Raw genomic sequence first — 55,906 nt, 5'->3', positions numbered from 1 at the left:
TGTTGCCGATGTCTATGTGATTCAAACTACCAGCTGTAACAAATATTTCCACATCATTTTCCACATTACCTCATGTTGATCATGAAACCTCCATTAAACTCATTTCTTGAATTGCTTGCAATCAACAGATGACCAGGTCAGCTAACAGTCTACTTTGCTCCTTTTTGTTGAAAGCAACAACTTGATGTATTACTTCAGTCTTATTTATTGACACAATTCCTTCTGTTTAAAATTTTAGACCTTTTGTTGTGTGACATGCTCCATGTGTAAATTGGTGGATTTTTAAGTGTATCAAACTGGTCTGTGTCCAAATGTTATCTATGGCCTCTGAGAGACTATCATTGACTCCCATTGTTTTGCTACTGACCATGTATAACACTGAGAGTCAGAGCTTAGAAAAAAGTTACACTGACGAGAGTATGACGAGAGTTAGAGCCGTACTGTTGAAGGATTAAGGGATATTAGGAATATTTAATGGCATTTTGCTTTAACTGTGTGCACTGGAGGGTGTCTGCTGGGGATGTTAGACAGCAAAGGTCATGAACAAAATAGTGGAAAAAAGTAGGACCATAAGGCAGCAGGAAAATGTTACTTAAATACAGATGAGATGATGTATACATTGACTGCAAATGTGTTCAGTTACAGCTGGTACAGTAGCCTGGGTTAAGCAGCACTCTCAAGTACCCTTTCAGAAACTTATAAAGGTTCCTTCACAGTTCCAGTGTGAACAGCCTATAAATGGATCCTTGTGGATCATTTCTTAGGGCCTTTCAAAATATCACCAAACCTGTGCCTGGGACTATTATGGTAGTTTTCTGGATGTCACCTGAGGGGTCCCTAAAGTGCTACATATGGAGGAGCTGTGAAAGGGGCCTCTAAGAAGATTTAATTTCTTAAATATAAGTTCCTACTTACAAAGATATTGCATGACAGAGTCTGTTATTACCAGCACTGTGAGAATAGCACAAAGAGTCTGCACTTCCACAATAAAGCACAAGAGGTCAGAGTTTCACTACAAATACTATGAAATACCTCAGTGCGGGCTCCACGGCTACTGTATGCCAGACATGTACTATTCATCGTTATCACGAAGGCCATTGCCTGAAAGATGTCTGGTGAAATAGGTTTGTCTAAAACATCATTACAAATCCAATTAATACTGTCATTAGACTAGATGAAAAGAGTGACAACATTGTACAGATTGGAATTATTTGAAATTACCAAAAGCTGCACACTGTACCAGGTAGCAGTGTAACCGGTATGCGATGGTGAAAAGTAGATGTTATCAAAGAAAGGGAACGCGACACGCTTTACCGTGTGCTGCACTGGTATATTACACAATTACCAGACTGATTCAAAATAGTAGTTATAATATACCGCGCTTTGATTGCCACTAGTAATAGCATGCCATTTTTAAAATATCTGATGCAAAGATTTAAAATAAATAAAATATACGGCACTGTAAACTGATATAGTCAAAGCCTGCGTGACATATTTGTGACCAGCACAGAAAAACAACAGAGTGACCTCCACACCATGAGAGGGTCCACGGGAGGATGTGACTTCCAGGAATTTATAGTTAACGGCAACCATAGCTTATGACAGACAACATTGTTTTTGACACATTTTGATAAAAGAAATATTATTATATTGGATTTGCTTGTTTTTAATGCATTATACAGTGACGTGTGAATGCAACACAACCAAACACTTAGTTTTTCATATTTGTACAGCAGACTAAAAAAAGTATGTCTCATACTGTTGTGGTTATGATATCCCTTTAGTAACATTTTAATATTTTGTTATAGCATTTCATATGTATTCTGTAATCTTCCCGAGTGTAAGAAAAACACTAAAAGTCATGTGTGTGACAGATGATGAGTAACAGAAAAGCAAAGCAGACGCAAAGAAGACTCGACTCAAATTTGCAAACAGAAAGCTCGTAAAGAAACACTCATCAACTACAATTACTTAATTTTGAAGCTAGTTAGCTTATTGTCTCAGTGTTTTTGCTGTATTGCAATAGATAGTCTGCATTTTTTACACCAGAGATGCACAGCAGCTGACTCATTATGTTATTTACCATTTTTAAAACACATATTTTTGGTCTCACATGGGAAAGCATTAATGACATCTATTCTGTTCCAACTAATCTGTTGTCTTGTTTGGCTGTCAGAAAATGCACTCCACCTAGCACGCCATTTTGCTTCCGTCAATGACGACATTGACACTGAGAGGATTACAGGGTAAATCAATAAACACTACTGCTTCATGAATGAGCACAAGTCTCAGTGAACTGATACCTTCACACCAGGTTAGGCCTATTTACCTGTGATTCCAATCCACACAGCGATCCCAAGGGCCTCCTCTCTATAGTGGAGATTAGATGTCACCACACTTAACAATGAGAAGACACCTCACTGCTCTACAGCACAAATCCACATTGTGTTGGTCAATCGGCAGGTTAGCATCACCTCCATGTTTAAGCAGGGACAGACAGAGCAAGTATGAAACTACCTCGATATAAATGTCGAAGGTATCTAACACCAAAAAGACTTTGTCCCCTTTTCTCTCTCTTGAATAAGCTCGCTATCTTTGGTGTATTCTGGTTAGCAGCCTTAGCAATCGCGCCATAAATGGGTGTCTTCAACTAGATATTCTTCACTTCCTGCAACTTTAGCAACTTCATGTTTCCATTTTGAGTAGAAAAGTAGATCTCTAACTTTAAGCAAATCGCACGGGACAAGAAGAGGCAAGGCTGCCGACCAGACAGACGAGCGTTCCACTCTCTAGCTTTTAACAAGCATAGTAATACATCAGTCAAAAGCAATAATTTTACTATTAATGAAATTCCAATTTGCCTTCAGTGCATTTCACGTTGACATTTTCCACATTGCAACAGTGCTTTGATAAAGTTTTTAAAATGCAAAAACGCATCTAAGAGGCTAAAGACCAGCCCGGGTGTCAGCGTGCCTGGCAGAGGACTATGGTACTTAATTTTTATCGCCATATGCCCGGGGCATTGGAAGCCTGAATGTTAACATTGGCTCCATTTTCATTATCATCATATGATTATGGATTTTACTGCATTTAGCTGATAATACAACTAGGAGCTCACCTTAAAAGAAGTTGCTCGAAGGTTTCATTTCTGCCCAAATGAAATTTTCATTTGACAAACAAGTATAATTAGGCTGCACTTCTTGTTCAGTGTCAGTCTGTTTTCTGATTGAACTTAGACCAATTTGCTGCCACTAAATGAGTTTGAATAATTTCCATTTTGAATGTCTTGGGGACATTAGCTTTAGGAGTGCTAAGTGGCAGCATGCTTTTTGAAGTTGCTGATTATTTGATGCCACCCCTGTCTACCTATACGTTTTTGAGCTTACTTCAAAGTTAACAAGGGGGGGAAAAAACCTCTGCATAGCCTACCTTGGAGTACAATGAGAATTTGAAAGTGTTTTTGGCCAGGTCTGGGAGGCAAAGTGAAAATTACTTTAATAAGTGTGTAATACACTTCGTTAGCTTCAATACTCTTTGCTTCTTCACTTTATTTCTTTCATGTGGCCACTTTTATTGTACTGAATGAGCAGATTTGTTTCTGTTGAAACTGTACACCTAATAACTAATATTGCGATATCACTTTCATTAAACCGGCTAATTATAAATTAATATATTATGAATTATGAGAACTGCTACAGCTGGCTCTCATACAGCACTTCTGTTATTGATAATAATGTGAAACACTTCAGTATCCATACTGAACAAGAGCTAGAGCTGTTAATATATCACATAGCCTTGTTCTCTTAAAAAAACATTTGTCTTTGATAGCACAATAACCTTAAATTTCTAAGGCGACAAAACTGTGGGAGATGACTTATATCACTGTAAAACTCTGGAGCCAAAAGATGAGAAACAGCAGAGCAATATGCATGGTAGGAAAAAAAAAGGGGTTATTTTCCCCCTAATGGATTTTGTAGATGACCTAAAATCTGAGTAACAGCTATTTCGGCAGGGGTAATCCAGTCAACCTCGGAAAAAAAATAAACACCAATGTGCAGCAAAACTGAACGAGAGAAATGGAGTGAATAAAATGAGTGAGGGCAAAAGAAAGAGAGGATCACAAATAAAGCTCAGTGTGGGATTGATGAGAGGGAATGGGGATTTTGACAATGTGATTAAGTAATGGCTTCAAAATATGGAGGTAAGGGTAAAAAGGGAATAATTTACTGAGTATAAGAGCGCTGCATGTCAGTAAAGGGTGGAATTACATTTCATTATCATAAATAAGGAAACCCAAACTGTATCTTAGTTATGAGGAGTTTACAAGCGAGCGAGCCAAAGACTCAACCCCAGCTCCTCCAACGCAGCTCTAAATGTTTCTTTTAGAGTTTTTTTCTTGGTTTCATGTGAAGATTTTGGTACACTGACAGCAAGTGTGTCACTCCGAATGGTTTGACAATGACAAACATTTAAGTATATGAAATGACTGTAGGGTTCATTTAATCGATATATATTTTTTATATTAGAAAGCACAAAGGAACAAATCCCATTGGATTATAATATTATATCTATTTTCTGTGTGGTTCTGGGTTGCTAACCAGATCTATCCACATTTGAAAAGTGGCACAAAGTAACACAGCTACACACAAAGCAATGGTGGTTTACAGCACACAGGGCTGCTGAATGAACTTGACAAAGGGCCCGCATAATGCTTTGCAATTGTCTCAAGACGGAGACACCAGAGACTGCAAAACATCTGTGATTTATTTGCGTCGTACTCATTTTTCCACGGAAAAATGAAACCGCTCCAAACTGCACAAGCTGACCTACACAAAGATACACTGCGGCTTTGTCAGTTCTCACACCAATCGTTCAATGAAACTCATTAGAATGGAATAAAATGCAGTTCAGTTCATTCACCTTCTAAACAAAGACATTAATGAATAAACAACATTTCACCAAACAGCAACATTAAGCTGTTTTTTTCTTTCTTTTCAGACTGGAATCAAAACATCCGTGAGCAAGTAATGATGCAGTAATGATCATTTATTTGTACAATTAATTAGTGTTTTGCACTTTGGGTTTATTTGGTGGTTTCATGTCATTTGTACTTGTCCTAAATATAAAAAGCTATCTTCATGACTTATTCATGACCTATTTATACAATTAAAAGTATATGACATACACTGCCAAAATCAGTATTATTTGTAATATACTGAGAGAGGACATTTCTTTGAGTTCTTGCACAGCTTTCCAAATATAAATCATGCAATAACAGTGTCATTGGCTGAAGCACCATGCAACTCTCATAACGAAGTTGGTGTAAAAAAAAAAAAAAAAGATGCCATTTTTAACACTACAGCACCTCAGAGCAAAGAATTTTAGTCAGCATGGTGAAATTATATGCAAGAATCTCTGTCTAGTGTAATTCTATGCCAGAAAGTGTTGACTTTTACATCTGCCATAATGATTACCTGAAGCTCCACTGTGTCACCTAGACAGGCAGTTTGCTACTGCTTTCTTCTGCCTGGCTTTGAGATGTTCGTGCTGGATGCCAGAATATATGTCATTTCTTGAATAGGCACTGCAGCTCTTTCCACATAAAGTAAGTTCTCGTCACCTGGAGAGAACTAAAACACACTGACACTGTGTCATCTATGCGAATTTTGCAGTCATACATGCAGACATTTCTGAATCAGGTAAAACACTGAAAAGCAGTGACATACTTAATATCCAACTACCAGTGTTACATATACATGTACGTTTTCTGTTTTTTCTCCAATCAGAATAATATTGGGTCACGTTCAAAGTAAATACCTAAATTGGCATCTCACAAAAGCCAAGACCAAGCTGTATGTTGTTTATCACAGTTATTCTCTGAAATCTGAGCTTTCCTAATAAACTTTTACAACTACATTATACATCACCGCACCTTTGCCTGCTAACTACAGTGCAAACAAAACTTTTAGAAGTAATTAGAGCAAACTAGAGATGATTTTTCAACTCCCTCAGTAAGGATTTCTAAAGATTAAATCTCTCTTAACCCACTCCACAAACACAAACAATGATAAAGCCAAAATCTGATTCTGGTATCTACAGCCCACAGTTTCTATCCCTATCCATAAGAAAGCTGCTTAGCTTTGGCAGCTAGCACACATGTGCATTGCTCCACTGGTAGCTGAGCACAAAAAACCCAAAACAAAACAAAAAAATTATCATCTGACCTTACTCATAACTGAACTGTTAGGAGCTCAATAAATACATAGAAAGAAACAATGGAAATGATTTACAGTTGTAATTACCAAAGGCCCCAAGATCCAACAGTTTTACGTAGCCTTTTCATCATTAATAGGAGGGTTGGTCATATGCTATTGCTGCTGGGAGTTTACACAGCTTCAATAACTATCGAAATTCTCCCTCTATTCAGATCTATGGCTAAATCCCAGGTGAGTGACAGGTGCCAGCTACAGGGCTGTTAGGAGAGAGTGTTTGTTGATATAACCGTGTTTTCCTCTCTTTGAGCGACTGATCTGCAAAGGTACACATAAAGGCCCTCCTTCAGTAATGTACACAGAGCACTTCGAAAGGAGTACATAAAAATGCCCCCCCCCCCCCCCCCCCCCGCCCCCTTCCCTGCAACATTAAACAGTGTGGAGGGGGAGTGGGGTGTGCAGCAGGAGTCATGGGAGGAGGAGGAGGTTTGGTGGGGGGGACTCAAACAAATGCTGGAGAGTGGCAAGTTTGCATTTGCCCATACCAACAAGCTCCTATCTCATTAACAAACCGCTGAAATAAAAGAGTGCTTTTTTGGCTCACAGCTATAAAAAAAATTATCATAGTGATGATGTTCCTCAGCCGTCAACAGAGCTGTGATAACGTTGTTTGATGATGACTTTCCCATGAATGTTAAGCAGCCGCCGCGGCAGAGGAAAGGAGCTTATCAGCGCCTAATGCCCATCTCTAATTCCTGCCCTTCTTGAACTAGCCATTTTCTAACAGCGTTAACTGTCAAATTTACATCCCGTCTTAATGCCACTAAAGAGTACGGGGGATGAAGAGTAAATGACAGCAGTGTAATGAGGAAGGCAAGGCATTCCTGCTTCCACTTTCTCTCCCCTTCTCTTTCTCCAAGGAGAAGGAGATTTCCACAATATGGGGGCTTTTTTTTTGCCATGAAGCCGTGATGGAGAGCTTACCTGTGAACTTACTGCAGGTGTGTGTGAGCGTAATTAGTACTGAACTCTTTTGTGAAGGAAGGGAGGAAGAAAGAGGAAAAAAGGAAAGAGACAAAAAGAAGAAAGAATTCATTCTTTACTGTAACACAAATGCAAGGCATCTAAAATATTCTAACAATGAAGCACATGTGGCTTTAATAAGCAAATGTAGAAGAGCTGCTTGAGAAACTAAAGGTAACAGAGATTGACTTGGACCAAAAAAATGCCAACAAAACCCTTATTTTATTATGACAAAAGAAGACCAGCAGGGCATATTTAGAAAACAACATGGTTAGAAATCACTTCATATGTTGGATTTCCAGTGAATTTTTAGGTAGACATCCTCCCATCAGATCTCGTCCACCAGACCTCTTTTACATGTATTTATCCGACTTTGGTGCACAGTGCACATAACGAAACAATGCAATGAGTTACATCAGTATTTTGACTCAGTTCATTTGTTATCTGGGAAATAACCACTTTAATTCCCTGTTTCTAAATTGCCATTTGTGCAATAAGTCAATTAAAATTTGAGAACTGTGCAGGAAACAATCACTTCTGACATTCAAACATAGCAATAGGAAAATTGCCACAGCGTCATTAGGAAAACAAATTTAGTTTTAAAATAATAAGTGATAACCTTTGTGATATGTATGTGTATATATGCATATGTATGAGACACTTAAAAACATACATACAGGCTTTCATACATATGCTATCATCGTGTCTGTCATTTCTAATTTCTACATTAAGATGAACTGATCAGGTTTCCTGGTGAGTATAGGTCTCCTTCACCATGGAAGCCTTTATATTTATGCATAGTTTTGCCTCTTTCATGCAAATGAGACAAGTTGAAAGTTTTCTAATGTTTGCATGTAATTTAAGATGGCATTTAAGCCTCCTACCCTAGATGCTATCATCATAATTAATTCATCAGGTAATATTCCCCCATTATTTCAAGACATTATTTTATGTCAGGGTAAATAGCTCTGAGCATGCTAACTATTTCGATATAAATACAACGCTCACTTCTATGTGTATTACACAGTAGATTTTAAAATGTGGATATTTAAAAAAGACACAACTTCAAAAAATGGGATCAGATGTGCACTGTGTGTTTGCATAAATTCAGTGAGGGGGAATGCACATTTAATATTCAGTCTTCACTCTCAGACAGAGGAAAATTGGAATAAAGAAAACAGAAGAGAGGTTGTACCTTCCATTTATGCTGCTATAATCAACCATGCAAGTGAACCTATGAATATGTAGTCCATTTCATCTGAGGGGTCGGACTCTGGTAGGGCAGGCCAGCAAAGATTAAATCTCAGCTCATCTGATTGGACCATATAAAGATTCAAACTGAGCTAATTTCATGCCGATCTGGCTGCCTCCAGTGAAACTATCCAGAAGGCAAGAGGCTATAATGATTTGGAAAAGAACAGACAACAGATAAATGGTGAAATAAAGTTGAAGGGCCTTCTTACCTTTGAGAAGAAATATTTCAATTTAAATGTATCATTTTATCAGCGTAAGGTCCTCCAGCTTTGCAGCTCTGAGATTACACCAATTAAATACCAAATATGGTGAACTAGCTGCAAATTAACATGTGCTAATGTTTAGCACTATGCTGTTCAGCATTCAGCTCCAACTAGGTTTGAATCTGGTGCACATCTATAACAACTATTGCCCTGAAATGAGTGAACTGATAAGTCTCATTCAGCTAGAAACACAACCTTAACGTTGCAAATGTATCTTTTTTGTCATTTCACAAAGCTTTATGAATTTAACTTGATTTTTTTTTGCAAATAATTATTTTTTATTCATTACATAGTTCATACGCAGATTTAATTATACTCAATATTTTGTTCTTTTACCAAAGCTTTAAGCTGAAAACCAAAATTTTAAATGCAGTATTTGTGTTTATATATTGTACTGTATGTAGGGAAACTCACACTATCATACATCTGTAAAAAAACATGAACATGGATAGGTAGTTTCTTGTTCAGCTCTTATCTGCATGGTATATAACAGCTTATATTTGTATTTGTTGCTGTAAATTAGGCGTATGCACTCTTTGGTGTGAAATATTTCTGACCAGCAAGGTTTATCGTAAATTTAAGTAAACAAATTTAAGAAACTACTTTGGTATCTGGTGGTTTTTGCAAACACTACTTTTTTTCATATTTGATCCAATCCTTGTATTTCATTTGTAATTAACTGACTAATTAATGATGAAATAGTAAACTGGTGAATTAACATAAACATCATTCAAGCCAATGTTCTGACCCTACAATGGCTAAACATTTCTGCTCTTCCAGGGGTAGCACTGTGTATCATTATCAAACTCTGAGGTTCCAGCTGATCACCTGACTCTGTTTGGATAAACCAGCAAACATCCAGAGGAAACAGCACTGGTTTGTCGCCAACCCTTCTCTTTCTCTGCACTTTGCTGCTGCTGAGCTCTGCCTTTGGGCACGATAGATTTGACACAAGAGTGCTGATGAATCTCATCAGTTTAATGTGTTTATGCTTGCTAAGCCCTAAAAGCTTATTGCTGTTCAATGGAGTGCTACAAAGTTACCTAATTTCCCCCTGGTCGTCTCTCAGCACGCAGACTCTCTCTGGGTTTGCTGGCAACACAGACTCCCAATAACATGATGTACTCTGCAACCTGTGGAAGACAGAAGGCACGCTGTGTCTCACTGATTTGTGTTATTGGCGAGAGAATAGACCTTGACAGAAATACAGTGAGTGCAGATATTACAGTTTTTTCTACCTTAAATTCAACCCATGACTGTCTCTCTCTTTCCACATTGATCCCTTTTACAGCCTTTTCACTGTAAGTGCTTTAGTCTTATCTCCGTTGCCCCTACCTCGCCTGTCTCATACTCTAACCAATGAGGCTGGCGGCCTATATGACAGCTAACACCCAGTATTAATTAAAATGTCATGCCTCCAAATCAATATTGTAAAACAGTTCAAACACAACTCATCGCCACTGCTGTGATAAGTGCTTTTGGGTGACAGGTAAGTCCAAAGGAAGAGATACGAGAGAATGGTGTGACGGAATTATCCAGGGAGAACATGTAACATTAAAATTTATGACCCCCCTATGTGTTACTTCATTGCTCACAATTGCAAATTATCCACACTGTCATGAAGTACGCAGCGCTAAACTGACAGATCCATAAGTCAGCAGCAACAGGCCAGGAGGCTTGACGTAAGAACTCTTCAGCCTTACTGCAATGCATTAAAAGTGACTAATACATACTCATTTAAGAAGGGGGCTGTCAGAGGGCAGATTTATCAATGCTACTAAAATATTCCATCTGATTACGTTCACGCAGTCTCGTCTCTATTAGGACAAAAACACAAAGCGGGATGTCAGCTATTACCAAAGTACTTTTTAGAGGACTTCTGTGACACACGGTACGAGCTTCTAGCAAAGTTTCCCTTAAAAGTAAAAAAAACGCAGAACTCCTGTCGCAATATTCCAACTATTATGGAGGCAAATTGGGCTGATACAAAACTTTGTGAGGCCGTACGTGTTCGCACATACTCATTGTGAGACAATGTTCAAAAGCAATGCTCAGGATATGGATAGAATGTGACAAATTCTGTCAGAGTAAATATGGTTTAATAAATGAATTAGCTTCATAAATAATGGCTGTAATGACATTTTAGGGGACAATAAGCCTAAGCGTTGTCAGGAAATAGTTGATGTATGAGTTTCATGCCTCAGCGGTTCCTCAAAATGAATAGGCATGGGAAGATAGCAGGGGCCTGCAACCAGCCTATTTCCTCGAATTATCTACTTGTTGTCAATTTGCACAGTGGAATTACACATGCAAATTGAACTGCCTGCACAAACACCACTTGGAGATGATAAAAACAAATTAACAAAGGCTATAGAAGGAGGATTTATTTCACTGGCTAACCCAGGTCAAGCAATACATGTATTTTACGATTGTGTGTACCCAATTTTGGTGTAATTATATCAGCAAATTATTCTTTGTAATCTTATTATTTTTTCCCCAACCTTCTCCTTACACACATAATTAACTCCCTTCATATCCTCACAGAAAAAAAAACAGCTTGCCTCTGCATCAGAGTAACACAGTGTAATCTGATTTGGGGTTCATTTTTGTCACCTTTCTGCAGCTGAAGTACAGAGCGAGGTGAGAGGTTGACAGTTTAGTGGCACTGTTTAGTGTAACTGCTTGGCTAAGGAGCAGACAAATCTACACAGTGTTAAAATATATATATAATCACCTCTTAACATCATCGCTCATACTGGGGAGGAAATTAAGAGTCCCCAGACCTCCACGTTTGCTATTAGATATCTCATTTACTTTGTACACACAGTGCTAATCTGCACTAATGAATTCTGCCACACCAAGCCAGATCGAGATGACTTAAAATTATTACCACTTCCACAGATATGCCTTTCCTCATTTGAGGCTCAATTTGGCTGCCTCGCAAAAACAGTCTGTCACAGTAAGATACTAATAATTAGGGTTTTAAGATGATTAGTTTATCTCTGTGCTCTTACAGTCCTGCCTCTTATCCACCATGGCCAAAACTTAATAAGAGGCTCTAAGTTTTAAACAGCCAACTCCAAATTACCAAGAAATGACAGAAATAATGAACTGGAGCACATGCCAGGGAGAGATGGAAACAAGGAGAGGGAGTCAGCTAGAGAGAGAGAGAGGTGGGTGGTGGGAAAGCTGAGAGACATTAATTCAAGTGTGAAATAGAACACAAAGTCTAGTAATCAATAAGGAAATGATTCAGACCTGCAATGCCAAATTTGTTTAGTATTAACAGGACTTTGTGGCTCTCATTTACCTTCAGACACTGATGTGCTCATCAGCTTGTCACACATGTAATTAACGCAGCGATTATGCTGAGTGAGCGATGCCAGTTAATGGTTGCATATTTCCGAGGATGAGATAGAGAATTTTTTTCACATTTTCCATGACATTCAATATAGTATAAGCCTTATCAGTCAGCTTTAATGTGCACTTCATTTAGCAAAAGCAAACTAAGTAACATCTCTCATCTTAGGCTGCAGGAAGGTCAAGGAGAGAGCAAGGTCCCCATCTTTTACTTTTTTTTTCATATTACATTAATAGCACAACACTCTTACTGAACAACTTATCAATTATTTTTTGAAAACATAGCTTATAGCTCATAAAATATGCCCACCCTCAATACCTAAACCCTGAATATAAAACCTTGTCCAGGCTCACTAACCCAAGAAATGTGTGTTTAAGAGAGAACAACAGACTTCAGAAAGTGGAGCAAGAGAATATTTGACATTTTCTATTGAACCCCCCCCCCCCCTCCCAAATTACTCAACTACATTTTCTATAATGTATTTCCATAGATTCAGCAGTTAATTATTTAAAAAGTGATAATTTTACACTACATCATTTTAATTGAGGAAATGTTTATGTGTGGCTTATAAACATTTGAAGTTTGAGGTAATAGACTGAAGAAAGAAAAACGGAGGTCCTGTAGCTCTCCTCCAGTACAGCGCAATACTTATGTTTAAACTTAAGGTGTGTGTTTCCCTTTTAATGTCTGGCTTACCTGAGAACTGATTTTAGGCCGTTTTACATACACATCAGTGTCACTGGTCTCCCCCATTATGCTACACTTGCATAGCACAGAAAATACAGGCTGTAATTTATGTATATTATGGGCCTTGCAATAAGATGCAACCAAAGAGAGTCTAATGAGAATGAGTGTGAAAGAGCAATTTAAGGCTAGATGCCTCTGCCAGTGCCGGGGGCTATACAAGATTTGCATGCTAATCATTCTAATAATAATGTAATGCCCAAAGCACTTTAAGCAAATTGCGAACTATTGGTCAGAGAATGAAGCTTATCTCACAGAGAACATAACACAAATATAGGTTAACATTTGAATGATTCCTGGTAATTCACGGACCTGTCAGTAGCCCGGCTCACCTCAATTAGAAACGGTCCAGCAGCTGTTTCACTTTTCTGTAAAGCTCGAGCTCCTTCGGAGCTAAAATACCTCCTTACCCGAATACTAGGAAAATATTAAGGAATATGTTAAATAAAACCTGAACTTCTTAAAAGTTGTTCCTACCAATGCAGCCAATAAGAGGTTGCTTTTAGTCCTCGTGCTCCACTGTTTAGCAACAACGCTGATTGGACGTTGTGCTCAGCGCTGTTTGCGATCAGCCAATAGGTGCCGTTTAGCAGGCAGCGTCGCAGTGTTTACCCGGAAATGACAGTCGCTCCTAACAACTGTTGTGGAAATCTGTAGTTTACCTATTACGGACCGTTTAAAATACAGTGCAATCATAAATTACCCGTATATGCTGAATATAATCTACTGATTCGTTATGTACAGCGGACTCCTGCCCAGTGGTTTAACCGAAGACGACCTCAGTTCAGATGACGAGGAGGACAAGCCGGGTGATTTAGAAGACGAGAAGAGGGAATTTGAAAAGGGCTCTGCTAAAAACACATGCTCGCTGGAGGAGTCACAATCGACTCAGACTGCAGACAGTGACTCTCCGACATGCAGTATGCCTGGCATATCCCAAGAAATGTGGCAAGTATGTTGTATTGATCTTATTTTTCATTCTAGGTACAGGCTAACCTCTTTGGTTTTAGTGACGCCTGTATAAATGAAGCTAACTCTGAAAGTTAGCTTCACGCTAACTATCTCTAAGTTTACATTTACTATTGCTGCAGTACCCCCAGCCCAGCTCAGACTTGAGCTAACGGTTCATCTGAAGTGAGAAAAGCAGGGTTTTGAAGCCCTCTTCGTATGCCACATCTGTACAGCTGCAGCAGAAAAGAATCAAGAGTAGTGATGCTGTATTCACTTTGTATGTGTCTTTAAGAAATTCCAGGATCTGCGGAGGAAGAAAGATGATATAAGGATATTAAAGGTCACAGAAGACAGAAGAAAAAAGAAAAGAAGAAAGCGAAAGAAAGGTAATGTAGTTCTACATCCAACAGATGGGGGAGTTTTTGAAGAGTTCAGTAGTTCCAATATCAATATATTGGCCAATATTAGTACCTTACTCTGCTCTGCTGCAGGTGCTGCAGATACTGCAGAGCGTTTTGGAAGAAGTGAAACTTGAGTAGCTCTGCTGGACATACTGTGTGAAGACAGTGTTTATAAAATAAGCACCTTTTATAGCAAAATGTATTTATAATACTGATATATTTGTGATAGGCTAGTGATAGATTGGTTGATAATATTGGCCAACTAGTTCATCAGTCAGGCTGTAATTGTTTGCACATTTTTCCAGTGGACAAAATATTGGTCAATTTGTAAGAAAATAAACCTTTGTATTTGATAGAAACTTACCTTAAAGGTAGTCGAGCAACTTATTGGTACACATGGTCTAGCTAACATCTGAAGTAATATCAGGGGTGCCAAACATAAGGCCCGGGGGCCAGACAAAGATTCCAGTCCAGCCTACTGGATGTCTTTGGAAAATCTGAAGGAAGATATACATTTTAACTATGTTGTCATACATTTTTACAGCTTGGTCTACTGATAAAGACTTCTCCCGAAATCATTCATACTCCCCCAATGTAATGATGTTAAACAATTAAACGACAGTGTAATTGCACTATGTTGAAATTACACTTCTTTTTCTTATATTGAGATAGCTCAGGTATTGCTTATGCAGTTAAACTACTACATAAAGGGGAATTTCACTGGTTTGGCCCACTTAAGATCAAAGTGGACTGTACGTGGCCATTGATGTAAAGTGAACTTGACAGGCAGACTCGTACAGAAGAAACCTACGTATCATTAACTTGTTTGTTTTGTGTGTGTAATTTCACAGGAGCAGAAAGTGGGGAACCTGCAGAAACAAGGTACTGTTACACAACATTACAGACTATGAATAGTCAGGTAAAGTGAAGGATGTTTCCTTTCCTGTTTGTCAAACTATCCTTACGGGCAAATTCCTTACAAAATGCTGTTGCCACAAAGTATGAAAAACACATAGATCTGATTAGAAGGGTAACAAAAGAAATACAGTAAGTTAATAAAAAGATGGACACTAAATATGTCTTATTGCAATGCTGGTCTACATGAGCATTAACAGACATTTTCTCTGTCAGCAGAGAGCGTCAAGAGGAGCGGGAGAAGCACTGGGATGAGCTTAAGCAGTATTTTGGTGTAAATGATCGATTTCATCCCCCTGCATGTTCCAAACCCCCTCCGAAGGTAACAAAGAGTGCCTTCCAACTTATCTTCTGAGGTTTAATACTGTGTCTGTCTTAGCTGTTAGAAACACCTTCACATCCTTTGTGTTTCGTTGCCACTGTACCGTCTCATTGTTTTACGTGATATGACATGTGGATTAGGGGAACCTTTATAATAACTCAACCTGACACTGAGAAGTACATTGGGGATTATGCTCAGCTACGTTTAGTGATAAGATTAGGGTGAATCTGCTTTGTAGCGTGGTTAAGATTCAAGTGAGATGTAGGATTTTTTTCTTCACCTGCAAAAAGACTGAAAATCTAAGTGTTGCTTGGCAGAAGATGAGATGGTTACAGCCTCTGTGACTGCAGCTGGAACAAAGACAAAAATGTAAAACTGAACTTTCTTCCATTTGAGTGCATTTCAGCTCTTAAAGATGACCAAACCTTTAATGCAAAACGATTGCAAATTGCTAATGAAGCAAAAATATTTGCGAGCTTGATGAACATTACGAGTGACCCAATGAATGGGAACTGTTCTAATTTCAATGTGAAATCCCTTTAATGATTATTTTGGAGTATTTTGTGCTTAATTTATCTCAGCAGCATAAGATTGAGGGTTTTTTCTTTTTTTTTATGAATTTAGCCTCATTTTGAATGGGGTGCCAAGCTGGATGTAACAGAACTTGCCACATTATCATAATGAGGTTCTCTTTCATCACTCAAATGCAGATCCTTGTAATTAATATATTATTTTGAGTCTGGCAAGTCTTTCAAACAATTTGTAGTGAGGTAATTGAGGAAAAACTATATCACAGTTGCCAGATGTGATTATTTATCTGGCAGCAGCTTCTCCAAACCCTAACCTTAAACACAGTTCACAGCATAAACGATGATCGTCTGTCCGAGTTCTGCTTGTGAGAAACTCCCGGTGATAACTGAGTTCACGAGTCGGATCGGGTACGTTCAGGACATTGAACTGTAGTGAGCACACTAAATCAGAGCTGACCAATCAGAGTCAAAAAATAAATAAATCTGCGTTTTAAAACTTGATGTTTACTTTACTGTACTTTTACAGTCAGTCAACAATACATCAGAGGGGGCACATTAATAATTGCAGTTTCTTTCCAGTGTATCTCTTTTTTCCACCATGATGAAATTTGGGGGGGCTGAAGAAATCTGGTACTCGGCTCGCTGAGATAGTCTCATCACAGCAGAACTGCCTTGCCATCAGTGACCGGGGGCTTCTCGGCACCCCCCTCTGCTTAGGCCTGTAATGGAAATGTGTAATTAAAGAGTCACATTTATGTTTGGTAATCTCCTGTAGCATTTCTAAGATTTCCCCACTAATATCCAATCAAAAAGGTTTTCATTTGTGAAGCGAAATCTACATATTTGTAGTAATGGCAATCATATTAAAAATAAGGCCCTGGGGACTTTTGAAGTTACTCTTTGATTTTTTTTTTTCTCTACCCCTATTTCAAAAAAAAAAAAAACTGATTTTTTTTCCCCCTCTTCTGCAGTCCGGCCTAGAAAAGAGCATAGAGAGGGCCATAGCTGAAGGGGACATTGCAAAGGCGGAGGAGATGAGCGACAGACTCGCCACTCGAGAGGTACGTTGTGCTGATAAGAGATCTTTGGGGTGCTCCCGCTGTGACAAATCAGGCTAATGGATCCGTGGCCATTTCTGCTGCAAAGACATAGAGGAACAAAAACACACGCAGACATCCACCATTCAGTCCTGCAGCTCTTTTCCATTGAGTTAATGGAAAGCCCTCCCCTTAGTTTTGAAGTGCGGCAGTGTCTAAAGGACTTTTGGCTCTGCTTTTTAATGAAGGGTACATTGCTTTCAAGCCAACTGTTAAATCATTCTCCAGGTAAGAGTTTTATACCTTTGAAGTGTACATGTCCCTAAATGCAGTGCCTGAAGTTTTGTAACTAACCGCCTTGGCAGGCATCAAGGATCAAGTGGTTTGAAACTAATTTAGCATAAAATGTAGCCCACACACACATAATTGTGGTTAAAAAGACATACAGCTGCAGCGTTACTTCTCCGCCAGAGCATCAAAGTTAAACTTCTTTGTTTTATGATGCATTTTGCTTACAGCGTCGCATGAGCGTTTTCATTTTGTAATAGTGGCAACAAAAAGATGGAACAGGCTCAGGTTTTCCTGGCATCTGAGGATTTCAATTTGGAGTTATAAGGTGGGAGGGGCCGTCCATTTAACGCTGCTCAACAGAAAAATTAAAGTTATTTAAACGCCGTGTTCAAAAATGTAACTTTTACTCTCATGTTCATGTAGTGGACAGCAGCTAGAGCCATTGCTGGCTTCGCTGTGGAGAAGAAACATAGGAGGTGCAAATGATGTGATTTCTTTCGTTAAAAAAAATCTGGATATGATTTGATTTAAAGCAAGTAATCGAAAAACAAATTGCAACCAGAACCTCTTGAATGGATAAGGAGGTTTCTAAATGAAAATATCCACTGTGCTAATTGTGTGAGCATTACATTTGTGACCCAGTATCTCCATTGTGTAATAGACATTGGTGTGCAAGCATTAGAGCCCCTTCATATTTCCATTCTAACTGCGAGCAGAGTGATCGAATATGAGGGAGTTAAATGAAAGCTCTTGTGAGTGGCACCTGTGCTGTACTTTCAGAAAGCCTCTTAGAGCGCTGGTGGATTGGTTTTAGCCTGAGCTGAGGTTCTCGCCTCCCTGGCACCTGCCTTGTGTCTTGCCAGAGCCGTGATGGGACCTGACAGCAGTTTGGCAGCCGCAATTCATTGTTAGGCATTGATAACTTCATTTCAAGAGAGTATAGATTTGACTATTTTTAAATCCCTAAATGCTAGCTGATGCAAAGTTGTACAGGTTTTCTTTCGAATACAAAGACAAGCAGTCCTGCTCATAGTAAAAAAAGAAAAAAAAAATGGGAGAGAAATGGAAGCTAAAAGCCAGAAAGTTTAAGGGATTCTGAATCAGATATAGAGGATTATAGTGTATATTAATGCAGCCTGTAATTCAGATAGCATTTAGGACCAGGGTGTTTGTTTACCGCCTTCCTGTTCACGTTGATGGGAGCACTGTGACAAACATTTAGAGGATCAATAATCTCCGCTGTGGCCAGAATCAATTTCAAGGTTATAATTGAGTGGCTCATTTGGCACGGAATTGCTTAGATGTTTAATTTGTTTACGGTCATAACATCCTGACATGATTGTGGCAGGCTTTTCACTCGAAGAATAGGAACAGGTTTTCTTCGCGAAAAATGCAAAAGCATTCCGACAGCTGTGAAGAACTAAAGAGGCCTGTTTGTCCCTCTAGGCATTGTTTTGTAAAGAAAATGCTGGTACATGTTGGATGACAATGTTTCAGAGTATTTTCATCCTCAATCTAATGCATTCCCACTTATCTCCTCAAAGCAAAGGGAAATGGAAGAAAGATAGAGAGCTTGCTGTCAGAATCCCCTCTTTTGTAAGACGGAAATGTTTGTTTCTGCTGTTTTGAGCTCCCACAAATCAATTAATGATTTCCATTTGCTCTACTTCCTTTCTTTCGTTTTTTTAATCTAAACATTAAAACAATTTGGTAAAACCCTGTTTTGAAGGCTCCTTATAAATTCTGAGATATGTTTTCTTTCATCTGTCAAACTTCTAAGACACGCGGCTTGGATATTGCAGGTTGTGGGTTTTTATTCTCATTACAGTTTTTAAATATGTTTCAAAGCTGAAAGCCTTTGTGTTTAGATTAATTCGTGAAGACATGCTCAGATTTTTAAATAAACATATTACCCCTCTAAAGAAATGTTTATTATTGTCTACAGTGCATTTTCAAAGCTTCCTAATGTAGTTTAATAAATTATACAGACAGTTTCTTTTCTCATAAAGATGCCTGTTGATCCTCCTCAGCGCATTTAGATTTCTTTTCACATGCTTTAGAAGACACAAAACAATGTAAAAATCTTCTTGCCTCTAAAGTAGTCTTAATAGTTCAGTAGATTAAAAGGTGCAAGTCCTCCAATTAAGACTTGGTCTCCATCCTTTGATTACTGCACATTATTTTACTCTGCAGCAAGCTGCGTACGGGCTAATTAATTCTGTAATTAGCATAACAAGAAGTGACAGACACATACACTATAAATGGCTCAAAGCATGTCATGAGGCCTGATAGCATCCAGCAGCTCATATTTAGCAGATTGATTTTTCTGTTCCTGGTAAATGAGCTAGTATGAAAAGATTATAACTGATAAGTAGTAAAGAAAATCTTATGTTATCTTATGTTTATCTGTAGTCACTGTATCAAACAGGATCAAATGCAATAAAACCAAAGCAATCAAAGGGTTATACTTACTTTTTCACACGACTATAAGAACTGAAATCTACTCAATTTCTACATCTAACTCTACTTTTTGACTGGGTGCCACTTTAGCTCACATGGTCAGACTGCAGCGGCCCAGATTTGAGTCTGACCTGTTGACAAAACCCCCCAAAAGCTTAAATCATCCATTAAATCATCAGCGTCACACAAAACATTCAAAATTATTTCCTGAATTTGTGTGATTGTGATTTACATGTAACAGGAAGAGCAGTGGACCAACGATTGATCCCTGTGGGACACCATAATAAGGTCCTTTCAATATCTAAATAAATATGATTTAAGCTACCAGGTTATCACACTCAAAAATTTTATATCCATCCATCCATCTTTTCTATCCACCCTACTTGTTAACGATTCAATTCAGGGCCGCAGGGGTGGGAGCCCGAACCTATGCTGCTTGTCTTTGGTTGGGAGACAGGCACCTCTCGACATGTAGCCAGCTTACTATTACAAATTATTCTAAGTCCTTTGAAGGGTTATTAGAACCATGCAATTTTTGGAACAATGTGTACTTATTCTATAATGACTGTACTCTAAATCGGACACTAATGTAAACTACTTTCTTTGCTGCACTAATCAACATTCTCATTGTAGTACTTCAATCAACATGAAAAATGAAATATCTATTCAATTAAACAGAGCCACTGATCTGTTTTTGAATGTATCCCTACATTTGCTTCATATACAGTAAGTGGGTATATTTCTTTACAAAAGACCATCGTGTTGTGTTAGCCTTTTATTGCCCCATGGCTGTCATCACAGTTATTAGAGTGGCATTAACATTTCAAAACAGAAACTCTCTGTAGTCTGCCACAAACATGGATGTCGGGTGTATTTCATGACTTCCAGGAGCTTAAGGATATGAAAAATGAAAAACTATGTTGCATTGCTGCTGGCCTCACCATCAGGATGGAAGCAGCCCCATGTACATGGCCACAAGTACAAAGAAGGTGTCTTAAAAGACCGTTTTTCTTTTCAGCCTATGCCCTGCAACAGAAAAACCACCACCAACAACAAACTATGCACGACCCAGTATGTTTTAGACCAGAGGCTGACCAGCATTGAACTTTTAAGGCCTATACTGGTATTTGGTGATTTAATTGGATATCAAAACTGCTACATGTAGTCTGGATTGACCTTTTGTCGTGGAGCTTTCTTGTTATGCCACTTTGAGCAATAATAGCGTGCTACATCCAAACTGTTTAAAAATGAATCCCTCCTAATAGATCGTATTGTAATTAGCCATATGAATATGTATTAACTGGAGCCATTTATAGTTTCTGTAGCTTTTGAACATGCGGATGGTTATAACATCCCTCATTATGTTCTAGCTTGCATTTCAATAGTGCAGCTGCTGAAAGGAAAAGCCCCACTGTCCTTGAAATCTACCCTTTGGAAAGCCTCGCTTAAACGCTGTGAAACAAAGGTGGCGCGGCATTTTGTCAGAGGAGACATGGTGGCTTAGTTGAAACAAAGAGCTGAACTAAGAGTGTTTCATGATATTTATGTTATTTAACACCTTTTTTCTTCTCGCCACCTTCCCCCCGCCATGCCCTGTGTTTGTAATCAAAAAATTAATGAGCGGTGCTTTTGTGGAAAGTAGGCTTTATCAGATTTTGACTTTCCCCGCCCCACATCAGAGAAGGAGTCTGACTCTGCGAGCCCCCCCAGGCCACCTCGCAGAGAGTTCAGGGAAACTCTCCTCTTTGTTCATTTTTCCTTCAGCATAAGCAATTTATCACTGAATGAACTTTTATTGTATCTCTGGATGACTCACATTAAATTTTCGCCCATTAATTTTGAAATGGATTTTGAAATGGGTACTAAGCTTTTATCAAATGCCTGGGAATCTCATTTGGATTATTGTATTTCATTAATTACTTGATAGACAAAGCATACTTTTCAATGTAGATTTGTGTGCTGTTTAATTAATTAGCATGTTTTCTCTTTTAATTAAAGCCTTTTTTTTTTTTTTTAAATTAAAGCCCACAGCAAAACACATATATAATTTGTTTGTAATTAGGCCTTAATTGGTGGTAGTGGAAGCTTAGCACCCTTGGTTTCTTTTTTCATGATTGCCATTTTATTGCCAGTCACTCATTAATTAAACAGTTTTTTTCTAATTAGCTTAGAAAACTGTTGATGGCATATTATTGTAAGTGTGAGTTCAAAGCTTGCTAATAAGCCTACCCTACTCAGAGGAGGCGAGATAATGAAATGGCACAAAGCAGACGAACTTTCAGAGATTTTTTTTTTTTGTCTATTCCCTAAAGATGACATGTTGTATGTATCTAGGATCAGATTACTAGAAAAGGAAATGGAGACATTGCTGTTCTCCTGTGCCTTCCCTGAAGTGCCATTGTTTTTAGCTTTCCGTGTAATTCTGTTTGTCAAAGACGAGGCAAGATGACAAAAAGCTCTAATGAGGCTGCCCCAAAGAAAATTGACACTGTAGTGGGAATATAACAGCATGAAGGTGCGTGCTATGATATTCTGACTGTATTATAATGAAAACAGTGACACATTGTAATTGTTTATCCTTCATTATTAGACATTGACAATCAGGGATTTACCTTTTCTACGATCACTGTTAAGCTCCCAAGAAAAGCTATGGCATTTTGTCCATTACATAATTACTTTATTTGCTATTGGAGAACAGTAACAACATATTCTGCTTACATTAAAAATTTTTAGATATTTTACTCTATTATTTTAATTTCCTTCAACTTTATAGTCTGGCTTCACCACAGAGTTTTTCTGAACTAAGTAGATGAAAACCCCAAATAACAAAAAATGGCCAAAACATCTTTTATTGGTGGTAACTAATTCCACATTGCACTACTTCTTTTTATAAAATCTAATGTATTGATAGATTAAACTGCTCAGCAGTATGTACAATTAGCAGCCCTTTGGCTTTATGTTGGACGAAATCAATTTGAAGACAAGTGATGGACAAAACAGTCTTTTACATCAACAAAATAATAATTTGTTTCAGGAGACAAACCAGCAGGTATGAACAAATTTAGTGCAGCTGTAGAGCAAAGACTCAATGCATCTTTAATAATAAATAGCTATATTTCCTTATGTAACATTTGATTTCTTATATTGGAAAAAAAATCGTAGTTTGTGTAAGTCAATTTGTATCACTTTGAGTCATTTTCAGAAATAATGACAGTATCTTTTCCTTTGTGTTCTGTAACAATAAACGGACTATCATTGGGTGTTGACCTGGCCCTCCAAAGGCCTAGTACAAGTTAGACTTACTGTGAATCATGTAAATAATCTGTAGACGACTTGATAATAAAAACAGCAGCAAGACAGCACCTCTGATTCTAGGGTCGGATTTTTTATTTTACCTCAACCTATTGTTTCACCTTGGAGATTTAAATAACGGACTAACTAAATAAAATCTCGTAAAATCTTTTCTTTTGAATACGATATGGGTGGTGCTGATTGACCCCTCGATCTTTTGACCTTCCCTGTCCTGCTGCAACACTGAGGCTAAGAAGCCAGAGACACGTATTTCTTCCCCCCTCCACCTCAGTCCTAAGAAATTATGCTGAAATAACACACAAGCTGCCTAATCTGATATTCATTCCTTTCTTATATAGCCCTGCTTTCCAAAGTTGACTAAGGCCACATTATTTAGGCATTAAGGTAGTGTGATAAGGGAATTAGGCTGGTCATTAATCGTTTACACGTCAAATGCAGCAGAGCAGCTCGGGGAGGTGATTTAGTGAGGCAAAGCCATATAGCCCTTGTTAATCCACCTCTCACACGTTTTAATTGGAAGAGGCTTCCTGGATAGGAAATTTATGAATGGATTTAAGGCCATTTCTTTCTTAAAGCCATCATTTATTTCATATTGTTAATAGGAGCTTTAACACTTTATCCACATGGAGACGTATTTTTCTCATCTCCCATTCAGCTATTGTCTTTTTGCACTGGCTGGTTAATTGCCACAGTGTTTTTATGATCCCTGTGCTACAAAAGGAGGGACGCAGCGTAAAACAGACACACAAATGAAAACAAAGTGTGAAAGCGTTAATATGAGCAACTTTGTGCAGGATTTCCACACACGCAATGCAGATTTTGACATATTTATTTTTTGTATCAAGGCCCCATGTTTGGGTCTCTGCTTGAATCTCCATGACGACCCAAACGTGGATGAACAGAAAACGGCACTATTGACTTAACCCTCCTAGTGGCCTTAAGCTGCTGCTGCTGCTGCTGCTGCAGTGCCAGCATTGTGCAGGCTGAATTTTTTGCCTTCAAATCTTCCAAAGGTCAGAGAATTAATCCTCTGAATAAACCTTGTTTTTAGCAGGGCTGCACACAGGCCACACAGGAGAGAGAGGGAGAGAGAAATGAGGCACGGGAAACATGCATGTGATGGACATTTAATTGTACATTAATATGTGGTGGAGTGGGAAGAATTGCCTTTTAGGAGCCACATAAACAAAGAATGCAGGAGGTTTTCCTGTCTCCTGCCTTTATTCCCGCTTTGTACTTCCATTCTTATTTTTCCCCAGCCTCTGATGTGAAAGGATTTGGCACTAAGATGCACGCAAGGGGAGGGGGGAGGAAAAAAATCCTGAAAAGTGGATCAAAAAAGTAAATGAAAAATAATGTCATATTACTGAAAATATGAGAGGCTAATTTGTGCCGACTTTTTGCTAATTTTGTTCTCGCCACAGAAAGAGGAGCCGTCACCTGCTCGGCGCCACAGCGCTGACAGTGCCAGTGATCCATGAAATAAGCTGCCGCTGGCTTTGTTCAGATAAGAATGAACAAATCTGCACAATGTACTGCTCTCGGAATCTCATTTTCATACTTGCATGCAGGCTAAAAGAAATAAGCTGTTTGCAGGCTTGATTAATCAGACATTTGAGGGTTTTTTTTTTGTCTCTTTGATCTGTTCTGTCTCCTAGGTAACTTGGTTGACATTAATGTTGAGCCCCAGTAAAGACAATCGGGGAGTGTAGACTAAACAGATACAAAAAAAAAAGAAAGAAACAGGGAAAATATTAAAGACCTTTAATGCTTTAAATGTAGTAAAAGCTGTGTTGTGAATTTAAAAGAGGGGGAAATGAGGGCCATGGAAGTGGGTTTTAATTTTGCTTTTGGAATGTTCAGGAAGGCGTGTTTTCAAGACCTTTTGCATTTCAAATGCAACCCCACAGGAGAGCAGGTTAATGTGGGTAATCCTCGTGTAGGCAAAAAGAAAAAGCTCTGTCTGTAAATCTCCAAATTAAACCATTTAGCATCATGCAGTTTCGTTTGATTTGCTCCCAGAATGAGCCAGTGTGGCTTTCTTTTTTTTTCTCCTTTACAAACACAGAGAGCAAGAGCTGTTCTCAGATTTGTCAACAATTTAATAAATGTGTGGTTTATAATCTCAGCATGCATCAGAGCCACTCAGAAGCATTTAGCACCTACGCTGCTCTGCCAAGAAGCAGGGAACACCCTGAAGTGGTTTTATCTGCTCGCAAATCTACTGCAAATGTTTGAGCAACCGTCCCCCCCTCCTTGTTATAACTCTCTTAAAGAGGAGAGGGGAGGAGAAAAGAGGAGAAAACATGATTTGAGGAATTTAAAACCTATAAAAATGGCAAAGAACTGGAGAACTGTCATAGTATGTACGCTTCAGGTTATGCAGACGCTCTCACAAATCTTCCAGTGACTGTATAGATGAATGCCTTGAGGGCCCAGCCGGAGCCCAGTACTTGCAGCCAGCCGGAGCCCTTATCTTAAATCCAAGCAAAGTACCATTAATCTTTTTGAAAGACCTTTATGGCTTTTAATGTATCCCAAATTAGAACATTTTACACCCTTGGTTCCTGAAATATGGTGATAAAAAGCCTTTAGAGTTTAATTTTTCCTGCCTGCTCGCTCTGACCTGCTTAATCCCAGCATGCATTAGGAGATATTTTAGTTTCAGTCTTTCTAATAAAGTTTATCCCACTTAATTATAATTGAAACATTTTTTTCCAGCAGGTCTTTTTTTTTTTTTCAAGTGGCGCAGTGGTGGCACATTTCTTCATTACCTTAAGACTTTCTTTCCCCCTTGATTGTACTCTGAATATTACAAAGAATTACCCAAAGGTTTGGTGAAATTGTTCCAAGTTGTTTATCAAAGTTTGCCTTTGCTTGAATAATAAACCTATCTCAGGAGTGAAAGAGGGGGCAGGATTTTTCCCTTTGTTTCCTGTGCTTCTGTGTGACTGGGGTTATTGGGATTATTCTGCTTCACAATACACACATATGTCTTCCCTGGGATTTGAATGTTTGCCTCTTACAGTCACGGTCATTCTCTTCACTTCTGATTTCAGGGACTGCCTGCATTGCTCCAAAAAAAAAAGTCTCTTTTACAATTGGAGACGAGTGGAAAACGCCTTTGCAACATTTTTGAAGTGGAGGGGGGGAGGCAGCACAGCTGTCATTGTTTGTTTAGTATTTCATTTGCACATTAAAAAAAGGCATCTAAAAGAAACAGCATTGAGAGGATGGAGGGGGAAAGACTGTAAACTCTAAGCTGAAAAACACAGCTCTTAAAATACATCAAATATATAGTGATGAGAATTTTATTGAAACAGTGCTCATGTTCAAAAACAAACAAACTATTTTTGTTAATATTGTTAGAGACCTGTGCATAATATTCACCTTTTAGTTCTCTACAACATCTTAAAATTTTGCCGTCCTTGAAGAAAAAATGTCACATTTAATCTATCATCTAAAATGTGAGAGAACCGAGTGACTTTATTCGCGACTCTTTGACAAAATACAACGAAAACAAGCAGATATTGATATTTTTTCCACTTTTCTTTGTAATCTAAGCAGGTGTTGTCCCAACTTCCAAGTTTAGCATCCATTTAGAAAGTGTGTAAGAAGCTTTAGCTGCTCAGATACATCAAGGAGGGTTCAAATCCTCAATAAAAAAAAAAAGAAACATCGAGTCCTGCTACAGACCTGACTACGCAGGCTTTGGGATAATATATAAAAATAGAACACGTTGAAGCAGATTTTCTCCATGATGATGGGGCAACCTGTCTGCCATGTACCTTTTAAAAAGAGCTGGTCACATATTGACTTCATTTTTTAGTTTTTTTTTTCTTTTAAATGCTTCATGACTTGTAAGATATTGTACATCTCATTCATAGAAATAAGCAGGTGTTTGCTGCAGAAGTATTGTTGCAGAGAATTACTTAAATCTACTGTTTACATACTGAACAAGCAGTGGGTTAGATCTTATTATATGTTCATCACATACATGTAAAATAGCATTTATTCCTACTGAATGAAATATATAATGTAGGCTTTCGTGGTCACATTCTGTCAAATATGTTGCACTCAGTCCTGACGTCACATATTGCCAGACTTGCTAGACTGCAGGATTGTACGGCATTCACATGTCGTTTGGTTTAATGACAGTTTTGCTGTGGTGTGGAGGAGGCATCGCAGGCAGCAGAGACTTCGACAAGAAGCCACCCTCACACATCAGTCAGAAGGGGCTTTTTTTCTTGCCACAGACTGATTTTCATTCTCTAATGAGCCTCTCCTCTGTCTGCCTCCAAATAGATGGCCGTGAAAATCGCTCAAGCTGCTGATTGCCGTGACTTTGTGCAAGGCAAACAGGAAGAGGAAGCTTTGAGGGCAGCGCAGAAAAGGAAGAAGCAAATAGCCTGGGGGTATGACGTCTGTCTCTGGTCTCATGTTTATGTTTGCCATCATTTCTGCCATGCGCGACCACTCTGGGTTCAAGTACAGTTAAGATAGAGCCGCCGAAGCCTGAATTAGCTAGTGTGATTGAAGTTGATGGCTAAAATGTATTCATAAGGGCTTCAAAGTTGTTGTTTTTTTCTGTTTTGCAGCTTTGAGGCGAAGAGGCGGTGGGAAACCAAAAGCAACATGGGCTACATGTGACAAACACGGAGGAAGAAGAACAAGATTTTATGTGTATATCTATATATATATATATATATATGTGTGTATAGATATATGTGTGTGTGTGTGTGTGTGTGTGTGTGTGTGTGTGTGTGTGTGTGTGTGGCAGACTGATCATGTTTCTTCTTATACTTTTTTGTATATTTTGAAGATTTTACAGCAGCAGCATGGGAGAGGAGAAAAGTCAGCAGTTGGCTGAGAGGAAAAAAAAACCCAATCCAAAGAGTAAAAAGGAGGAAAAAAATGATGGAGCATTCAAATTAATTCCTAAGGCACCCACTGGTGTCTGCATTGTGTTATTTTTCATTACATTTCAGTGATTTGAGCCCCCCCCTCTCAAATTAAATCTGGTGTACATTACTGGATGATGCGTTTATTTATTGCTGTAAAGTGGGTTAATCATGAAGGCGCTCTTTTCTTCTTCTGGGGAAGAGAAAGGAAAGATTAGAGCTCTAATGCAATGTACAGGATAATGTGCGATAGGATTTGGGAGTAGAAAATGAAATTTGGCTGCTGTAAACTGTTGTGAGCAGTCGTAAACTGGAAGTTCGAAGCAGAGGCTTTGCTGCTGGCCCTCGCCCATGCTGGGAGACTCGCTATTGTTTCGGAGCCTGAACAAGAGGCGCACGCTGTTTCTCGAAGCATACACTCGCTGCTCATTGTGTGATGAGCTCTCTTCAGCATCTGTAAACTCGTCTAAAAACCGTTCCACTCCCTCTTACTTTGATCTTTTTTCTTCTTCTGCTTTTTTTTTTTTTTTGATCTGCAGCGCTTGCCTCCGCAGCTACTCAACACTTCTGAAATGCTCATTCAGATTCCAGGAAGTGTTAATTGCAACCAGCAAGCACAATAAAAAGCCGAAGAAAGATAATTACTTTTAGTCATAAAGCTTGATTTTTTTTTCTTTTTTATAACCAAACCACTTTAAAAGAAAAAAAAAAAACCGACCGCTTTGCTTCAAGGTAATGAGAATTAAAAATTAATCCACCAAAGTTGTTTGCATTTCACATATTTGAGCACTTTGTCCCCTGGTGAGGCGCGTTCTCATAGGCTCACTGCATCGGTATGGAGTAAATTTAACAAAACATCAGCAATAAAAGTTTTTAGGTCATTATGACGCAAAACACCTGAGCTAAAGAAATCCAAACATGAGCTTGAGAGAACTTGGTGAACTTTAAAAAAACAGGCAACTGTTTTGTATCCTCTCATGTCACGTGACTGTGTCAGAGAAGCTGTCAGTTGGCGGGAATTGGTGCTAATTAAACTATTAATTATCTCTGTAATGAGACACAAGTTAAAACTGTGTTAAGCACATCAAAGTACAACATGGGATTTCTTCACTTTGATGAATGCTATGAAAAATATATCTTGACTGAAGAGTGAGGAAACATCAGAGATGCTTCATTAACGGCAGCAGAATTAGGAAGGAAGCAAAAAAAAATGTATGGCCTTTGAAAGTTTTTGGATAAGTGCTTAAGCGCGAGACATTTATTACAGGAAATTACTGGATGCAGGTCTGATTATTGCGTATTTCACAAACATTGCAGAACTTTCCAGAGATAAGAGTGCTCCAAGAAAACCGGCCTCCTTTTTTTTGCTGCTACAGGATTATAGAACAAAAAAAACATCACAGTACGTGGACTTGTATTCATGTAGCCTTATTTTAAAACTAGTTGATGTCAGTGAACATGACCGGTGCTGATCCAAGAGCAGCGCAGCGACGTATCAATAGCATCTCACTTATTAATCTCTTTGAACGCAGCATAATGCCCTGAGCAGAGATGAGTCTGCTTTTAAGCTGGAAAATCCACTTTCCCATCATGTTGAGGAGGTGTTTTCAGGAGTCTCTTACTGGAGGCCAATCTTAGCCCCTGACCTGGGCTGATTTGTCGTGAAACGCAGAGACAAATTCCTTGGGCACATGTCGAAGCACTTCTAGGAAAACTGTTGTGTAAAGCAGGCTTTGAAAGAAAAAAATAAATAAAACCGCAACAACAACAATCCCATTAAATGGTTGGAAAGCTGCTGTTGTATGAAAGGGAACATATGTTGCTGGTAACAAGACATTGGCGCTATCGCTTGCTGCTATCGCCGGCTGGAAGAGGATTAACTCGGAGGAGAGATCTCCGAGATGCTGCCGATAAAGGCTAGCCACGCTGAAAAACTCTTCACACCTAGAGCGCGGTGTAGCTCAGAGGAAGGCGGCTTTGTTTGTGTGTTGTTAATTGTTTTCACATCAAATTTTAGCCGCAGCGGTTTTTGGGGGGATTTGTTTCACACTTTTTTTTTCTTTTTTTTTTAAAGTTCAGCTCCATTTGGAAACCATTAGTTTCCAAACGGAGTGGAGCTGAGAGCCAAAACACCACTTTGGCATTTCATAAAAGGAAAAAAACCAAACAAACCAAGAGTTTTACATCTTTATTATCAAAGTGTGATGTGTTTTGTTTTTTAGTTTATTAGTGCCTCGTGTCCTATTTTGTTTTGTGCCTCGAGCCAAAGCAGAAGAGCTGTAACGTGTCAGGTTTTATATTTGATATCACGTCAGTTATGATTGTATTCTTGCACACAAGCCCCCCCTTTCCCCCACACCTTATTCTCAAAGTAACACAGTGGGAGTGACAGACAGCGTGGATGTTGACATATTCCTTGGCTGATTTAATGACCTGCTTAATTCTGGCACGTCGGCAGCCCTCTCAGATGTTTTGCAGTTTTAATTAGTGTAATCGTCGCTCTCGAAAAAGGCCACAGGGTTGTTTAATGGGTCATGTTTGTCAAGATGCACAGAATTATAACACAAAAGACATGCCATTTATTCAGCGCTACACTCTTAGAGTGATTATGGGTGTCACAATTGATAATTAGAGGAAGAATTGATTCATCCGAAAGCCAAAATGAACCTCTGTGGTGTGAGGAAATTAGTTTGACAGTGTTTGGATGAGCGGTGTTTACACTGCAGTGAGGCGGTGTGGGAACACTTCACCACTCTCCTGTTAACCGAGGCAGCGTGCACACACTTAACCGCTGTTTGTGGACGGGAGAGTAAGGAGGCTGGATGTGACATCTGGAGTAGCAACTGGAAAATTTTCAGCTGTGACCAAACTTTTCATGAAATTATCAATGCGCTGTTTCATTCTGCAGGCTCGTGTCACATGATAAGCAGAGGTTATGGTTCCGATTTTCAGGCAGCAAAGAACAAAGTTCTCTGCACAGTTCTCTCAAAGTGTGTGAATTAGGTCAGGCTAACAGTTATGATTTATAAAAACTGTTTAAATGCACTTACTCTGCACTAATTAAAAACTATTCTATATTATGTGGGTTACATATACACCCTCTTAATTGTTTCTTAGTTCAAAACTGCTTCGAAAGCATCTATTTTATCATTTAGCCTGACTTGTAGAACAAAAGAATGAAAGTGAACTTTCAATTAATTTTCTCCCTTTGCTATCGCGAAATAAAAACATTCCCACGCACAAATATGCTGAGCATGCACTCATTACGTATTCATCTTCATTCTGCAAACCACATATTGCATTTTATCTGAATGAATTATTAACCAAGTTAATGAATATTTCATTTTTCTTTATGGAACCATTTAACAGTCCCAACAGAGGTAATGACATCTTAAGCAGAGCAAGTACCTGGAAAAATGGGGAGGAAATTATGTTTTTGACCAGGTTATGTCATGCAACATATACAGATATATTGACCTGTTAAAAGCTTTTATTGTAGTCTGATTTTAACAGTGAGCATGTGGTGATTCAACACTCCCCCTTCAGTCATTGTGTATAAATTTGCCTTTAATGTATAACTTGCACTGACCTAACAAAGGATACAGCATGATCTAAAGCAGCCGGAGGGGATTTACACTGAGAAAATGAATTTAATGGTGTAATTAACGTTACCTTGATTTGTCTCAGGAAAGGCCTCACTAGCTCCAGTTTGTGTGGTAATTTATTACGGAGTTCCTATGTGAAGAACACACACCTACAGTACAGCAGGTAATTACAAACACAGGCTTGATTAGAGGACTACTACTCTAAACTACTCTGAACTTGTTAGTGATCAATTAACACTGGTAACACTGTAGTAACACATGACAGCAGCAATCCCTTCATACTGAGTTAACCCTTATACACAGAAGTAATGTGAACGTTTTACACCAAAAGAATGGAAATAAAGCTATTTTGTTTTTGTTTAAAAAAAAAAAAAAATATATATATATATATATATATATATATATATAATCTGGTCCCGCCTATGTGTGGTTGAATTGGATTCTACATATATGTGGCCCATGAATTACAGTGAGTTTGACACCCCTGGCATACATTCACTGACTTTATTAGGTACACCTGTTAAACTACCCATTAATGAAATCAGCCAATCACTGTGCAGCAACTCAATCCATTTAGGCATGTACACGTGGTCAAGACGACCTGCTGATTTTCAAACTGAGGATCAGAATGGGAGTTAAAAATTAGTATTACATAAGCTGTTGATCTGCTATGAACCATCTTTAGGGTGGCCTGAGAAAGAGACAACATCCAGCGAGTTCTCTAGACAAAAATGCCTCGTTGGTGTCAGAGGACAATGGACAGACTGTTTTGTGCTGAAAGGAAGTAACAGTAACTTGACTAACCATTCCTTTTCTCTACAGTTCGTAGGCTACAGTAGTAAAGGCCACTCCTGTCAGCTAAAAACAAGAAACTGAAGCTACAATTCAGATGGGTCATCAATCCTGTACAACAGCAAATTGGAAAAATGTTCCCTGATCTGATGAGTCTCAAATTCGACATAAACAAAATAAAAGTGTAGATCCATCTTTCCTTGTATCAAAGGTTCGGGCTGCTGGTGATGTGGGGGATATTTTCTTGGCATACTTTGGGCCCCTAAGTACCAACTGAGCATCACTTAAGCACCACAGCCTACCTGGCCATGTGCATCCCTTTATGACCACAGAGTACCCATCTTCTGATGGATGCCAGCAGAATAACGTGCTATGTCACAAAACTCAAATGATCTCAATCTGGTTTCTTGAACATGACAATGAGTTCATTGTGCTCACTGTCACTGTACTCAGTCACAGCACGTTTGGGATGTGGTGGAGGTTCAAATCATCCGGCAGCAACTGGTTATCAGCACCTACCTGAATCTACGCCACAAAGAAATTAGGCAGTTGTGAGGAGTCCAGCCTGGTACTAGCATGGTGTAACTAATGACGTTAGTAGATAGCATTTATGCATAGCATAGCATATACAGTAGTAAAATTACCGCATAGTATAGCATATAACATGACATATAGCAATCTAGCATAGCCAATAATAAAACAACAGTATAATATAGATTCGTTTAGTAGTGACATATTTTAGAAAAGCTCTTTACTGTTAAACATGTAAAACAGCAGTTTGGTGGTAGAACTAAAAAAAAAAGCGGTATAATTACTTCCTTGTATTAGATATCCATTATAGTAATCTAAAAAATGATGCTAATAACAGCTGAGTTATGGCTCACAAAATACTGCAAGTATAGCCTAAAATGTACACTGTGCATTTTAGTGAAAATAATGATTCCCCCCCCCCCCCCTCCCCCATTATGGCAAATTCCACCTTAACTTTTCGTCACTTCTAGCTTTAAGACTAACCCGAACTGTCATGTTGACTCCAGATCCTCATTTATGCACTGTTGTCTCATCGGTGCAGTGTTTTATGAGCACCAGTGTTGTCATGTTGGAGGCTTGTCTAACAGTCCGGGCAGGCCCGATGAGCAGGGAACCAATTTGCGTCCAAACCCCAAGGAACTCCAAACTCTCCCAAGTAATTCCCTCTATTCCGACTCGTTAAAACCTTGTCTCGACACAAACAATAGCAACGCTTTGTAAAAGTGACTTTAAAACCTCTGCCAAGCATAATTTATCATTTGAATGACAATAGACCACTTAGCACTGCTTAAATTATTTCTGTGCTCTATCTGCTACTTGACTGTCTTTGTGTTGTAACAGCGGACGATCATTAACGCCACAGGGTGATGTGGTGCTCTCTTATCACAGGCTCGGTCCTCAGAGTTTACTTTAGATAGAAACTGCTGGGCCATGACAGCAACAGCTTGTTTTTTATTCCAAGACTTGTCTAAGTCATGACTTATTAGATTTAAGTGTAACAGAGTGAACAATTCAGAAAGTAAAATTATACTTTTAAAGAGGTTATGTCATGTGAGAGCCTTCATATGATTAATTTATCTTAAACATTTTCAAATGGACGGGGCAAAGAACAGTCTTAATCATGACAGCAGGAATGAGGTGCAGAGAGCAGGGGAGGATAAAAAAAACACTACTGACTGAGGAACTCAGAAATAAAGGCAATCTCGCTTCAAATGATTTTATTCATCTCAAACTGACATTAATGTGGAAAGATAACGCGTGTTGAACTAATAGAGGAACGTGTTTACATCTGGGGTTCAGTTTACTGAGATCTCGCTGTTACGGCCAATGAACTGTTCTTAATTTTCTCCATAAATTTCACCCAAACTTTTGCTGAAGGTGAAATTTGCACACTAATAACAAATCCCACAAACAGCAAAGCTAACAATGAATTAACGCTGCTAGCGAGGGCTGTTTGTGTATCCAAAGCCAAGGCCTGTCTCATTCCTCTGTGCCACAGAGCTCCACTGTGCTCCATTAAAAACACATCAGTGAGCCACACTGTTCCTTCATTACAATAAACATACTCTATAGTATATTTTGGGTACTCTGCATACACCTTCCTGCTGCTGAAAAATACTCACTAAAGCACCAAATCCAGATTAGTCCACCACTGAAAATAGTCCCCAACAAATTCACTATTTACCCCGTTTCATGTAACGTTTGCAGTAAACTGAATTGTTGAATTACATCTTTAAAGATTTACATCTTCAGAGGGGGAAAGATCAGTTGGATCTGAGAGTCATAGAGAAGTATATGTAAAGTATTGTTGGCTTATTTACTTTCTTGCTGAGGGTGCCTGTCCATTCTGAGACTAAAGCCAAGATTGTTTTAAGCTAGCATGAAGACTGAAAATGCTGAACCATCTGGACTGCCTCTGTATATGTATATGACCCCAGTCACACATGGTTGCTAGGGGAAAAAGTGTATCCGGTAAACAGTTACTGGAAGAGTTGCAAAAACAGTGCCATCCTAAAAAGCTCCTTGTGATTGCTTTGGTTGCAAACAGACTGCTGCAGTTGCATGAAAGGTGCCGACTTGTCTGCAAACATTCTGCAGTTTATTCTCCATGTTGTAGTGAAACTTGGAAATTTGACACACACCAGAAGCAGAGAACATTCACCTTCAAAATAAAAGCTGTACCTTACTGCTGCAACCAACACAGTTCAAAAAGTGCAACTTTTACTTTGAAGGCAAACCAAATCTGTTTACAGTTTGTATTGCTCTCGTCACATTTTCACTACCACTTGGCAAGTGGTAAGTGTTTGCAGACACATCCCACAATCAGTGACCACTTTTCCCTAGCAACCAGTGGATGCCAGGGTGTCACTGACTGGTCTTTGGGCTGGTTTGACTGGGTGTTTAAAAATCGATTTCACAGCAACTGCCAGCAAGTGGTTGCAAGATGGTTACTAACTGGTCTCTGAGATTGTGTGCCTGGAGCCTAATGTGGTATTTATGTTGCCCTGCTGCCAGCTTTCATTTAGTATGACAGCAATATCATTTTCTAAAAACAAAAGCACATGTTGAATTTTGCTTCAAGGTCAGTAGATATAACCCGTGTTAGCTCTTATGTCCTATTGACATGATTAAGGACAAAAGTCTAACAGCAGTTCATATGTGCTTTAACAATACGTATTTTGCATATATTGTTAATGAATTTAAATTTCTGATTTGAAATGCTCATCATTAGGTGACCTAACAGTTAAGTATCATGTTCAACAGCAGACAGGTACCAAATTCCTGCACCGTGTAGCTTCGTGGCCCATCGTTCCCGTCTTGTTCTCCATACAGTGATAACTGCCATAATGAGATTTGCCATTAAGAAAGAAAAGAATGAAAAGGACCCCAGCCATCTGTATAGCTCACTATAGTAAAAGACTGAATGCTATCAAGCCAGAATTCAATCACTGAATTATAGCCTCTTTGTGTGCGTAGGGCTAGTGAGTACCTCACACTATATTCATTTCAAAAAGGCCTCAATTTAATTAGTTCTCATATGGTGAAAAATTCATGAATTTGTCTGCTATCCCCGCTGCCATTGTTGTGAATGACTTAAGCGGTGGTGTTGGGCTTTCAGGCGGTTTGGAAGGAAAAACAGCCCCCCACAAAAAAGAAACAACTGTTTATGTAAATAGACACTGCGTGTTTACTTGGTGGAAGAAAGCGAGGGCCCTGAACAGAGTGCTAAGCTTAGCGTGGCTCTGCCAAAGGGGACCTCTCACCATCAACTTCAGTCTTATTAAACTGATTACCAACTCCAGCTAATTAATCAGAGACAGTGCCCTTTCTTGTCATGCAGGGAGGGAGCTCTGTGTGTCTCACAGAGTTCCTCTCTCACTGCCTCCCCCTCCCATCTGCTCGCCTCTGTTCCCCCCTTTCTCCCTTTTCTTTTTCCTGCTTTGATTGAAGTAGGGGAATGGTAATTTTCATGCATCATCTGGGCCGGCAGGATGGGAGGACAAGTAGTAATTACGTTAAACAAACAAGGCCAAGATTGCTTGAGAAGCTACCTCTTTATTTAAGCTCGCAAAATACGAAAACAGGGTGAGAGCATAATGGTTTCAAAACGCATTTTACACCCCATTTTGTTCATTGAGTTTGATACGGTTTTCATCTTAGATAAGGAGTCGTCAAAAAAAAAAATGTAAGCGAAGACATAATTGCTATTTAATAGCAGTTTGGTTGAGGTGCTGCAGCGCAAGAAGTTCAGGGATTTGAATGTAATTTTTTGCCAGGCTTTGGTTTCTGGATAAGCATGTTGTGCAGATCCAACATGTAAAGGTTTGCGGCTGTTAAGGAGGCATGTTCAGTAATCTAGTTAATCTTACTCTAGTTTTATAGGCTGTTTTAGACCAACAAAGTATGTTGTTTTGGCATAACAACAGAAAGCCAACCTGCACTTTGCAAACCTAATGCTTCTAGCACTGTAATATAGACTTTCACAGTCTGTATTTTTAATAGGCTTAAAAATACCTGGCGTGACTTCATTAGCATGATTGGGTACACCCTGAAAAGAATTTTGATAAAGACATCATCATCTGCAGATTTAGTATCATGGCCACCACTATACTGCATCTATGAAATCGTAAAAGTTAAAAGTCTACAATTCAATAAAAAAACAAAAAAAAAACAAAACAAACAATATTCAGAAATGCCATGACCTTCTCTGGGCCCGAGCCCATTTAAGAAACAAAAAGGAAACTTGGCCTTTGGAACAACATGTATCATGCAGAAAATAGTTTTTCTTGCTTATTTTAGCAAGATCATGCTAAACGACATTCTCCATGTTTTGCAACAACATGGCTCTGAAACATTTCCTAGCTCAGTGTTCCCAAACGTTTGAAGCCACAGCACATATTTCACTTTAGAAAAATCAAACGGCACACCACCAAACAAAAATGTCACAAAAAGCATACTGATAATTTTCCACCATGGACCAGGTACAGCGGAATTGGCTCGGTTTGTTCCCAGTATACCTTTTTTGCTTTCTTCTGAACACTACTCATGCTAGGGCCTTCATCTGGGTCAGATTGACTACTTTTTCTTTTCAAATATTTATCTATTTATAGCACTGGGTTGTCTCACTTACAGCATGACTATTATGTAATTTCTTCTTCGTCTTCTTCTGTTTTACTGGCAGTTAGCAACCAATTTAATTAGAGCAGATAGTTGCTCTGCCCTCTAGTGGAAGAGAATGTAATTGTTCTGCCCGTTTCTCACGCTGGTCACTTAGAGTACTAATCAGACGGAACCAGATAATCTTCCACGGCACACCTGATCATTTCTCGCGGCACATAGTGGTTGGGAAACACTGTTCTAATTATACAAAAAAAAAGGGATAAAAACAGATACAACAAAGGAAGTCCAACACTGAAGAGCATCTGAAGTCCTATATCAAAAAAGAGTGTGAACATATTAAGCCTTACAAACTGTAACAATTGGTTCATTCAGTCTAAATAATTCAATATTCTGCCAACCAACAAATTTTTAAAATGACAAAATGTTAAAGAGCTAAAGAGCTGCATGAAGACGGACATACTCGCTTGCTTGTTGCATAAGTCTGTTGTGACGTGCCGCACATATCCAAAAGATAACTTAATACTTAGATCAGTTTCTGTGTTTTACATTTAAAATAGAGAAAAATACATGCTTTTACTGCCATTACCTGCAGAAGAAGACTCGATTTGTTCTGTTTAGGAACCAGTGCAGTTAAACATGTACATAGTGGCTTTGTTTTTGCCAGCTGGTTGTAAATAACATAGCTCAAACAGACCTTAATTGGACGTTCATTAAGTCAATCCATGCGTGTAAACATAGCGGAGGTGTTTAGCCCCTGCTTCATACAGTGCATTCAGTCTTTTCTCCTTGAGTGCGATTCTTTTGCTGCTAAACCTCCCAGAGTTTAAGCCTCCCGTGATTAACCCTCACTGCTTTCCACACGCTCAGAACCAGACATTTTTAATGCCCTTACAGACGTTTACGTTAAGTTCATGCGCTGCTGTGTCTCACTCCAGTGACTTGGCGTTGCATGTTTAGTCACATGTTCTAATTGCTTTTAATGGCTTATTTAACAGCGTTAATTTTTCAGTTATTCCATAGCTGGCTAAATCGTTTCTCATCTTTCATTTCTCGCGTTTCTTTCCTGAAACTCACGTGTGAACCACCTTTGTGTGTTTTTCCATTTCACATCAGAAGGTGTTTTGCCTAAAACAACAGAACTTACCACTAAAGGTCAGTAGGGATATGCAACGTTGATTTCTTCACACTTAACAATGCTTGCTTTTACAGTGAATGGTAATATTCAATCAGAACAGTTATGTTTAGTAGCAACATTGTGAAAAAAACTGAATCAAAATAATACAGTGGCATAATTATTTAATCTTAACCGTCAGACGAGTATCCAGTGAGTGTTTCTGCCTGAGGAAAGGGTGCTTTGTGTGGGAATGGGGCTTGAGAAGCTCAGATCCCCATTTTCCCAACTTACGCTTCCCGCTGTTCTGTCTGATTGTGTCATCTTTGTCTTAGCCTGATGTGCTTGCCTCCTCCTCTGGAGAGGCTAATGCAGGCTCTTTTTTTCCCCTGCAATCTCACCAAATGCCAAGTGTAACTGGTGCCCTATTGCTCCTAATTAATGCGTGATTAAAGAGTGAAATAAGGGATTCTACCAGTGATTTGTTTTTTCAAGGAGTAAGAAATTAATCCCCTTTGGATCTTGCAGAATCATTTAAGGATTCTCCTTGTTCTGTTTATCAAATAAACCAAGTAATTAGAGACTTTAGATAAGTAGGCTAAATTGATGCCCGCCCTATGTCTTCCCAAGCTAGTGTTGGCTGATAGAAACAGCTGTGTTGCTCTGGTAATGTGCGGCATTATACTTGTCCAATAACAATGCCCTTTGTGTTTGGTAGTCGTGTAATTACGCTGGGGAGCCTCCTTGACCTTGGTAAGCGCATCTATCTTACTACTGGATCAGTGTATTTCATTTCTTAACACACAAAGATACATCACAGGGGAGTTTGCTGACATCCCCATGAATGTAATTCAAAGTACAGACTACATTACTGGCAATGCACGATTGTGTAGTATGCAATAGTGCAGTTATCCAGACTGATGATACACGCACAGCCTCCGGCTATTTAACAGCGTAATCCCCAGCTAACTTATTGTAGCCCTACTGTATCTGGCAGACCAGCAGAGTGATTTTTATTACTTTCCCCCGTGTACCCAGGGGAGGCATCTTATCTCACCACTTGGTTTTATGCAGTTTGGTTTTGAAAGGTCTACAAATGTTGGAAATTTGAATTTAGTCTGACCAGGTAGACACACGAAGCAGCGACTTCACTTTGGTCCTTTGCTGCTCATCACCCCTCCTGTATGGAACAGGGTCGACCATTTCTGGTGTTGCATCAGTGTTTCCAACACTGCACCTGCAGCAAGTGTCCAGCCCGAGACCTCAAAAAGACACTTTGAAGCCAAGCAGGGCCGGGCTGTGTAAATGACTTCATCTTGTCCAGATGAAAAGGAAAATGTTAGGTTTCGGCATCACGAACAAAGATTGAGCATGTGTGTTATGTTGTCATGCTCTTTGCAACAGTTTGACTTTTAGCTGGACTTTTTACTGTATGAGTAATAGTCCGCAAAGCCCTGTAGGAGTGAGATGAGGAGTACAAATTAGAAATGTCCTGCCATTTAATTAGTAATCTGTGCTGAGAAATATGGTTTCTGGAGCAGTCACAACAGAACTGCATTACTTTGTCTACTGCAGTCATGTGAGGAAAAAAATGGGGTTAATTAGTAAATATACTTTTTAGGCTATTCCTCCAGTCATTATACACGTATTTGTCACTTTATCAGTTTACCTATACTAATGTGGAACTACAGTCACACATTTATTAGAGTGTACTACAAACTACACACTGACAGCTAATCAACTTTAAAGACAATCGATTTAAATTTGCATCCTTAATAGTTAATAGTTTTCTTCACCATTGGAAACATTTGCATTAACTTAAAACATATTCACTATTATTATTCACTAATACTAGTATAGTGAATAATTGTGTGGATGCTTTAAGGCATCCACACTATTGAGTTCCTGTTTCTCTTTATTCTTTATTGTGTGGATGCTTTAAGGCATCCACACTATTGTTTTCCTGTTTCTCTTTATTGTGTGGATGCTTTAAGGCATCCACACTATTGTTTTCCTGTTTCTCTTTATTCTTTATACTTTATTCTAGTTGCTTCCGTACACTTTTTGGCACTTAACTACTTCCACAATATTTGTGCTATTTTCACCATTCAAATTTTCAACTATTCTGCTATTTTTGCTCTTTCCGGCTATATCTTTTGGTATTTTATACTATTATACTTTTTAAAATATTGAGCTTTTTTCCTTTAATTTGTCCCATTGAAATGAATGGGAAACTTCCGCAATTCTGCTAAAACTTGCTTGTTTTTGAAACTTAACTACTTCCTCATATTTTCACTTAGAACAACCATTCAAACTTTAAAATGTTCTCAAATTATTGGGCTATTCAGGTATAAATCAGCTTTTTCAAATCTTTTACCGTTTTATTTTTATCCCTCTTAAAGTTTTGAGTTGCAAAATTGTGATTTTTCACAAAATACATGCGTTGTTATGGTTGCTATGCACTTGGTTCTAAGTGAGACACTGTAGGTTTCGCAGTCTTCTCTTCATGTCCAAACAACTTCTTGCTACTTGCTCAATTTTCACTCAACTTCCACAAATTATACATCAAAACGTAGGTATTTTTGCTGGCTTTCAGAAAATGTCACTATCATTGTTGTGGGATTTATAGAATTTTGGCAAATGTCCTCAGACCAACGCAAAGTCTCAAAACTCTCCATAGAAAGTCAATGGAGAGTTTGTTCAAAATCACCGCTTGATTTCTGTAATGAGAGGCATATTCGAATCGTCATATCTCCTTAACGAAGCGAAGTTAAAACATGAGGCTTGTCCCAGTATATCTTCAGACATTCCTGATGCTCACAATTCAAGAATTTCTTTCTCACCTATTACCGTTCTGAGATGAGTTAGACTTGTTTGAGGGTAGGAAATTTGTCCTTCACTCAGATTTCTTCAGCTTTCAAACTCTGGAAATGAACCACTTTTTTCTCTCGTCATATCTTTTTGATGGATTTCCACAGAGACCTGAAAATTTCCATGACTGTTCACCAAAGCCTGCTGTCTCTTACGGTGAAAGAATGATATTGATACTCCAAATAGATTTAGAGTTAGAAAGCGTTGTTTGAGGGCAAGTCAAGGCAGTTTTCGCTTCGCCTCTACTCAGTTATGGTGCATTACAAGTCAAATATCTTTAATAATTCATATTTTAATGATAAATTGTCAACACTTGAAGATTCCCCCATCTCTTCTGAACAAAACGGTGTAAGAATGACCGTTCTAGCCCCTACGGTTAGGAAATTATGGCCATTTGTTTGGAGGGTAGTCCTCACTATGAGAAATAGACTGCAAAAATCCTGTCTCTCTGCTGTGTGTGTAAAAACGGCTGCACCTCTTTTGGCGGGAAAAAGTACACAGCCTCTCTGATTGGTGGATTCAAATTTAGCAGCTCCCAGGCTGCTTGACTGACCTAAAAACTTGCTTCTCTCTGTTTCTGTGTGTGTCTGTGTGTGTTATAGTATTTCTAAATTATAGTATTTCTGCTTTTTATAGTATTTCTGCTAAATTATAGTACTTCTGATTAATTATAGTTTTTCTACCAAATCATAATACAGTATTTCTGCTTTTTATAGTATTTGTACTTAATATAGTATTTCTGCTTTTTATACTATTTCTGCTTAATATAATATTTCTGCTTTTTATAGTATTTCTGCTAAATTATAGTATTTCTGCTAAATTATAGTATTTCTGCTTTTTATAGTATTTCTGCTAAATTATAGTATTTCTGCTTTTTATAGTATTTCTGCTAAATTATAGTATTTCTGCTTTTTATAGTATTTCTGCTTAATATAGTATTTCTGCTTTTTATAATATTTGTGCTTAATATAGTAGTTCTGCTTTTTATAAGATTTGTGCTTAATATAGTATTTCTGCTTTTTATAGGATTTGTGCTTAATATAGTATTTTTGCTTTTTATAGTATTTCTGCTAAATTATAGTATTTCTGCTAAATTACAGTATTTCTGCTTTTTATAGTATTTCTGCTAAATTATAGTGTTTCTGCTAAATTACAGTATTTCTGCTTTTTATAGTATTTCTGCTAAATTATAGTATTTCTTTTAAATGATAGTATTTCTGCTTTTTATAGTGTTTCTGCTTTTTATACGATTTGTGCTTAATATAGTATTTGTGCTAAATTATAGTATTTCTGCTAAATTATAGTATTTCTGCTTTTTATAGTATTACTGCTTTTTGTACTATTTCTGCTTAATATAGTATTTCTGCTAAATTATAGTATTTCTGCTTTTTATAGTATTTGTGCTTCATTTAGTATTCGTGCTTAATATAGTATTTCTGCTAAATTATAGTATTTCTGCTTTTTGTAGTATTTGTGCTAAAACATAGTATTTCTACTAAATGTAGTATTCATGCTTAATCATACTATTTCTATATATTACTGCCAGGTCCCCAGGCAGCCAATCCTCTGTGGACTGAGACATTTAGCCCTGAAATTTATATATCAGGGCCTGCACGGCTTCCCAGCCAGCCAATTATATCTGAGGTCTGCCGTTTCTTCTCTCGTCATATCTCAGCAACGGTTGTACAAAGAGCAATGAAAATCGCAGTCAAAGTACACCAAAGTCCGCTGATTCACCCAGTACAAGAATTATGTTTCTAGTCCACCTAGTTTTTGAGTTACACGACGTTTTGTAACTCCAAAAAACGGCGTTTTTCGCCTCTCACCACGATCTAATTCTGACTGCTCATCAACCTGTTTTCCAGGCACTTGGTCTCTTTCATTGTGGCGCAGGTGGTAGTGACATGGGTCTGCAAGCCAAAGGTCGTTGGTTCGATTCCACCTTGGTCAACATGTTTTTTTCCCTACAAATTAATACACTATCACAGACCAGTAATTCATATTCATCATTTATTACAATTCTGCAAACTTTTATCATTTTACCAGCTTTTCTAATATGGACCTCAGATTCTTGTTAACACTCCATGGCACAAATACTGTTCCCTTTAGGCTCTGTGTATGTGTGTGTGTATCAATATTTCTCCCATTTTAAAGAATTACTCCTCCATAATTGTATTTCTGTTAAATCAAAGTACTTTTACTACATCTTAGTACTTCTGCTCAATCATAGTATTTCTGCTAAATCATAGTATTTTTGCCAAATCCTGGTTTTTGTGCCAAATCATAACATTTGTGTTATGTTATAGTATTACTACTAAGTGGAGGTATTTCTGTCATGTTACAGTATATGTGCTGATTACAGTATTTCTGCTAAATCATAGTATTTCTTCTATATTATATTTTTCTTTCAAATATATTATTTCTGCTATATAATTGTATTTCTGTTTTGTTATAATATTTGTGCTAAACCAGAGTATTTCTGCTGAAACATAGTATTCTGCCAAATTATAGTATTTGTGCTAAAACATAGTATTAATTTAAAATTACAATATTCATAGTTCATCACAGTGTCTCTGGTAAATCACAGTATTTCTGCTATGTTGTACTGTTTTTCTTAATCATAGTGTTTCTGTAATGGTTAAGTATTTTTGGCTAAATATATTCTTTCTGTTATCTTATACTATTTCTCCTAAATTCTTGTATATTTGAGAAGTTATCATGTTTCTGGTAAGTTACAATATTTCTGCCAAGTTCTGCTATGCTATTGTATTTCTGCCAAGTATTATGTTTCCTCTAAGATATTGCAGTTCTGCTAAGTTATTACTTTTTAGCAAAGTTCCTTTGCTTCTGCAAAGTTTTTACAATTTCTGCAACTTTTCAGCTTTTTCAGCTAGTTTTTGCAGACAGCTTCAGCTTTAAAGCATCCACACTGCATTTTCGCAGGAAATGCAAATTTTTCTAGTTGTGTGGATGCTTTAAGGCATCCACACTATTGTTTTCCTGTTTCTCTTTATTCTTTATTATTATTATTATTCTTGGGACTTCCGTACACTTTTCGCCGTTGAACTACTTCCACAGTTTTCAGCCGATTTTCACCGTTCAAATTTTAAACTATTCTGCTATTTTTGCTCTTTTAGGCTATATCTTTTGGTATTTTTTGCTATTATACTTTTTAAAATATTCAGCTTTTTTCCTTTAATTTGTCCCATTGAAATGAATGGGAAACTTCCGCAATTCTGCTAAAACTTGCTTGTTTTTGAAACTTAACTACTTCCTCATATTTTCACGTAGAACAACCATTCAAACTTTAAAATGTTCTCAAATTATTGGGCTATTCAGGTATAAATCAGCTTTTTCAAATCTTTTACCGTTTTATTTTTATCCCTCTTAAAGTTTTGAGTTGCAAAATTGTGATTTTTCACAAAATACATGCGTTGTTATGGTTGCTATGCACTTGGTTCTAAGTGAGACACTGAAGGTTTCGCAGTCTTCTCTTCATGTCCAAACAACTTCTTGCTACTTGCTCAATTTTCACTCAACTTCCACAAATTATACATCAAAACGTAGGTATTTTTGCTGGCTTTCAGAAAATGTCACTATCATTGTTGTGGGATTTATAGAATTTTGGCAAATCTCCTCAGACCAACACAAAGTCTCAAAACTCTCCATAGAAAGTCAATGGAGAGTTTGTTCAAAATCACCGCTTGATTTCTGTAATGAGAGGCATTTTCGAATCGTCATATCTCCCCAACGAAGCGAAGTTAAAACATGAGGCTTGTCCCAGTATATCTTCAGATACTCCTGACACTCACAATTCAAGAATTATTTTCTCACCTATTACCGTTCTGAGATGAGTTAGACTTGTTTGAGGGTAGGAAATTCGTCCTTCGCTCAGATTTCTTCAGATTTCAAACTCTGGAAATGAGGCAATTTTTTCTCTCGTCATATCTTTTTTTTGGATTTCCACAGAGACCTGAAAATTTCCATGACTGTTCACCAAAGCCTGCTGTCTCTTACGGTGAAAGAATGATATCGATACTCCAAATAGATCTAGAGTTAGAAAGCGTTGTTTGAGGGCAGGTCAAGACAGTTTTTGCTTCGCCTCTACTCAGTTATGGTGCATTACAAGTCAAATATCTTTAATAATTCATATTTTAATGATAAATTGTCAACACTTTAAGATTCCCCCATCTCTTCTGAACAAAACGGTGTAAGAATGACCGTTCTAGCCCCTACGGTTAGGAAATTATGGTCATTTGTTTGAGTTTAGTCCTCACTATGAGAAATAGACTGCAAAAATCCTGCCTCTCTGCTGCGTGTGTAAAAACGGCTGCACCTGTTTTGGCGGGAAAAAGTAGAAAGCCTCTCTGATTGGTGGATTCAAATTTAGCAGCTCCCAGGCTGCTCGACTGACCTAAAAACTTGCTTCTCTCTCCCTCTGTGTGTGTTATAGTATTTCTAAATTATAGTATTTCTGCTTTTTATAATATTTCTGCTAAATTATAGTATTTCTGCTTTTTATAATATTTCTGCTAAATTATAGTATTTCTGCTTATTATAGGATTTGTGCTTAATATAGTATTTGTGCTTAATATAGTATTTCTGCTAAATTATAGTATTTCTGCTTTTTATAATACTTCTGCTTTTTATAGTATTTGAGCTTAATATAGTATTTCTGCTTTTTATAGTATTTCTGCTTTTTATAGAATTTCTGCTTTTTATAGTATTTCTGCTTAATATAGTATTTCTTCTAAATTATAGTATTTCTGCTTTTTATAGTGTTTCTGCATTTTATAGTATTTCTGCTAAATTATAGTATTTCTGCTAAATTATAGTATTTCTGCTTTTTATAGTATTTGTGCTAAAACATAGTATTTCTACTAAATGTAGTATTTATGCTTAATCATACTATTTCTATATATTACTGCCATGTCCTCAGGCAGCCAATCCTCTGTGAGGACTGAGACATTCAAATTTACAGATCAGAGCCTGCACGGCTTCCCAGCCAGCCAATCATATCTGAGGGCTCAGGCATTCAAATTTGCATATTGGGGCCTTCACGGCTTGTAAGCCAGCCAATCATATCTGAGGGCTCAGGCATTCAAATTTGCATATTGGGGCCTTCACGGCTTGTAAGCCAGCCAATCATATCTGAGGGCTCAGGCATTCAAATTTGCATATTGGGGCCTGCAAAAATCCTGTCTCTCTGCTGCATGTGTAAAAACGGCTGCACCTGTTTTGGCGGGAAAAAGTAGACAGCCTCTCTGATTGGTGGATTCAAATTTAGCAGCTCCCAGGCTGCTTGACTGGCCTAAAAACTTGCTTCTCTCTCTTTCTGTGTGTGTTATAGTATTTCTAAATTATAGTATTTCTGCTTTTTATAATATTTCTGCTAAATTATAGTATTTCTGCTTTTTATAGTATTTCTGCTTTCTATAGGATTTGTGCTTAATATAGTATTTGTGCTTAATATATTATTTCTGCTAAATTATAGTATTTCTGCTTTTTATAATATTTCTGCTTTTTATAGTATTTGAGCTTAATATAGTATTTCTGCTTTTAATAGGATTTGTGCTTAATATATTATTTCTCCTAAATTATAGTATTTCTGCTAAATTATAGTATTTCTGCTAAATTATAGTATTTGTGCTTAATATAGTATTTCTGCTAAAATATAGTATTTCTGCTTAATATAATATTTCTGCTTTTTATAGTATTTGTGCTAAAACATAGTATTTCTACTAAATGTAGTATTTATGCTTAATCATACTATTTCTATATATTACTGCCAGGTCCCCAGGCAGCCAATCCTCTGTGAGGACTGAGACATTCAAATTCACAAATCAGAGCCTGCATGGCTTCCCAGCCAGCCAATCATATCTGAGGGCTCAGGCATTCAAATTTGCATATTGGGGCCTTCACGGCTTGTACGTAAGCCAATCATATCTGAGGGCTCAGGCATTCAAATTTGCATATTGGGGCCTGCAAAAATCCTGTCTCTCTGCTGCATGTGTAAAAACAGCTGCACCTGTTTTGGGGAAAAGTACACAGCCTCTCTGATTGGTGGATTCAAATTTAGCAGCTCCCAGGCTGCTTGACTGACCTAAAAACTTGCTTCTCTCTCTTTCTGTGTTGTGTTATAGTATTTCTAAATTATAGTATTTCTGCTTTTTATAGTATTTCTGCTAAATTATAGTATTTCTGCTTTTTATAGGATTTCTGCTTTTTATAGGATTTGTGCTCAATTCTAGCATTTCTGCTTTTTATAGTATTTCTGCTTTTTATAATATTTGAGCTTTCTGCTTTTTATAAGATTTGTGCTTAATATAGTATTTCTGCAAAATATAGTATTTCTGATTAATTATAGTTTTTCTACCAAATCATAGTACAGTATTTCTGCTTTTTATAGTATTTATGCTTAATATAGTATTTCTGCTTTTTATAGTATTTGTGCTTAATATAGTATTTCTGCTAAATTATAGTGTTTCTGTTTTTTATAGGATTTGTGCTTAATATTGTATTTGTGCTTAATATAGTATTTCTGCTTAATTATAGTATTTCTGCTAAATTGTAGTATTTCTGCTAAATTATAGTATTTCTGCTTTTTATAGTATTTGTGCTAAAACATAGTATTTCTACTAAATGTAGTATTTATGCTTAATCATACTATTTCTATATATTACTGCCAGGTCCCCAGGCAGCCAATCCTCTCTGAGGACAGACATTCAAATTTACAAATCAGAGCCTTCACGGCTTCCCAGCCAGCCAATCATATCTGAGGGCTCAGGCATTCAAATTTGCATATTGGGGCCTTCACGGCTTGTAAGCCAGCCAATCATATCTGAGGGCTCAGGCATTCAAATTTGCATATTGGGGCCTTCACGGCTTGTAAGACAGCCAATCATATCTGAGGTCTGCCGTTTCTCCTCTCGTCATATCTCAGCGATGTATGTACAAAGAGCAATGAAAATCGCAGTCAAAGTACACCAAAGTCTGCTGATTTACCCAGTACAAGAATTATGTTTCTAGTCCACCTAGTTTTTGAGTTACACGACGTTTTGTAACTCCAAAAAACTCAGTTTTTCGCCTCTCACCGCGATCTAATTCTGACTGCTCATGACCCTGTTTTCCAGGCACCCGCTCTCTTTCCCAGTGGCGCAGTTGGTAATGACACGGGTCTGCAACCAAAAGGTCGTGGGTTCAATTCCACCTTGATCAACATGTTTTTCTCCCTACAAATTAATACACTATCACAGACCAGTAATTCATATTCATCATTTATTACAATTCTGCAAACGTTTATGATTTTACCAGCTTTTCAAATATGAACCTCACATTCTTGTTAACACTCCATGGCACAAATACTGTTCCCTTTAGGCTCTGTGTATGTGTGTGTGCATCAATATTTCTCCCATTTTAAAGTATTACTCCTCCATAATTGTATTTCTGTTAAATCAAAGTACTTTTACTACATCTTAGTACTTCTGCTCAATCATAGTATTTTTGCCAAATCCTGGTTTTTCATTTTTTTTTCATTTATCATAACATTTGTGTTATGTTATAGTATTACTACTAAGTGGAGGAATTTCTGTCATGTTACAGTATATGTGCTGATTACAGTATTTCTGCTAAATCATACTATTTCTACTATATTATATTTTTCTTTCTAAATATAGCATTTCTGCTATATAATTGTATTTCTGCTATGTTATAATATTTGTGCTAAACCAGAGTATTTGTGCTGAAACATAGTATTTCTGCCAAATGATAGTATTTCTGTCAAATTATAGTATTTGTGCTAAAACATAGTATTAATTTAAAATTACAATATTCATAGTTCATCACAGTGTCTCTGGTAAATCACAGTATTTCTGCTATGTTGTACTATTTTTCTAAATCATAGTGTTTCTGTAATGTTTAAGTATTTTTGGCTAAATATATTCTTTCTGTTATCTTATACTATTTCTCCCATATTCATGTATATTTGAGAAGTTATCATGTTTCTGGTAAGTTACAATATTTCTGCCAAGTTCTGCTATGCTATTGTATTTCTGCCAAGTATTATGTTTCCTCTAAGATATTGCAGTTCTGCTAAGTTATTACTTTTTAGCAAAGTTCCTTTGCTTCAGCAAAGTTTTTACAATTTCTGCAACTTTTCAGCTTTTTCAGTTAGTTTTTGCAGACAGCTTCAGCTTTAAAGCATCCACACTGCATTTTCGCAGGAAATGCAAATTTTTTCTAGTTATTATTATTATTCTTGGGCTTCCGTACGTTTTTTCGCCGTTGAACTACTTCCACAATTTTCAGTGCTATTTTCACCGTTCAAATTTTAAACTATTCTGCTATTTCTGCTAATTTGATGCTATATCTTTTGGTATTTTTTGCTATTATACTTTTTAAAATATTAAGCTTTTTTCCTTTAATTTGTCCCATTGAAATGAATGGGAAACTTCCGCAAATTCTGCTAAAACTTGCTCTGTTTTTGAAACTTAACTACTTCCTCATACTTTTGCACTAGAACAACCATTCAAACTTTAAAATGTTCACAAATTATTGGGCTATTCATGTATGAATTCAGCTTTTTCAAATCTTTTACCGTTTTACTTTTATCCCTCTTAAAGTTTTGAGTTGCAAAATTGTGATTTTTCACAAAATACATGGGTTGTTATGGTTGCTATGCAGTTGGTTCTAAGTGAGCCACTTTAAGTTTCGCAGTCTTCTCTTCATGTCCGAACAACTTCTTGCTACTTGCTCAATTTTCACTCAACTTCCACAAATTATACATCAAAACGTAGGTATTTTTGCTGGCTTTCAGAAAATGTCACTATCATTGTTGTGGGATTTATAGAATTTTGGCAAATCTCCTCAGACCAACACAAAGTCTCAAAACTCTCCATAGAAAGTCAATGGAGAGTTTGTTCAAAATCACCGCTTGATTTCTGTAATGAGAGGCATATTCGAATCGTCATATCTCCCTAACGAAGCGAAGTTAAGACATGAGGCTTGTCCCAGTATATCTTCAGACACTCCTGACGCTCACAATTCAAGAATTATTTTCTCACCTATTACCGTTCTGAGATGAGTTAGACTTGTTTGAGGGTAGGAAATTCGTCCTTCGCTCAGATTTCTTCAGATTTCAAACTCTGGAAATGAACCACTTTTTTCTCTCGTCATATCTTTTTGATGGATTTCCACAGAGACCTGAAAATTTCCATGACTGTTCACCAAAGCCTGCTGTCTCTTACGGTGAAAGAATGATATCGATACTCCAAATAGATTTAGAGTTAGAAAGCGTTGTTTGAGCGCAGGTCAAGGCAGTTTTTGCTTGCCTCTACTCAGTTATGGTGCATTACAAGTCAAATATCTTTAATAATTCATATTTTAATGATAAATTGTCAACACTTGAAGATTCCCCCATCTCTTCTGAACAAAACGGTGTAAGAATGACCGTTCTAGCCCCTACGGTTAGGAAATTATGGCCATTTGTTTGGAGGGTAGTCCTCACTATGAGAAATAGACTGCAAAAATCCTGTTCTCTGCTGTGTGTGTAAAAACGGCTGCACCTGTTTTGGCGGGAAAATGTACACAGCATTTCTGATTGGTGGATTCAAATTCAGCAGCTCCCAGGCTGCTTGACTGACCTAAAAACTGGCTTCTCTCTCTTTCTGTGTGTGTTATAGTATTTCTAAATGATAGTATTTCTGCTTTTTATAGTATTTCTGCTAAATGATAGTATTTCTGCTTTTTAAGGTATTTCTGCTTTTATAGTATTTCTGCTTAATATAGTATTTCTGCTAAATTATAGTATTTCTGCTACATTATACTATTTCTGCTTTTTATAGTATTTCTGCTTTTTATAGTATTTCTGCTTTTTATAGTATTTCTGCTTAATATAGTATTTCTGCTAAATTATAGTATTTCTGCTACATTATACTATTTCTGCTTTTTATAGTGTTTCTGCTAAATTATAGTATTTCTGCTTTTTATAGTATTTCTGCTTTTTATAGTATTTCTGCTTAATGTAGTATTTCTGCTAAATTATAGTATTTCTGCTACATTATACTATTTCTGCTTTTTATAGTGTTTCTGCTAAATTATAGTATTTCTGCTTTTTATAGTATTTCTGCTTTTTATACGAATTGTGCTTAATATAGGATTTGTGCTTAATATAGTATTACTGCTAAATTATAGTATTTCTGCTTTTTATAGGATTTGTGCTTAATATATGTCAGGGTTCTGGGTCTGAGCAACCCAGGATCCCTGTGCAGTTATGTACTAGTTATATGTATTACTATATATTTTTGGTGTTGCTTCCCCGTTTGCTCTATGCTTGTACATATGTGGAGACACTTGTTAAATTCCCCTGGCTGGTGGACTCCCTCAATCCAGTTGTCCTGGACTTCCTGCTTTCCACCCTCCACCTCCACTCTCCTCCTCAGGCTGCTCACCGGCCCGGACCGCTGGTGGATTCACAGCCTGAGACGCCGGCCCCGACGTCTACATGGAAACGACCTTCGCGCCGCCGGCTTTCCTCACCGCAGCGTGATCCATGAACTTCTCAAGAGTCGGCTCTGGTGAGTAGTACGGACAATTTTCCATTTCCCTCACCATCTGTGTTTGTGTCTGCAGTGGACGAGCCGACAGCGCAGGTAACATCACCTCGGTCAGAGGTCTCCACACCACTCGCTGCTTCAACATCTGCAGCTGTGGCACTGCCGTCATCTCACCGCCTGCAGTCACCCTTCTGCCATCTTCTTCACCGGCTGATACGTCGCCACCCGGACCTGCACTGCCCGAGCAGGAGCTCGGCGAGCCGGTGGAGCTCGCACTGCCCGAGCAGGAGCTCGGCGAGCCGGTGGAGCTCGCACTGCCCGAGCAGGAGCTCGGCGAGCCGGTGGAGCCAGCGCCGCTGCCCGGCGAGCAGGAGAAGCCAGCGCCGCTGACGGAGGAGCCCGCGCCGCTGCTCGGTGAGCAGGAGAAGCTCGGCGAGCGGGTGGAGCCCGCGCCGGAGCTCGGTGAGCGGGTGGAGCCCGCGCCGGAGCTCGGCGAGCAGGAGAGCGGCGCTTTTTTTTGCGCCGCTGCGGGATGCGCGGTCTGACTTTGGGACTGTGACCTGGGAGGGTTTGTTGTTTGTTGTTTTTGCTTGTTTTGGTTCTGGTTTCTTAAGCCTTAAGCTACTTAAGAGAGTCTTGGAGCTCCCACCGACGCGGGATCATTACGTGAGACTCCACGTCAGTCATCCAGTTGTGCTTGGTTAGTGTGTGTGTATGCCCGCGATTGTATGTGTCCTGACGGCTGCTTCTATTGTGTCCCCAGGAGAGGGGTGGAGTGCCAGACAGCAGCCAGCACGGGGAGTGCTGAGACACGGGAGCGGAGAGCACAAACACTGGGAGAAGACACGACACGGGAGTCTGGGGAAAGCACTGGAATTTGGTGTTATTTCCACACACTGTAAATAAACGAACTGTTTATACACAGAGCACTGCGCCTGGGTCCTCCTTCCCCACAACCCCCACGGTTTGCCATGCCATACCGTGACAATATAGTATTTGTGCTTAATATAGTAATTCTGCTTTTTATAATATTTCTGCTATTTATAGTATTTCTGCTAAATTATAGTTTTTCTGCTAAATTATAGTATTTCTGCTTTTTATAGTATTTCTGCTAAATTATAGTATTTCTGCTTAATCATACTATTTCTATATATTACTGCCAGGTCCCCAGGCAGCCAATCCTCTGTGAGGACTGAGACACTTAGCCCTGAAATTCACATATCAGGGCCTGCACGGCTTCCCAGCCAGCCAATCATATCTGAGGTCTGCCGTTTCTTCTCTTGTCATGTCTCAGCGACGGTTGTACAAAGAGCAATGAAAATCGCAGTCAAAGTACACCAAAGTCCGCTGATTCACCCAGTACAAGAATTATGCTTCTAGTCCACCTAGTTTTTGAGTTACATGACGTTTTGTAACTCCAAAAAACGGCGTTTTTCGCCTCTCACCGCGATCTAATTCTGACTGCTCATCACCCTGTTTTCCAGGCGCCCGGCTCTCTTTCCCAGTGGCGCAGTTGGTAGTGACGTGGGTCTGCAAGCCAAAGGTCGTTGGTTCGATTCCACATTGGGCAACGTGTTTTTTTCCCCTACAAATTAATACACTATCACAGACCAGTAATTCATATTCATCATTTATTATAATTCTGCAAACTTTTATCATTTTACCAGCTTTTCTAATATGGACCTCACATTCTTGTTAACACTCCATGGCACAAATACTGTTCCCTTTAGGCTCTGTGTATGTGTGTGTGTATCAATATTTCTCCCATTTTAAAGTATTACTCCACCATAATTGTATTTCTGTTAAATCAAAGTACTTTTACTACATCTTAGTACTTCTGCTCAATCATAGTATTTCTGCTAAATCATAGTATTTTTGCCAAATCATGGTTTTTGTGCCAAATCATAACATTTGTTTTATGTTATAGTTTTACTACTAAGTGGAGGAATTTCTGTCATGTTACAGTATATGTGCTGATTACAGTATTTCTGCTAAATCATACTATTTCTACTATATTATATTTTTCTTTCTAAATATAGCATTTCTGCTATATAATTGTATTTCTGCTATGTTATCATATTTGTGCTAAAACATAGTATTCATTTAAAATTACAATATTCATAGTTCATCACAGTGTCTCTGGTAAATCACAGTATTTCTGCTATGTTGTACTATTTTTCTAAATCATAGTGTTTCCATAATGTTTAAGTATTTTTGGTTAAATATATTCTTTCTGTTATCCTATACTATTTCTCCTAAATTCTTGTATATTTGAGAAGTTATCATGTTTCTGGTAAGTTACAATATTTCTGCAAAGTTCTGCTATGCTATTGTATTTCTGCCAAGTATTATGTTTCCTCTAAGATATTGCAGTTCTGCTAAGTTATAACTTTTTAGCAAAGTTCCTTTGCTTCTGCAAAGTTTTTACAATTTCTGCAACTTTTCAGCTTTTTCAGCTAGTTTTTGCAGACAGCTTCAGCTTTAAAGCATCCACACTGCATTTTCGCAGGAAATGCAAATTTTTCTAGTTATTATTATTCTTGGGACTTCCGTACACTTTTCGCCGTTGAACTACTTCCACAATTTTTCAGCTATTTTCACCGTTCAAATTTTAAACTATTCTGCTATTTTTGCTCTTTTAGGCTATATCTTTTGGTATTTTTTGCTATTATACTTTTTAAAATATTAAGCTTTTTTCCTTTAATTTGTCCCATTGAAATGAATGGGAAACTTCCGCAATTCTGCTAAAATTTGCTTGTTTTTGAAACTTAACTACTTCCTCATACTTTTCACTTAGAACAACCATTCAAACTTTAAAATGTTCACAAATTATTGGGCTATTAATGTATGATTCAGCTTTTTCAAATCTTTTACCGTTTTATTTTTATCCCTCTTAAAGTTTTGAGTTGCAAAATTGTGATTTTTCACAAAATACATGCGTTGTTATGGTTGCTATGCACTTGGTTCTAAGTGAGACACTGAAGGTTTCGCAGTCTTCTCTTCATGTCCAAACAACTTCTTGCTACTTGCTCAATTTTCACTCAACTTCCACAAATTATACATCAAAACGTAGGTATTTTTGCTGGCTTTCAGAAAATGTCACTATCATTGTTGTGGGATTTATAGAATTTTGGCAAATCTCCTCAGACCAACACAAAGTCTAAAAACTCTCCATAGAAAGTCAATGGAGAATTTGTTCAAAATCACCGCTGGATTTCTCTAATGAGAGGCATTTTCGAATCGTCATATCTCCCCAACGAAGCAAAGTTAAAACATGAGGCTTGTCCCAGTATATCTTCAGACACTCCTGACGCTCACAATTCAAGAATTATTTTCTCACCTATTACCGTTCTGAGATGAGTTAGACTTGTTTGAGGGTAGGAAATTCGTCCTTCGCTCAGATTTCTTCAGATTTCAAACTCTGGAAATGAGGCAATTTTTTCTCTCGTCATATCTTTTTGATGGATTCCTATAGAGACCTGAAAATTTCCATGACTGTTCACTAAAGCCTGCTGTCTCTTACGGTGAAAGAATGACATCGATACTCCAAATAGATTTAGAGTTACAAAGCGTTGTTTGAGGGCAAGTCAAGGCAGTTTTCGCTTAGCCTCTACTCAGTTATGGTGCATTACAAGTCAAATATCTTTAATAATTCATATTTTAATGATAAATTGTCAACACTTGAAGATTCCCCCATCTCTTCTGAACAAAACGGTGTAAGAATGACCGTTCTAGCCCCTATGGTTAGGAAATTATGGCCATTTGTTTGGAGGGTAGTCCTCACTATGAGAAATAGACTGCAAAAATCCTCTCTCTGCTGCCTGTGTAAAAACGGCTGCACCTGTT

At 38.0% G+C, this 55,906-nt stretch overlaps 1 protein-coding gene across 4 annotated transcripts; it reads left to right on the top strand.

Moving 5' to 3' along the window:
• Positions 1 to 13,593: 13,593 nt before the first annotated feature.
• On the top strand, positions 13,594 to 37,853 carry fam204a (family with sequence similarity 204 member A). Of its 4 annotated transcripts, XM_085182364.1 has the most exons (8): positions 13,594 to 13,809; positions 14,101 to 14,194; positions 15,061 to 15,091; positions 15,341 to 15,446; positions 16,948 to 17,037; positions 27,382 to 27,491; positions 27,675 to 27,759; positions 27,899 to 37,853. In XM_085182364.1, the coding sequence occupies exons 1-7, from the start codon at positions 13,594 to 13,596 to the stop codon at positions 27,724 to 27,726; spliced, it is 699 nt and encodes a 232-aa protein (XP_085038490.1). In that variant the 3' UTR covers positions 27,727 to 27,759; positions 27,899 to 37,853. The 4 variants fall into 4 exon arrangements, with proteins under 4 accessions (XP_085038490.1, XP_085038491.1, XP_085038489.1 ...); XM_085182365.1 differs by having other exon boundaries at positions 15,344 to 15,446; positions 27,675 to 37,853; XM_085182363.1 differs by having other exon boundaries at positions 27,675 to 37,853.
• The last annotated feature ends 18,053 nt before the right edge of the window (positions 37,854 to 55,906 follow it).

The sequence above is a fragment of the Neolamprologus multifasciatus genome, chromosome 13 (genome assembly GCF_963576455.1).
Source record: "Neolamprologus multifasciatus chromosome 13, fNeoMul1.2, whole genome shotgun sequence".
NCBI lineage: Eukaryota > Metazoa > Chordata > Actinopteri > Cichliformes > Cichlidae > Neolamprologus > Neolamprologus multifasciatus.
Note: the sequence above shows the minus strand (reverse complement) of the source record. Positions and strands in the feature narration are given on the sequence as shown.

Bases quoted from the DNA above. Each gene is read 5' to 3' on its own strand.
- fam204a (XM_085182364.1), top strand. From the start codon at position 13,594: ATGTACAGCGGACTCCTGCCCAGTGGTTTAACCGAAGACGACCTCAGT. The intron at 14,195-15,060 runs GTAATGTAGTTC...GTAATTTCACAG, and splicing joins AAGAAGAAAGCGAAAGAAAG to GAGCAGAAAGTGGGGAACCT. The intron at 15,092-15,340 runs GTACTGTTACAC...TTTCTCTGTCAG, and splicing joins GGGGAACCTGCAGAAACAAG to CAGAGAGCGTCAAGAGGAGC.